Consider the following 72089-nt stretch of genomic DNA (forward strand, 5'->3'; position numbering starts at 1 on the left):
GGTGAGGGAGACTGAGGGAGTTTTCAGGAATGGGGGTGTCGCAGGGATCAGGAAGGTGGGCTAACCGGGGCAAATTTCAGGGCAAAGGGGAGATTGGGGACATTTCAAGTCAAGTGAAGTCACTTTTAATTGTCGTTTCGACCATAACTGCCGGCACAGTACACAGTAAAAACGAGTCAACGTTTTTCAACACAGGAAAAAGCTACACTAGACTACAGACCAACTGCAAGAGCTGGGCGTTAACGCTCCCTTGCCAAGACAAGTCAAGTCACGTTTATTGTCATTTCGACCATAACTGCCGGCACAGTACACAGTAAAAACGAGACAACAGTTTTCAGGACCATGGTGTTACATGACACAGTACAAAAACTAGACTGAAGTACGTAAAAACAACACAGAGAAATCTACACTAGACTACAGACCTACCCAGGACTGCATACAGTGCACAGAACAGTGCAGGCATTACAATAAATAATAGACAGGACAATAGGACAGTAAGGTGTCAGTCCAGGCTCTGGGTATTGAGGAGTCTGATGGCTTGGGGGAAGAAACTGTTACACAGTCTGGTCGTGAGAGCCCGAATGCTTCGGAGCCTTTTCCCAGACGGCAGGAGGGAGAAGAGTTTGTATGAGGGGTGCGTGGGGTCCTTCATAATGCTGTTTGCTTTGCGGATGCAGCGACTCGTGGAAATGTCCGTGACGGCGGGAAGAGAGACCCCGGTGATCTTCTCAGCTGACTTCACTATCCGCTGCAGGGTCTTGCGATCCGAGACGGTGCAATTCCCGAACCAGGCAGTGATGCAGCTGCTCGGGATGCTCTCAATACAACCCCTGTAGAATGTGATGAGGATGGGGGGGTGTGGTGGGAGATGGACTTTCCTCAGCCTTCGCGGAAAGTAGAGACGCTGCTGGGCTTTCTTTGCTGTGGAGCTGGTGTCGAGGGACCGGGTGAGAATCTCCGCCAGGCGGACACCTTTGTTTTGTTCACATTCAGAGACAGGTTGTTGGCTCTGCACGTGAGATGGTGTCGAGGGACCGGGCGAGATTCTCCGACAGGGGAACACCAAGGAATCTGGTGCTCTGAACGATCTCTACCGAGGGGCCGTCGATGTTCAGCCACAGTGCCGGAATTCTCAGGGATAGGAGGTTTCCTGGGAGGTTGCCGCGCACCGGATTTTTCAGAGAGGGAGGGTGGTGCGTATACACACAATGTATCTAACACTCGTCTACGACTCACTCGTGGGGTTCTGCACGGAGGGTACTGTTACAGTGGTGTAGGCACTGGAGTTGTGTTCACAGACAGACGGTGCAGAGGGCAGCAAGACGACAGAGCTGACTGTGGACTTCAGGGAGGGTAGGACGAAGGAACACACACCAATCCTCACAGAGGGATCAGAAGTGGAGAGGGTGAGCAGCTTCGAGTTCCTGGGTGTCAAGATCTCCGAGAATCTGACCTGGTCCCAACCTATCGATGTAGTCACAAAGAAGGCGAGACAGCGGCCGTGCTTCATGAGGAGTTTGAAGGGATCTGGCACGTCCACAGACACGCTCAGAAACTTCTGTGGTTGTACCGTGGAGAGCGTTCCGACAGGCTGCATCACTGTCTGGTGGGGAGGGGCTCCTGCACAGGACCGAATGAAGCCACAGAGGGTTGTCAATCTAGTCAGCTCCATCTTGGGCACCGGCCTACAGAGTACCCAGGACATCTTCGGGGAGCGGAGTCTCGGAAAGGCAGCGTCCATTACCGAGGAGCCTCCGGCACCCAGGGCGTGCCCTTTTCTCACTGTTACCGTCGGGGAGGAGGTACAGAAAACACAAACGCTGTGGTCAAATCAACACGTACAAACAAGCTGGATGAACTCAGCCGGCCGGGCGGCATCCGTCGACGTTTCGGGCAGAGACCCCTCGTCAGTGCTCGTGGCAGCACTCTCTTCGCCCTGACGGAGGGTCTCGGCCCGAAACCTCGACAGATGCCGCCCGGCCGGCTGAGTTCATCCAGCTTGTTCGTACGAGGAGGCACAGGAGCCCGAAGACACACACTCAGCGATTCAGGAACAGCTTCTTCCCCTCTACCATCAGGGAGGAGGTACAGGAGCCTGAAGACACACACTCAGCGATTCAGGAACAGCTTCTTCCCCTTTGCCATCAGGGAGGAGGTACAGGAGCCTGAAGACACACACTCAGCGATTCAGGAACAGCTTCTTCCCCTCTGCCATCAGGGAGGGGGTACAGGAGCCTGAAGACACACACTCGACGATTCAGGAACAGCTTCTTCCCCTCTGCCATCAGGGAGGAGGTACAGGAGCCCGAAGACACACACTCAGCGATTCAGGAACAGCTTCTCCCCCTCTGCCATCAGGGAGGAGGTACAGGAGCCTGAAGACACACACTCAGCAATTCAGGAACAGCTTCTTCCCCTCTGCCATCAGGGAGGAGGCACAGGAGCCTGAAGACACACACTCAGCGATTCAGGAACAGCTTCTCCCCCTCTGCCATCAGGGAGGGGGTACGGGAGCCTGAAGACACACACTCAGCGATTCAGGAACAGCTTCTCCCCCTCTGCCATCAGGGAGGAGGTACAGGAGCCTTAAGACACACACTCAACGGTTCAGGAACAGCTTCTTCCCCTCTGCCATCAGGGAGGAGGTACAGGAGCCTGAAGACACACACTCAACGGTTCAGGAACAGCTTCTTCCCCTCTGCCATCAGGGAGGAGGTACAGGAGCCTGAAGGCACACACTCAGCGATTCAGGAACAGCTTCTCCCCCTCTGCCATCAGGGAGGAGGTACAGGAGCCTTAAGACACACACTCAACGGTTCAGGAACAGCTTCTTCCCCTCGGCCATCAGGGAGGAGGTACAGGAGCCTGAAGACACACACTCAACGGTTCAGGAACAGCTTCTTCCCCTCTGCCATCAGGGAGGAGGTACAGGAGCCTGAAGGCACACACTCAGCGATTCAGGAACAGCTTCTTCCCCTCTGCCATCAGGGAGGGGGTACAGGAGCCTGAAGACACACACTCAGCGATTCAGGAACAGCTTCTTCCCCTCGGCCATCAGGGAGGAGGTACAGGAGCCTGAAGACACACAGTCAGTGATTCAGGAACAGCTTCTTCCCCTCTGCCATCAGGGAGGGGGTACAGGAGCCTGAAGACACACCCACAGCGATTCAGGAACAGCTTCTTCCCCTCTGCCATCAGGGAGGAGGTACAGGAGCCTGAAGGCACACACTCAGCGATTCAGGAACAGCTTCTTCCCCTCTGCCGTCCGATTCCTGAATGGACGTTGAACCCTTGGACACGACCTCCCTTTTTTTTAAATACGCAGTATTTCTGTTTTTGCACGTTAAAAAATCTATTCAATATACATAACTGATATACTTGTTTATTTATTATTACGTTTTATTTTATTTATTATTCTACTTTCTCTCTCTGCTGGATTATATATTGCATTGAACTGCTGCCGCTCAGTGACCAAATTTCACGTCATATGCCAGCGATAATAAACCAGATTCTGATGGAGTTAAAGGATACAGCGTGATATAGATCAGTTGCCGATATGGGCAGTGAGATGGCAGATGCCGTTTAACCCCAGATAAGTATGAGGCGTTGCCCCTCCATAGGGCAAACGCAAGGAGACGGCACTCTGTTCGGGGCAAGATCTTGCACAGGGCTGCTGAGCAGGGAGATGATGGGGTCCGAGGTCGCAGCTCCCCGGAAGCGGCTCCGCGGGCCGAGACGGCGGTTCAGAAGGCCGAGGGCTTCTGTTAGTCGGGGCATCGAGTTCAAAAGTCAGGAGGTGACGTTGGAACGGCGGGGCCCCGTCCGGAGAATCGCACCCGACCCTGGTCGCCCCTCTGCAGGAAGGGTGTCGGGGCTTCGGGGAGGGGGCAGAAGAGGGTCACCGGGATCCTGCCCGGTTCGGAGGGCCCGTGCTCTCACAGGAGACCGGGTAAACTTGGGCTGTTTCCTCCGGAGCGGCAGAGGCCGAGGGGAGATCGGGGAGAGGTTTACAAGATTGTGAGAGTATCTGTTCCCCGGGGGTTGAAATGTCTGACACCGGGGGGGGGGCAGTCATTGAAGGTGAGAGGGGGGATGTGAGGGGTAAGTTTTTTTTACCCAGAGAGTGGTGGGTGTCTTGAAACGCTCTGCCTGGTGTGGTGGGGGAAGCAAACACATTGGAGGCTATTGAGAGACGTTTGGAGGGGCACAGCGATGTGAGCAAGATGGAGGGGTGTCGACAGGGTGTAGGTGGGGGGGGGATCAGAGTTTGGGTGTTTCAGGGGCGGGGGTATTGGGTAGGAGAGGATCATGGAGGGAGATGGAAAGAGGAGAAGGTGGGGTGGGGGTGTTGGGGGAGGAGAGGATCATGGAGGGAGATGGAAAGAGGAGAAGGTGGGGTGGGGGTTTTGGGTAGGAGAGGATCATGGAGGGAGACGGAAAGAGGAGAAGGTGGGGTGGGGGTGTTGGGGGGGAGGAGAGGATCATGGAGGGAGAAGGAAAGAGGAGAAGGTGGGGTGGGGGTATTGGGTAGGAGAGGATCATGGAGGGAGACGGAAAGAGGAGAAGGTGGGGTGGGGGTGTTGTGGAGGATCATGGAGGGAGATGAAAAGAAGAGGTGGGGTGGGGGTATTGGGGAGGAGAGGATCATGGAGGGAGATGGAAAGAGGAGAAGGTGGGGTGGGGGTGTTGGGGGGAGGAGAGGATCATGGAGGGAGATGGAAAGAGGTGGGGTGGGGGTGTTGGGGGAGAAGAGGATCATGGAGGGAGATGGAAAGAGGAGAAGGTGGGGTGGGGGTGTTGGGGGGAGGAGAGGATCATGGAGGGAGATGGAAAGAGGTGGGGTGGGGGTGTTGGGGGAGGAGAGGATCATGGAGGGAGATGGAAAGAGGAGAAGGTGGGGTGGTGGTGTTGGGGGAGGAGAGGATCATGGAGGGAGATGGAGAGAGGAGAAGTTGGGGTGGGGGTGTTGGGGAGGAGAGGATCATGGAGGGAGATGGAGAGAGGAGAAGTTGGGGTGGGGGTGTTGGGGGGCGAGGATCATGGAGGGAGACGGAAAGAGGAGAAGGAACAAGAGAGTTGGAGGGAGAGGAAAATGGGGAGTGATGGGTGAAAGTGAGGGGAGCCCCGGGAAGGAGGGAAAGAGGGAGAGAGGGGCCGGGGTAGAAGCAGCAGAGAGAGGCCAGGCGTTGGAGCGGGTGGGGGGGGGGACTCACCAGGCCACTGGCCACTTGCTCCGCGATGACGTAGACCTGTTTCTCTGTCAGGTCGTAAGGGGTTGCCTCCATTGTCACCACGTCCTGGGGGATGAGAGACAGAGGAGTTGAGATCCTACCACCAGCCCAGTGCCGACGTCTCTCCCGCTCTCGAGCCCAACTCCCCGTCAACCTGGAACTTGTCTCCATCCAGTCCTCCGAGACCCAGGGTGGGGGCCCAGCCTTTCGGCCCCACCCTGCCCATGCCTTCCCCATTTTCCTCTCAACCTTTCCTATCCGTGTCCCTGTCCGAGTGTCATTAATGTACCCGCCTTGTCCACTTCCACCGGCAGCTCCTTCCACAGACGGACCACCCGTATCCCTCTAAACCTTTCCTATCCGTGTCCGTCCGTGTGTCGTTAATGTACCTGCCTCGACCACTTCCTCCGGCAGCTCCTTCCACAGACGGACCACCCATATCCCTCTGAACCTTTCCTATCCGTGTCCCTGTCCGAGTGTCGTTAATGTACCCACCTCGACCACTTCCTCCGGCAGCTCCTCCCACAGACGGACCACCCATATCCCTCTAAACCTTTCCTATCCGTGTCCCTGTCCGAGTGTCGTTAATGTACCCGCCTCAACCGCTTCCTCCGGCAGCTCCTTCCACAGACGGACCACCCGTATCCCTCTGAACCTTTCCTATCCGTGTCCCAGTCCGAGTGTCGTTAATGTACCCGCCTCGACCATTTCCTCCGGCAGCTCCTTCCACAGACGGACCACCCGTATCCCTCTGAACCTTTCCTATCCGTGTCCCTGTCCGAGTGTCGTTAATGTACCCGCCTCGACCACTTCCTCCGGCAGCTCCTTCCACAGACGGACCACACGTATCCCTCTGAACCTTTCCTATCCGTGTCCCTGTCCGAGTGTCGTTAATGTACCTGCCTCGACCACTTCCTCCGGCAGCTCCTTCCACCGACGGACCACCCTCTGGGTGCAACAGTTACCCCTCGGATCCCTATTAAATCTCCCTCTCCCCCTCTCTCAATGGCACCTATCACACTTTCTTTCTGACTCTCTCTACCCCCACCCTCTGTCTCTCTCTCTCTCTCTCTTTTCCCTCTCGCTCCCCCACCCTCTTCCCCCCCTCACCTTGCGACATTGCCAGAGGAAGTGGAGGAGGTTGCCCAGCTCCAGGGCCTCCATCACCAGCCGGGTGGTCCCGCCCTGGGTGGAGCAGCCCTCCATCTTCACCAGGTGGGGGTGTTGGCCCAGGGCGGCCTGGAACCGGATACGGGACAGGAACATCTCCGCCAGGCCGGGAGTCGCCGATTCTGCAGGAGGGATGGAGAGAGAGAGAGAGAGATGGAGGAGAGGGAGTGGGTGAGTTCTCTGTCAGACACCATCCCTACGACGGCGAATGTGTTCCAGAGGGAACTGATATAGGCCTCGTACAGGCCTGGGTTGCCATGGGAATGGGCAGAAGACCACATTCAGAACCGGTCCTTGTGCAAGGTGACGTGGCAAGGCAGATTAATACTTTAGCCGAAGTCCCTGCTACCATGCCGTAGTGGTCTATGAGCCTACGCTTACGCTGTTAATCAGAGTAGGCCCAGGTCGGGCATGGTTACCAGTGGAACATGACCAGGCCTCATTCAATCCTGGTTAGAAACCAGAGGGTTTCTACAGTTACGTTAACAGCAAAAGGATAATGAGGGATAAAATTGGTCCCTTAGAGAATCAGAGTGGACAGCTATGTGTGGAGCTGAAAGAGATGGGGAAGATTTTAAACAATTTCTTTTCTTCGGTATTCACTAAGCAGAAGGATATTGAATTGTGTAAGGTCAGGGAAACAAGTCGGGAAGTTATGGAAACTGTGACGATTAAAGAGGAGGAAGTACTGGCGCTTTTAAGGAATATAACAGTGGATAAATCTCCGGCTCCTGACTGGATGTAACCTAGGACCTTAAGGGAGGTTAGTGTCGAAATGGCAGGGGCTCTGACAGAAATATTTCAAGTATCATTAGAAACGGGGATGGTGCCGGAGGATTAGCGTATTGCTCATGTGGTTCCATTGTTTAAAAAGGGTTCCAGGAGTAAACCTCCCAATTATCGGCCTGTAAGTTTGACGTCAGTGGTGTGTAAATTAATGGAAAGTATTCTTAGAGATGGTATATATAATTATCTGGAGAGACTGGATCTGATTAGGAGTAGCCAGCATGGATTTGTGCGTGGAAGGTCATGTTTAACAAATCTTATTGAATTTTTTGAAGAGGTTACGAGGAAAGTTGACGAGGGTAAAGCAGTGGATGTTGTCTATATGGACTTCAGTAAGGCCTTTGACAAGGTTCCACATGCAAGGTTAGTTAGGAAGGTTCAATCGTTAGGTATTAATATTGAAGTTGTAAAATGGATTCAACTGTGGATGGATGGGAGATGCCAGAGAGTCGTGGTGGATAACTGTTTGTCAGGTTGGAGGCCGGTGACTAGCGGTGTGCCTCAGGGATCTGTACTGGGTCCAATGTTGTTTGTCATATACATTAATGATCTGGATGATGGGGTGGTAAATCGGATTAGTAAGTATGCAGATGATACTGAGGTAGGTGGCGTTGTGGATAATGAAGTAGGTTTTCAAAGTTTGCAGAGAGATTTAGGCCAGTTAGAAGAGTGGACTGAACAATGGCAGATGGAGTTTGATGCTGATAAATGTGAGGTGCTACATTTTGGTAGGAATAATCCAAATAGGACATACATGGTAAATGGTAGGGCATTGAGGAATGCAGTAGAACAGAATGATCTAGGAATAATGGTGCATAGTTCCCTGCAGGTGGAATCTCCTGTGGATAGGGTGGTGAAGAAAGCTTTTGGTATGCTGGCCTTTATAAATCAGAGCATTGAGTAAAGGAGTTGGGATGTAATGTTAAAATTGTACAAGGCATTGGTGAGGCTGAATTTGGAGTATTATGTACAGGTCTGGTCAGCGAATTATAGGAAAGATGTCAACAAAATAGAGAGAGTACAGGGGAGATTTACTAGAATGTTACCTGGGTTTCAGCACCTAAGTCACAGGGAAAGGTCGAACAAGTTAGGTCTTTATTCTTTGGAGCGTAGAAGGAGGGGGGACTTGATAGAGGTATTTAAAATTATGAGGGGGATAGATAGAGTTGACGTGGATAGGCTTTTTCAATTGAGACTAGGGGAGATTCAAACAAGAGGAAGTGAGTTGAGACTTAGGGGGCAGAAGTTTAAGGGTAACACGAGGGGGAATTTCTTTACTCAGAGAGTGATAGCTGTGTGGAACGAGCTTCCAGTAGAAGTGGTAGAGGCAGGTTCAATTTTGTCATTTAAAGTAAAATTGGATAGGTATATGGACAGGAAAGGAATGGAGGGTTATGGGCTGAGTGCGGGTCGGTGGGACTAGGTGAGAGTAAGCGTTTGGCACGGACTAGAAGTGCCGAGATGGCCTGTTTCCGTGCTGTAGTTGTGATATGGTTATATGGGCCAGTGGGACTAGGTGAGAGTAAGCGTTTGGCATTGACTAGAAGGGCCGAGATGGCCTGTTTCCGTGCTGTAATTGTGATATGGTTATATGGGCCAGTGGGACTAGGTGAGAGTAAGCGTTTGGCATTGACTAGAAGGGCCGAGATGGCCTGTTTCCGTGCTGTAATTGTGATATGGTTATATGACCCAGTGGGACTAGGTGAGAGTAAGCGTTTGGCATTGACTAGAAGGGCCGAGATGGCCTTTTTCCGTGCTGTAATTGTGATATGGTTATATGGGCCAGTGGGACTAGGTGAGAGTAAGCATTTGGCATTGACTAGAAGGGCCGAGACGGCCTGTTTCCGTGCTGTAATTGTGATATGGTTATATGGGCCAGTGGGACTAGGTGAGAGTCAGCGTTCGGCACGGACTAGAAGGGCCGAGATGGCCTGTTTCCGTGCTGTAATTGTGATATGGTTATATGGGCCAGTGGGACTAGGTGAGAGTAAGCGTTCGGCACGGACTAGAAGGGCCGAGATGGCCTGTTTCCGTGCTGTAATTGTGATATGGTTATATGGGCCAGTGGGACTAGGTGAGAGTAAGCGTTCGGCTCGGACTAGAAGGGCCGAGATGGCCTATTTCCGTGCTGTAATTGTGATATGGTTATATGGGCCAGTGGGACTAGGTGAGAGTAAGCGTTCAGCACGTACTAGAAGGGCCGAGACGGCCTGTTTCCGTGTGTAATTGTGGTATGGTTATATGGGTCAGTGGGACTAGGTGAGAGTAAGCGTTCGGCACGGACTAGGAGGGCCGAGATGGCCTGTTTCCATGCTGTAGTTGTGATATGGTTATATGGGCCAGTGGGACTAGGTGAGAGTAAGCGTTCGGCATGGACTAGAAGGGCCGAGATGGCCTGTTTCCGTGCTGTAGTTGTTATATGGTTAAGTGGTTATTGGCGATTTGATGGCCAAAAGAGCATCTTGATCTGGGATGGCAAATGATATCTACAGTACAGAGGCTTCACAGGTACCTTGTGGGTGGGGGAACTATATACAATGCATACTTGGAGTAAAAAGAGTGGAAGTAAAGACCCCGCCAACCCTGGATCTGGCCTCTTGCCACCAACAGCTCCCCGATTAGTGTTAACTTACTTTTAATAATACTTACATTACAACAGTCACCATGGGGAAAACTGGACCAGGTGATGCTGGTAACAGTGGGGAAAGGATTCGGCCTGTTTAGGCCTGGTTGGCATTGGAACAGAATAGACCCTCTTCAGGCCTGGAGGATTGGGACGCACGAATAGGCCTGTCCGGGTCCGATTACCATGGCAACATGAGCAGGCCCCACTGAGGCCCGGTTGCTGTGGGCGCTGAAGCTTGGGCCCCCGCTTCGGGCCTGGTCACCGTAGAAAGTGGAACAGGTTCCAATCGGGCCTGATCACCGTGGGAGTGCAGAATGCCCGGCTAACATGCTAAGAAGGGTCCGGTTGACACGGGAACAGAAGGCAGCAGTTCAGGCCTGGTTCCCACAAGAGCGGGAGGATGCCAGACGGAGTGAGAGGAGCCCCTTACCCTGCAGCTCCTTGACAACGACGGCCTTCTCCTTCCCGGACCCCTCGGCTGCCAACCGGCACAGGAAGATGTTCCCGTAACGTCCGCGGGCTATCAGCTTCAGGCCCCCGACGAGCCTCTCCGCAGGGATCTGCCAAGGCCCCAGCTCCGGGTCGGACGGGGCCTGACCGCACAAAGCTCCGTTGCTGGGCCTGAGCTCCAGGACATGCTTCCCGGTCTCCGTCCAGTCTGGGGGAGGTGGGGCGGGGGTGCATTGAGACAAATAGGGTGAGGTTCCCACCACACCCTCCCATCACTCGCACTCCCGGGGTCAGACACAGAGTGAATCTCCCTCCACACCATCCCATCCCACACTCCCGGGGTCAGACACAGAGTGAATCTCCCTCCACACCGTCCCATCACACACTCCCGGGGTCAGACACAGAGTGAATCTCCCTCCACACCGTCCCATCACACACTCCCGGGGTCAGACACAGAGTGAATCTCCCTCCGCACCGTCCCATCACACACTCCCGGGGTCAGATACAGAGTGAATCTCCCTCCACACCGTCCAATCACACACTCCCGGGGTCAGACACAGAGTGAATCTCCCTCCACACCGTCCCATCACACACTCCCGGGGTCAGACACAGAGTGAATCTCCCTCCACACCGTCCCATCACACACTCCCGGGGTCAGACACAGAGTGATTATTCCTCTACACCGCCCAACACACACTCCCGGGGTCAGACACAGAGTGAATCTCCCTCCACACCGTCCCATCACTCGCACTCCCGGGGTCAGACACAGAGAGAATCTCCCTCCACACCGTCCCATCACACACTCCCGGGGTCAGAAACAGAGTGAATCTCCCTCCACACCGTCCCATCACACACTCCCGGGGTCAGACACAGAGTGATTATTCCTCTACACCGCCCAACACACACTCCCGGGGTCAGACACAGAGTGAATCTCCCTCCACACCGTCCCATCACTCGCACTCCCGGGGTCAGACACAGAGAGAATCTCCCTCCACACCGTCCCATCACACACTCCCGGGGTCAGAAACAGAGTGAATCTCCCTCCACACCGTCCCATCACACACTCCCGGGGTCAGACACAGAGTGAATCTCCCTCCACGCCGTCCCATCTCACACTCCCGGGGTCAGACACAGAGTGAATCTCCCTCCACACCGTCCCATCACACACTCCCGGGGTCAGACACAGAGTGAATCTCCCTCCGCACCGTCCCATCACACACTCCCGGGGTCAGATACAGAGTGAATCTCCCTCCACACCGTCCCATCACACACTCCCGGGGTCAGACACAGAGTGATTATTCCTCTACACCGCCCAACACACACTCCCGGGGTCAGACACAGAGTGAATCTCCCTCCACACCGTCCCATCACACTCTCCCGGGGTCACACACAGAGTGCTTATTCCTCTACACCGCCCAACACACACTCCCAGGGTCAGACACAGAGTGAACCTCCCTCCACACCGTCCCATCACACACTCCCGGGGTCAGACACAGAGTGAATCTCCCTCCACAGCGTCCCAACACACACTCCCGGGGTCAGACACAGAGTGAATCTCCCTCCACACCGTCCCATCACACACTCCCGGGGTCAGACACAGAGTGAACCTCCCTCCACACCGTCCCATCACACACTCCCGGGGTCAGACACAGAGTGAATCTCCCTCCACACCGTCCCATCACACACTCCCGGGGTCAGACACAGAGTGAATCTCCCTCCACACCGTCCCATCACACACTCCCGGGGTCAGACACAGAGTGAATCTCCCTCCACACCGTCCCATCACACACTCCCGGGGTCAGATACAGAGTGAATCTCCCTCCACACCGTCCCATCAAACACTCCCGGGGTCAGACACAGAGTGAATCTCCCTCCACACCGTCCCATCACACACTCCCGGGGTCAGACACAGAGTGAATCTCCCCCCACACCGTCCCATCACACACTCCCGGGGTCAGACACAGAGTGAATCTCCCTCCACACCGTCCCATCACACACTCCCGGGGTCAGAAACAGAGTGAATCTCCCTCCACACCGTCCCATCACACACTCCCGGGGTCAGACACAGAGTGAATCTCCCTCCGCACCGTCCCATCACACACTCCCGGGGTCAGATACAGAGTGAATCTCCCTCCACACCGTCCCATCACACACTCCCGGGGTCAGACACAGAGTGATTATTCCTCTACACCGCCCAACACACACTCCCGGGGTCAGACACAGAGTGAATCTCCCTCCACACCGTCCCATCACTCGCACTCCCGGGGTCAGACACAGAGAGAATCTCCCTCCACACCGTCCCATCACACACTCCCGGGGTCAGAAACAGAGTGAATCTCCCTCCACACCATCCCATCACACACTCCCGGGGTCAGACACAGAGTGAATCTCCCTCCACACCGTCCCATCACACACTCCCGGGGTCAGACACAGACTGAATCTCCCTCCACACCGTCCCATCACACACTCCCAGGGTCAGACACAGAGTGAATCTCCCTCCACACCGTCCCATTACACACTCCCGGGGTCAGACACAGAGTGAATCTCCCTCCACACCGTCCCATCACACACTCCCGGGGTCAGACACAGAGTGAACCTCCCTCCACACCGTCCCATCACACACTCCCGGGGTCAGACACAGAGTGAATCTCCCTCCACAGCGTCCCAACACACACTCCCGGGGTCAGACACAGAGTGAATCTCCCTCCACACCGTCCCATCACACACTCCCGGGGTCAGACACAGAGTGAACCTCCCTCCACACCGTCCCATCACACACTCCCGGGGTCAGACACAGAGTGAATCTCCCTCCACACCGTCCCATCACACACTCCCGGGGTCAGACACAGAGTGAATCTCCCTCCACACCGTCCCATCACACACTCCCGGGGTCAGACACAGAGTGAATCTCCCTCCACACCGTCCCATCACACACTCCCGGGGTCAGATACAGAGTGAATCTCCCTCCACACCGTCCCATCAAACACTCCCGGGGTCAGACACAGAGTGAATCTCCCTCCACACCGTCCCATCACACACTCCCGGGGTCAGACACAGAGTGAATCTCCCCCCACACCGTCCCATCACACACTCCCGGGGTCAGACACAGAGTGAATCTCCCTCCACACCGTCCCATCACACACTCCCGGGGTCGGACACAGAGTGAATCTCCCTCCACACCGTCCCATCACACACTCCCGGGGTCGGACACAGAGTGAATCTCCCTCCACACCGTCCCATCACACACTCCCGGGGTCGGACACAGAGTGAATCTCCCTCCACACCGTCCCATCACACACTCCCGGGGTCAGACGCATAGTGAATCTCCCTCCACACCGTCACATCACACACTCCCGGGATCAGACACAGAGTGAATCTCCCTCCACACCGTCCCATCACACACTCCCGGGGTCAGACACAGAGTGAATCTCCCTCCACACCGTCCCATCTCTCACTCCCAGGGTCAGACACAGAGTGAATCTCCCTCCACACCGTCCCATCACACACTCCCGGGGTCAGACACAGAGTGAACCTCCCTCCACACCGTCCCATCACACACTCCCGGGGTCAGACACAGAGTGAATCTCCCTCCACACAGTCCCATCACACACTCCCGGGGTCAGACACAGAGTGAATCTCCCTCCACACCGTCCCATCACACACTCCCGGGGTCAGACACAGAGTGAATCTCCCTCCACACCGTCCCATCACACACTCCCGGGGTCAGATACAGAGTGAATCTCCCTCCACACCGTCCCATCAAACACTCCCGGGGTCAGACACAGAGTGAATCTCCCTCCACACCGTCCCATCACACACTCCCGGGGTCAGACACAGAGTGAATCTCCCCCCACACCGTCCCATCACACACTCCCGGCGTCAGACACAGAGTGAATCTCCCTCCACACCGTCCCATCACACACTCCCGGGGTCGGACACAGAGTGAATCTCCCTCCACACCGTCCCATCACACACTCCCGGGGTCAGACACAGAGTGACCCTCCCTCCACACCGTCCCATCACTCACTCCCAGGGTCAGACACAGAGTGAATCTCCCTCCACGCCGTCCCATCACACACTCCCGGGGTCGGACACAGAGTGATGCTCCCTCCACGCCGTTCCCTACCTGGCGGTGGGGTCCCCTTCTTCTGTCGACAGGTCATCCACAGAATGCACCCGCCCACGATGCAGGAGGCGGCGATGAGGAGGACTGGGACGATGATGATCTCGGACTCGAAGGCCCGCACCTCTGCTCGTGGATCGCAGGTTCCAGAGGTCAGCGTGAGGTCCGTGCACGGTCTCAGCCGCTCGCTACCCCACCACCCCCCCAATCCCACCCCACCTCCCAGGGGTCTGACCCCGGTGAGGGCGGGCCGTTGTCGGGCCGGCCGGAGCATCGCCTGGGGGGCGGAGGTCATCGCCAGGGAGATGGAGGTCGTTGCCGGGGCGACCGGGAGGGCCACCGCGGAGACGTCCCCGTCGTCGCCTGGGGGAGAGGGGGCTTGGCTGGGCTTCGGTGGGGGATTTATCCCGAAGAGGGAAGCCCTGGCCGGAACGAGGCGGGCCATTGTCTGGGATCGGGAGGTGTGCCAGCAGCTGAGGCAAGGGAGGGGTGTTCGTTCAGTCCGTGGGAACGGCAGGGGTCGTTGGGTGCAGTCGGGGAGACGGGAGCGGTGTGGGGTGGGGGTGGGGGTTTAGTGAGAGAGAGTGTGCCGATGGAGGTGGAGAGAGAGAGAGGTGAGGTTGAGGGGTGGAGGACGGGGAGGGGAGACAGGAGGGAGAAATGGAAGGAGGAGGTGGAGAAAGGGAGGGAGAAGGTGGAGAAGGGTAGGGAAGAGGGGAAAGTGGGAGGTAGATGGAGGAGGGGAGAGAGAGAGGTGAGGTTGAGGGGTGGAGGATGGGGAGGGGAGGGAGAAAGGGAGGGAGGAGGTGGAGAAGGGTAGGGAAGAGGGGAAAGTGGGAGTCAGATGGAGGAGGAGAGAGAGAGAGGTGATGTTGAGGGGTGGAGGATGGGGAGGGGAGAAAGAAGAGAGAAAGGGAGGGAGGAGGTGGAGAAGGCTGGGCAAGAGGGGAAAGTGGGAGGCAGATGGAGGAGGAGAGAGAGAGGTGAGGTTGAGGGGTGGAGGATGGGGAGGGGTGACAGGAGGGAGAAAGGGAGGGAGGAGGTGGAGGGTAGGGAACGGGAAAGTGGGAGAAATGGAGGAAGGGAGAGAGAGAGAGAGGTGAGGTTCAGGGGTGGAGGACGGGGAGGGGAGAAAGGGAGGGAGGAGGTGGAGAAGGGTAGGGAAGAGGGGAAAGTGGGAGGCAGATGGAGGAGGAGGGGAGAGAGGGAGGCAGGGTATGAGTGAGGCAGAGGGAGACGGAGGTTAGCAGAGGGGAGAGAATGCGGTGGCAGCGAGAGGGAGACGGAGGGCCAGAGAGGGGGAGCGGTCACGATTCGGACTCACCACAGAGCTCATCGCCCGGCGGGCATTCCTCGACCTTCTCCATCCGGGGGCAGAGATCTGGGGACAGAACAACACATTTAACGTGGTTCCCGACTCCCTCTGTAACAGGGGTGATGGTGGAGAGATTCCCTGTGTAATGGGGGTGACAGGGAGAGATTAATCCCGGTAACAGGGGTGATGGGGAGACTCCCTCTGTAACGGGGAAATAGGGGTGAAACTCCCTCTGTAACAGGGGAAATAGGGGTGAAACTCCCTCTGTAACAGAGGAAATAGGGATGAAACACCCTCTGTAACGGGAAATAGGGGTGAAACACCCTCTGTAACAGGGAAAATAGGGATGAAACACCCTCTGTAACACGGGAAATAGGAGTGAAACACCCTCTGTAACAGGGGAAATAGGGAAGAAACCCTCTGTAACAGGGGAAATAGGGATGAAACTCCCTCTGTAACAGGGGAAATAGTGGTGAAACACCCTCTGTAACGGGAAATAGGGGTGAAACTCCCTCTGTAACAGGGGAAATAGGGATGAAACACCCTCTGTAACGGGAAATAGGGGTGAAACACCCTCTGTAACAGGGGAAATAGGGATGAAACTCCCTCTGTAACAGGGGAAATAGGGGTGAAACTCCCTCTGTAACAGGGGAAATAGGGGTGAAACTCCCTCTGTAACAGGGGAAATAGGGATGAAACTCCCTCTGTAACAGGGGAAATAGGGGTGAAACACCCTCTGTAACAGGGGAAATAGGAGTGAAACACCCTCTGTAACGGGAAATAGGGATGAAACCCTCTGTAACAGGGGAAATAGGGGTGAAAGCCTCTGTAACAGGGGAAATAGGGATGAAACTCCCTCTGTAACAGGGGAAATAGGGGTGAAACTCCCTCTGTAACAGAGGAAATAGGGGTGAAACACCCTCTGTAACAGGGAAAATAGGGATGAAACACCCTCTGTAACACGGGAAATAGGAGTGAAACACCCTCTGTAACAGGGGAAATAGGGAAGAAACCCTCTGTAACAGGGGAAATAGGGATGAAACTCCCTCTGTAACAGGGGAAATAGTGGTGAAACACCCTCTGTAACGGGAAATAGGGATGAAACTCCCTCTGTAACGGGAAATAGGGGTGAAACTCCCTCTGTAACAGGGGAAATAGGGATGAAACACCCTCTGTAACGGGAAATAGGGGTGAAACACCCTCTGTAACAGGGGAAATAGGGATGAAACTCCCTCTGTAACAGGGGAAATAGGGGTGAAACTCCCTCTGTAACAGGGGAAATAGGGGTGAAACTCCCTCTGTAACAGGGGAAATAGGGATGAAACTCCCTCTGTAACAGGGGAAATAGGGGTGAAACACCCTCTGTAACAGGGGAAATAGGAGTGAAACACCCTCTGTAACAGGGGAAATAGGGATGAAACCCTCTGTAACAGGGGAAATAGGGGTGAAAGCCTCTGTAACAGGGGAAATAGGGATGAAACTCCCTCTGTAACAGGGGAAATAGTGGTGAAACACCCTCTGTAACAGGGGAAATAGGGATGAAACTCCCTCTGTAACGGGAAATAGGGGTGAAACTCCCTCTGTAACAGGGGAAATAGGGATGAAACACCCTCTGTAACAGGGGAAATAGGGGTGAAACACCCTCTGTAACAGGGGAAATAGGGATGAAACTCCCTCTGTAACAGGGGAAATAGGGATGAAACTGCCTCTGTAACAGGGGAAATAGGGGTGAAATCCTCTGTAAGTGGAAATAGGGGTGAAACCCTCTGTAACGGGGAAATAGGGATGAAACACCCTCTGTAACAGGGGAAATAGGGGTGAAACTCCCTCTGTAACAGGGGAAATAGGGATGAAACCCTCTGTAACAGGGGAAATAGGGGTGAAACTCCCTCTGTAACAGGGGAAATAGGGGTGAAACTCCCTCTGTAACAGGGGAAATAGGGATGAAACTCCCTCTGTAACAGGGGAAATAGGGGTGAAACTCCCTCTGTAACAGGGGAAATAGGGATGAAACACCCTCTGTAACAGGGGAAATAGGGGTGAAACTCCCTCTGTAACAGGGGAAATAGGGATGAAACACCCTCTGTAACAGGGGAAATAGTGGTGAAACACCCTCTGTAACAGGGGAAATAGGGATGAAACTCCCTGTGTAACGGGAAATAGGGGTGAAACTCCCTCTGTAACAGGGGAAATAGGGATGAAACACCCTCTGTAACAGGGGAAATAGGGGTGAAACACCCTCTGTAACAGGGGAAATAGGGATGAAACTCCCTCTGTAACAGGGGAAATAGGGGTGAAACTCCCTCTGTAACAGGGGAAATAGGGATGAAACTCCCTCTGTAACAGGGGAAATAGGGATGAAACTGCCTCTGTAACAGGGGAAATAGGGATGAAACTCCCTCTGTAACAGGGGAAATAGGGGTGAAACACCCTCTGTAACAGGGGAAATAGGGGTGAAACTCCCTCTGTAATGGGGAAATAGGGGTGAAACTCCCTCTGTAACAGGGGAAATAGGGGTGAAACACCCTCTGTAACAGGGGAAATAGGGGTGAAACTCCCTCTGTAACAGGGGAAATAGGGCTGAAACTCCCTCTGTAACAGGGGAAATAGGGCTGAAACTCCCTCTGTAACAGGGGAAATAGGGCTGAAACCCTCTGTAACAGGGGAAATAGGGCTGAAACTCCCTCTGTAACAGGGGAAATAGGGGTGAAACTCCCTCTGTAACAGGGGAAATCGGGGTGAAACTTCCTCTGTAACGGGAAATAGGGATGAAACACCCTCTGTAACGGGAAATAGGGATGAAACTCCCTCTGTAACAGGGGAAATAGGGGTGAAACTTCCTCTGTAACAGGGGAAATAGGGATGAAACTCCCTCTGTAACAGGGGAAATAGGGGTGAAACACCTTCTGTAACAGGGGAAATAGGGGTGAAACACCCTCTGTAACAGGGGAAATAGTGGTGAAACACCCTCTGTAACAGGGGAAATAGGAGTGAAACACCCTCTGTAACAGGGGAAATAGGGATGAAACCCTCTGTAACAGGGGAAATAGGGGTGAAACTCCCTCTGTAACAGGGGAAATAGTGGTGAAACTCCCTCTGTAACAGGGGAAATAGGGGTGAAACTCCCTCTGTAACGGGGAAATAGGGATGAAACACCCTCTGTAACAGGGGAAATAGGGGTGAAACACCCTCTGTAACAGGGAAAATAGGGGTGAAACTCCCTCTGTAACAGGGGAAATAGGGGTGAAACTCCCTCTGTAACGGGAAATAGGGGTGAAACTCCCTCTGTAACAGGGGAAATAGGGATGAAACTCCCTCTGTAACAGGGGAAATAGGGGTGAAACCCTCTGTAACAGGGGAAATAGGGATGAAACACCCTCTGTAACAGGGGAAATAGGGATGAAACTCCCTCTGTAACAGGGGAAATAGGGGTGAAACTCCCTCTGTAACAGGGGAAATAGGGATGAAACTCCCTCTGTAACAGGGGAAATAGGGATGAAACTCCCTCTGTAACAGGGGAAATAGTGGTGAAACACCCTCTGTAACAGGGGAAATAGGGATGAAACACCCTCTGTAACAGGGGAAATAGTGGTGAAACACCCTCTGTAACAGGGGAAATAGGGATGAAACACCCTCTGTAACAGGGGAAATAGGGGTGAAACACCCTCTGTAACAGGGGAAATAGGGATGAAACTCCCTCTGTAACAGGGGAAATAGGGGTGAAACACCCTCTGTAACAGGGGAAATAGGGATGAAACACCCTCTGTAACAGGGGAAATAGGGGTGAAACTCCCTCTGTAACAGGGGAAATAGGGATGAAACTCCCTCTGTAACAGGGGAAATAGGGATGAAACTGCCTCTGTAACAGGGGAAATAGGGGTGAAATCCTCTGTAAGTGGAAATAGGGATGAAACTCCCTCTGTAACAGGGGAAATAGGGATGAAACCCTCTGTAACAGGGGAAATAGGGGTGAAACTCCCTCTGTAACAGGGGAAATAGGGGTGAAACCCTCTGTAACAGGGGAAATAGGGATGAAACACCCTCTGTAACAGGGGAAATAGGGGTGAAACTCCCTCTGTAACAGGGGAAATAGGGATGAAACACCCTCTGTAACAGGGGAAATAGGGGTGAAACTCCCTCTGTAACGGGGAAATAGGGGTGAAACTCCCTCTGTAACGGGGACAGACACTCACTGATGAGGGCGAGACCAATGTGATAAATACAAACATTCAAAACTCTCAGGTTTAATTCAGAAACAGAATCTGTTAGTGTTCAGTGACCCGAAACACTGAGGAGTACAGAATGCAGTCCTTCCAGATCAACTGGTTCACCCTCGCTAACCCATGGCATGGGAGTGTGTGAATGGACGGTGTGGAGGGAGATTTACTCTGTGTCTGATCCCGGGAGTGTGTGATGGGACGGTGAGGAGGGACATTCAATCTGTATCTGACCCCAGGAGTATGTGATGGGACGGTGTGGAGGGAGATTTACTCTGTGTCTGACCCCGGGAGTGTGTGACGGGACGGTGTGGAGGGAGATTCACACTGTGTCTGACCCCGGGAGTGTGTGACGGGACGGTGTGGAGGGAGATTCACTCTGTGTCTGACCCCGGGAGTGAGTGATGGGACGGTGAGGAGGGAGATTCACTCTGTGTCTGACCCCGGGTCAGTGTGATGGGACGGTGTGGAGGGAGATTCACTCTGTGTCTGACCCCGGGAGTGTGTGATGGGACGGTGTGGAGGGAGATTCACTCTGTGTCTGACCCCAGGAGTGTGTGATGGGACGGTGTGGAGGGAGATTCACTCTGTGTCTGACCCCGGGAGTGTGTGATGGGACGGTGTGGAGGGAGATTTACTCTGTGTCTGACCCCGGGAGTGTGTGATGGGACGGTGTGGAAGGAGATTCACTCTGTGTCTGACCCCAGGAGTGTGTGATGGGACGGTGAGGAGGGAGATTCACTCTGTGTCTGACCCCGGGTCAGTGTGATGGGATGGGGAGGAGGGAGATTCACTCTGTGTCTGACCCCGGGAGTGTGTGATGGGACGGTGTGAAGGGAGATTCACTCTGTGTCTGACCCCGGGAGTTTGTGATGGGACGGTGTGGAGGGAGATTCACTCTGTGTCTGACCCCGGGAGTGTGAGATGGGACGTCGTGGAGGGAGATTCACTCTGTGTCTGACCCCGGTAGTGTGTGATGGGACGGTGTGGAGGGAGATTCACTCAGTGTCTGACCCCGGGAGTGTGTGATGGGACGGTGTGGAGGGAGATTCACTCTGTGTCTGACCCCGGGAGTGTGTGATGGGACGGTGTGGAGGGAGATTCACTCTGTGTCTGACCCCGGGAGTGTGTGATGGGACGGTGTGGAGGGAGATTCACTCTGTGTCTGACCCCGGGAGTGTGTGATGGGACGGTGTGGAGGGAGATTTACTCTGTGTCTGACCCCGGGAGTGTGTGATGGGACGGTGTGGAGGGAGATTCACTCTGTGTCTGACCCCGGGAGAGTGTGATGGGATGGTGAGGAGGGAGATTCACTCTGTGTCTGACCCCAGGAGTGTGTGATGGGACGGTGTGGAGGGAGATTTACTCTGTGTCTGACCCCGGGAGTGTGTGATGGGACGGTGTGGAGGGAGATTCACTCTGTGTCTGACCCCAGGAGTGTGTGATGGGACGGTGTGGAGGGAGATTCACACTGTGTTTGACCGCGGGAGTGTGTGATGGGACGGTGTGGAGGGAGATTCACTCTGTGTCAGACCCCGAGAGTGTGTGATGGGACGGTGTGGAGAGAGATTCACACTGTACGTGAACTGTGCCCTGAATGTCTGTGCCTCCCGAATCACACCCATCCCATCCCTCCTGTCTCAGTGTCCCGGTCTCTCACTCTGAAACCCCTGTCCTCCTCCCTCCTATCGCCCCCCCACCCCCACCCAACTCCCTTGTCTCCGGCAATATCTGCGTCACCGGCACTTCGTACCTGCTTCTGCGGGGATCGACCGTGTTTCTGGCTGTAAACAGATCATCGGTGTCACCAGCTCGGGCTCTTCCTGTTTGGGTTCCGCCTCTCTCACTCAGCCCCTCCCTCCCTCCCTCCCTCTCCCCCTCCCTGTTTCCGTCGATCGCTCTCTCTCTCTCTCCTTCTCTCCCTCTCTCTATCTCTCTCTCCCCCCTCCCTCCCTGCATCTATCACTCTCTCTCTCTCACTCTCTCTCTCTCGCTCTCTCCTTCTCTCCCTCTCACTCTCTCTCTCGCTCTCTCCTTCTCTCCCTCTCCCTCTCTCTCTCTCTCACTCTCTCTATCTCTCTCTCCCTCGCTCTCTCTCCCTCTCTCTCGCTCCCTCCCCCCCCCTCTCTCTCTCTCTCCGTCTATCGCTCTCTCTCTGTCTCTCCTTCTCTCCCTCTCTCTCCCCCCCTCCCTCCCTCCCTCTCTGCATCTATCACTCTCTCTCTCTCACTCTCTCTCTCTCGCTCTCTCCTTCTCTCCCTCTCCCTCTCTCTCTCACTCTCTCTCTCGCTCTCTCCTTCTCTCCCTCTCCCTCTCTCTCTCTCTCTCACTCTCTCTCTCTCTCTCTCTCACTCTCTCTCTCGCTCGCTCCTTCTCTCCCTCTCACTCTCTCTCTCTCTCGCTCTCTCCTTCTCTCCCTCTCCCTCTCTCTCCCTCTCTCTCGCTCCCTCCCCCCTCTCTCTCCCTCTCTCTCGCTCCCTCCCCCCCCTCTCCTTTCACTGCCTCTCCCTTTCTCTCTCCCCCCCACTCCTCCACTCGGACTGCTCTCACTCCCACCATTCACCTCACTCTTCCCTCCATCTCTGCCTCCCTCCCTCCCCTCTCTGCTTCTTGCGTATCCACTCTTTCCTCCGCCTCCCCACCCAGTTTTCTCTCTCCGTCCCTCTCTCTGTCTTTCTCTCACGCCCCTCCTTCCCCCTTGGCCTCCCTCCGTCCTGCTCTGTCCTCCCTCCAACCCCACTCCCCCGCCAACCCATCCCTCCCGCTCTCGATCCCCCACCCCCGCTGCAGACGCCGCCACACTCTCTCTCTGTCCTCTCCACCCTGCTTTCTCTCTCTGTCTCTCTCCCACTCCAATTCATTTCCCCCTCATCGCCTTCTCTCTCCGTCGCAATTCGCCCGGTCCTGTTTGCAGTTCCTTCTCTGAAGGTTTCCCGAGCAAAATGTATCTCTGGGCCCCGCACTCTGAGGATAAATCTTAATCCGAACTCGGGCTTTGTCCCCCCCCCCCGCCCCCACTCTCAGCCTCTCCAATTCTTATCACTCACTCGCTTTCCCTCCGTCCCCCGTCCCACAATCTGTCCTCTCCCTCTCCATCTGTCCGCTCTCCCACTGCCACATTCCCTCCCTCCCTCTCCATCTGTCCGCTCTCCCACTGTCACCTTCCCTCCCTCCATCTGTCCTTCTCTCTCCCACTGTCACCTTCCCTCCCTCCCTCTCTATCTGTCCTTCTCTCTCCCACTGTCACCTTCCCTCTCTGTTCCTCCCTCTCCATCTGTCCTTCCCTCTCTCTGTTCCTCCCTCTCCATCTGTCCTTCTCTCTCCCACTGTCACATTCCCTCCCTCCCTCTCCATCTGTCCTTCTCTCTCCCACTGTCACCTTCCCTCTCTCTGTTCCTCCCTCTCCATCTGTCCTTCCCTCTCTCTGTTCCTCGCTCTCCATCTGTCCTTCTCTCTCCCACTGTCACCTTCCCTCTCTCTGTTCCTCCCTCTCCATCTGTCCTTCCCTCTCTCTGTTCCTCCCTCTCCATCTGTCCTTCTCTCTCCCACTGTCACATTCCCTCTCTCTGTTCCTCCCTCTCCATCTGTCCTTCCCTCTCTCTGTTCCTCGCTCTCCATCTGTCCTTCTCTCTCCCACTGTCACCTTCCCTCTCTCTGTTCCTCCCTCTCCATCTGTCCTTCCCTCTCTCTGTTCCTCCCTCTCCATCTGTCCTTCTCTCTCCCACTGTCACATTCCCTCTCTCTGTTCCTCCCTCTCCATCTGTCCTTCCCTCTCTCTGTTCCTCGCTCTCCATCTGTCCTTCTCTCTCCCACTGTCACCTTCCCTCTCTCTGTTCCTCCCTCTCCATCTGTCCTTCCCTCTCTCTGTTCCTCCCTCTCCATCTGTCCTTCTCTCTCCCACTGTCACATTCCCTCCCTCCCTCTCCATCTGTCCTTCTCTCTCCCACTGTCACCTTCCCTCTCTCTGTTCCTCCCTCTCCATCTGTCCTTCCCTCTCTCTGTTCCTCCCTCTCCATCTGTCCTTCTCTCTCCCACTGTCACATTCCCTCCCTCCCTCTCCATCTGTCCTTCTCTCTCCCACTGTCACCTTCCCTCTCTCTGTTCCTCCCTCTCCATCTGTCCTTCCCTCTCTCTGTTCCTCCCTCTCCATCTGTCCTTCTCTCTCCCACTGTCACATTCCCTCCCTCCCTCTCCATCTGTCCTTCTCTCTCCCACTGTCACCTTCCCTCTCTCTGTTTCTCCCTCTCCATCTGTCCTTCCCTCTCTCTGTTCCTCCCTCTCGATCTGTCCTTCTCTTTCTATCTCCCTCCCTCAGTCACCGTCTCTCCCCTACCCCTCCCTGTTTTGTTCTTGCTCCCTATCCACATTCCTCTCTCTCTCTCTCTCCCACTCCCTCTCTCTCTCCCTCCCTCCCTCCCCCTCTCTCTCTCTGTTCAGCACTCCAATCCACACACCACTCCCCCTTTCTCTCCGCCGCGAGTCCATTCCCCCCTCCTCGCTCCCTGCCTCTCCCCATCTAACGCACTCACCTGTTCAGGTGTATACCCTGAATCATTGCATCCAGACATACACACACCCACATCCCGCCCTCTCCCACCCCCCCCCCCCCCCACCCCGCCACACACACACACCTGTTCAGGTGCACATCCTGAACAATACACAAACCTTTGAAACGTCCCAGAACCGCGCCTCCCCCTCGGCCCAATCGCCTTTGCTCAGCTTCCTGCACGACCGGTTAATCTTCAACTCGCTAACTCCTCCCCCTTCCTCTCTCCGGAGGCGGCAGGGAGAAGGAAGTGTGTGTGAGTGTGTGTGTCTGTGTGAGTGTGTGCGTCTGTGTGAGTGTGTGCGTGTGTGTGCGTGTTTGGGCGTGTGTGTGTGGGTATATGAGTGTGTGTGTCTGTGTGAGTGTGTGTGTGCGTGTGTGTGTGGGTGTATGAGTGTGTGTGTGTCTGGTATGTGTGTGAGGGCATCATTCTCTCAAACGGAGAGGCAGTCAGCGAAGGAGAGAGACACAGGTGCAGGATCAGGCCGCTTGGCTCACACGGCTGATTTACTATCCCACTCAACCCCGCAGCTCAGCTGCCGTATCCCCGCCACAGTCAAAGCGAGAACACACCAGGCTGTGCTTTCAATGCACCCCGGCGGCACGGTCCCCACAGCCGCCCGTAGTAACGAATACCTCGGGTTCACCACCCTCCACTCTACCTGTGTCCTATGGTCCTAGACTCCCCCACTATAGGATACATCCTCTCCACATCCACTCTATCTGTGTTCTCTAGTTCTAGACTCCCCCACTATAGGATACATCCTCTCCACATCCACTCTATCTGTGTCCTCTGGTCCTAGACTCCCCCACTACAGGAAACATCCTCTCCACATCCACTCTATCTATGTACTCTGGTCCTAGACACTCTACTATAGAAAACGTCATCTCCACATCCACTCTATCTGTGTCCTCTGGTCCCCGACTCCTCCACTATAGGAAACCTCCTCTCCACATCCACTCTATCGGTGTCCTCTGTTCCTAGACTCCCCCACTATAGGAAATATCCTCCCCACATATACTCTATCTGTGTCCTCTGGTCCTAGACTCCCCACTACAGGACACATCCTTTCCACATACACTTTATCAGTGTCCTCTTGTTCTAGACTCCCCAGTACAGGAAACATCCTCTCCACATCCACTCTATCTGTGTCCTCTGGACCTAGACTCCCCGACTATAGGAAATATCCTCTCCACATCCACTCTATCTGTGTTCTCTAGTTCTAGACTCCCCCACTATAGGATACATCCTCTCCACATCCACTCTATCTGTGTCCTCTGGTCCTAGACTCCCCCACTACAGGAAACATCCTCCCCACATCCACTCTGTCTGTGTCCTCTGGTCCTAGACTCCCCACTACAGGAATCATCCTCTCCACATCCACTCTATATGTGTCCTCTAGTCCCAGACTCCCCCACTACAGGAAACATCCTCTCCAAATCCACTCTATCTGTGTCATATGGTCCTAGACTCCCTCACTACAGGAAATATCCTCTACACATCCACTCTATCTGTGTCCTCTGGTCCTAGACTCCCCCAGTATAGGAAATATCCTCTCCACATCCACTCTATCTGAGTCCTCTGGTCCTATACTCCCCCAATACAGGAAACATCCTCTCCACATCCACTCTATCTGTGCCCTCTGGTCCTAGACTCCCCCACTAGGAAACATCCTCTCCACATCCACTCTATCTGTGCCCTCTGGTCCTAGACTCCTCCACTACAGGAAACATCCTCTCCACATCCACTCTATCTGTGTCCTCTGGTCCTAGACTCCCCCACTACAGGAAACATCCTCTCCACATCCACTCTATCTGTGTCCTCTGGTCCTAGACTCCCCCACTACAGGAAACATCCTCTCCACATCCACTCTATCTGTGTCCTCTGGTCCTAGACTCCCCCACTATATGAAACATCCTCTCCACATCCACTCTATCTGTGTCCTCTGGTCCTAGTCTCCCCGCTATAGAAAATATCCTCTCCACATTCACTCTATCTGTGTCCTCTGGTCCTAGACACCTCACTATAGAAAATATCCTCTCCACATCCACTCTATCTGTGTCCTCTGGTCCTAGACTCCCCCACTACAGGAAACATCCTCTCCACATATACTCTATCTGTGTCCTCTGGTCCTAGACTCCACACTACAGGAATCATCCTCCCCACATCCACTCTGTCTGTGTCCTCTGGTCCTAGACCCCCCACTACAGGAATCATCCTCTCTACATCCACTCTATATGTGTCCTCTGGTCCCAGACTCCCCCACTACAGGAAACATCCTCTCCAAATCCACTCTATCTGTGTCATATGGTCCTAGACTCCCTCACTACAGGAAACAACCTCTCCACATCCACTCTATCTGTGACCTCTGGTCCTAGACTCCCCCACTACAGGAAATATCCTCTCCACATCCACTCTATCTGTGTTCTCTGGTCCTAGACACACCACTATAGAAAATATCTTCTCCACATTCACTCTATCTGTGTCCTCTGGTCCTAGACACCTCACTATAGAAAATATCCTCTCCACATCCACTCTATCCGTGTCCTCTGGCCCTAGTCTCCCCGCTATAGAAAATATCCTCTCCACATTCACTCTATCTGTGTCCTCTGGTCCTAGACACCTCACTATAGAAAATATCCTCTCCACATCCACTCTATCCGTGTCCTCTGGTCCTAGTCTCCCCGCTATAGAAAACATCCTCTCCATATCCACTCTATCTGGGTCCTCTGGTCCTAGACTCCATCACTATAGGAAACACCCTCTCCACATCCACACTATCTGTGTCCACTGGTCCTAGACTCCCCCATTGCAGGAAAAATCTTCTCCACATCCACTCTATCTGGTCCTAGACTCCCCCAGCAGGGGCAGCACACTTTCCCCATCCAGTCTATCTGTGTCCTCTGGTCCTAGACTCCCCCACTACAGGAAACATCCTCTCCACATATACTCTATCTGTGTCCTCTGGTCCTAGACTCCCCACTACAGGACACATCCTTTCCACATACACTTTATCAGTGTCCTCTTGTTCTAGACTCCCCAGTACAGGAAACATCCTCTCCACATCCACTCTATCTGTGTCCTCTGGTCCTAGACTCCCCGACTATAGGAAATATCCTCTCCACATCCACTCTATCTGTGTCCTTTGGACCTAGACTCCCCCACTACAGGAAACATCCTCTCCACATCCACTCTATCTGTGTCCTCTGGTCCTAGACTCCCCCACTACAGGAAACATCCTCCCCACATCCACTCTGTCTGTGTCCTCTGGTCCTAGACTCCCCACTACAGGAAACATCCTCCCCACATCCACTCTGTCTGTGTCCTCTGGTCCTAGACTCCCCACTACAGGAATCATCCTCTCCACATCCACTCTATATGTGTCCTCTAGTCCCAGACTCCCCCACTACAGGAAACATCCTCTCCAAATCCACTCTATCTGTGTCCTCTGGTCCCAGACTCCCCCACTACAGGAAACATCCTCTCCACATCCACTCTATCTGTGTCCTCTGGTCCTAGACTCCCCCAATACAGGAAACATCCTCCCCACATCCACTCTGTCTGTGTCCTCTGGTCCTAGACTCCCCACTACAGGAATCATCCTCTCCACATCCACTCTATATGTGTCCTCTAGTCCCAGACTCCCCCACTACAGGAATCATCCTCTCCACATCCACTCTATATGTGTCCTCTAGTCCCAGACTCCCCCACTACAGGAAACATCCTCTCCAAATCCACTCTATCTGTGTCCTCTGGTCCCAGACTCCCCCACTACAGGAAACATCCTCTCCAAATCCACTCTATCTGTGTCATATGGTCCTAGACTCCCTCACTACAGGAAACATCCTCTCCACATCCACTCTCTGTGACCTCTGGTCCTAGACTCCCCCACTACAGGAAATATCCTCTACACATCCACTCTATCTGTGTCCTCTGGTCCTAGACTCCCCCAGTATAGGAAATATCCTCTCCACATCCACTCTATCTGAGTCCTCTGGTCCTATACTCCCCCAATACAGGAAACATCCTCTCCACATCCACTCTATCTGTGCCCTCTGGTCCTAGACTCCCCCACTAGGAAACATCCTCTCCACATCCACTCTATCTGTGCCCTCTGGTCCTAGACTCCTCCACTACAGGAAACATCCTCTCCACATCCACTCTATCTGTGTCCTCTGGTCCTAGACTCCCCCACTACAGGAAACATCCTCTCCACATCCACTCTATCTGTGTCCTCTGGTCCTAGACTCCCCCACTACAGGAAACATCCTCTCCACATCCACTCTATCTGTGTCCTCTGGTCCTAGACTCCCCCACTATATGAAACATCCTCTCCACATCCACTCTATCTGTGTCCTCTGGTCCTAGTCTCCCCGCTATAGAAAATATCCTCTCCACATTCACTCTATCTGTGTCCTCTGGTCCTAGACACCTCACTATAGAAAATATCCTCTCCACATCCACTCTATCTGTGTCCTCTGGTCCTAGACTCCCCCACTACAGGAAACATCCTCTCCACATATACTCTATCTGTGTCCTCTGGTCCTAGACTCCACACTACAGGAATCATCCTCCCCACATCCACTCTGTCTGTGTCCTCTGGTCCTAGACCCCCCACTACAGGAATCATCCTCTCCACATCCACTCTATATGTGTCCTCTGGTCCCAGACTCCCCCACTACAGGAAACATCCTCTCCAAATCCACTCTATCTGTGTCATATGGTCCTAGACTCCCTCACTACAGGAAACAACCTCTCCACATCCACTCTATCTGTGACCTCTGGTCCTAGACTCCCCCACTACAGGAAATATCCTCTACACATCTACTCTATCTGTGTCCTCTGGTCCTAGACTCCCACAGTATAGGAAATATCCTCTCCACATCCACTCTATCTGAGTCCTCTGGTCCTATACTCCCCCAATACAGGAAACATCCTCTCCACATCCACTCTATCTGTGTCCTCTGGTCCTAGACTCCCCAATATAGAAAACGTCCACTACACATCCGCTCTATCTGTGACCTCTGGTCCTAGACTCCCCCACTACAGGAAACATCCTCTACACATCCACTCTATCTGTGTCCTCTGGTCCTAGACCCCTACTACAGGAAACATCCTCTCCACATCCACTCTGTCTGTATCCTCTTGTCTTAGACTCCCCCACTACAGGAAACATCCTCTCCACATCCACTCTATCTGTGCCCTCTGGTCCTAGACTCCCCCACTATAGGAAATATCCTCTCCACATCCACTCTATCTGTGTCCTCTGGTCCCAGACTCCCCCACTACAGGAAACATCCTCTCCAAATCCAATCTATCTGTGTCATATGGTCCTAGACTCCCTCACTACAGGAAACAACCTCTCCACATCCACTCTATCTGTGTCATATGGTCCTAGACTCCCTCACTACAGGAAACAACCTCTCCACATCCACTCTATCTGTGACCTCTGGTCCTAGACTCCCCCACTACAGGAAATATCCTCTACACATCTACTCTATCTGTGTCCTCTGGTCCTAGACTCCCACAGTATAGGAAATATCCTCTCCACATCCACTCGATCTGAGTCCTCTGGTCCTATACTCCCCCAATACAGGAAACATCCTCTCCACATCCACTCTATCTGTGTCCTCTGGTCCTAGACTCCCCCACTACAGGAAACATCCTCCCCACATCCACTCTGTCTGTGTCCTCTGGTCCTAGACTCCCCACTACAGGAATCATCCTCTCCACATCCACTCTATATGTGTCCTCTGGTCCTAGACTCCCCCAGTATAGGAAATATCCTCTCCACATCCACTCTATCTGAGTCCTCTGGTCCTATACTCCCCCAATACAGGAAACATCCTCTCCACATCCACACTATCTGTGTCCACTGGTCCTAGACTCCCCCATTGCAGGAAAAATCTTCTCCACATCCACTCTATCTGGTCCTAGACTCCCCCAGCAGAGGCAGCACACTTTCCCCATCCAGTCTATCTGTGTCCTCTGGTCCTAGACTCCCCCACTACAGGAAACATCCTCTCCACATATACTCTATCTGTGTCCTCTGGTCCTAGACTCCCCACTACAGGACACATCCTTTCCACATACACTTTATCAGTGTCCTCTTGTTCTAGACTCCCCAGTACAGGAAACATCCTCTCCACATCCACTCTATCTGTGTCCTCTGGTCCTAGACTCCCCGACTATAGGAAATATCCTCTCCACATCCACTCTATCTGTGTCCTTTGGACCTAGACTCCCCCACTACAGGAAACATCCTCTCCACATCCACTCTATCTGTGTCCTCTGGTCCTAGACTCCCCCACTACAGGAAACATCCTCCCCACATCCACTCTGTCTGTGTCCTCTGGTCCTAGACTCCCCACTACAGGAATCATCCTCTCCACATCCACTCTATATGTGTCCTCTAGTCCCAGACTCCCCCACTACAGGAAACATCCTCTCCAAATCCACTCTATCTGTGTCATATGGTCCTAGACTCCCTCACTACAGGAAACAACCTCTCCACATCCACTCTCTGTGACCTCTGGTCCTAGACTCCCCCACTACAGGAAATATCCTCTACACATCCACTCTATCTGTGTCCTCTGGTCCTAGACTCCCCCAGTATAGGAAATATCCTCTCCACATCCACTCTATCTGAGTCCTCTGGTCCTATACTCCCCCAATACAGGAAACATCCTCTCCACATCCACTCTATCTGTGCCCTCTGGTCCTAGACTCCCCCACTAGGAAACATCCTCTCCACATCCACTCTATCTGTGCCCTCTGGTCCTAGACTCCTCCACTACAGGAAACATCCTCTCCACATCCACTCTATCTGTGTCCTCTGGTCCTAGACTCCCCCACTACAGGAAACATCCTCTCCACATCCACTCTATCTGTGTCCTCTGGTCCTAGACTCCCCCACTACAGGAAACATCCTCTCCACATCCACTCTATCTGTGTCCTCTGGTCCTAGACTCCCCCACTATATGAAACATCCTCTCCACATCCACTCTATCTGTGTCCTCTGGTCCTAGTCTCCCCGCTATAGAAAATATCCTCTCCACATTCACTCTATCTGTGTCCTCTGGTCCTAGACACCTCACTATAGAAAATATCCTCTCCACATCCACTCTATCTGTGTCCTCTGGTCCTAGACTCCCCCACTACAGGAAACATCCTCTCCACATATACTCTATCTGTGTCCTCTGGTCCTAGACTCCACACTACAGGAATCATCCTCCCCACATCCACTCTGTCTGTGTCCTCTGGTCCTAGACCCCCCACTACAGGAATCATCCTCTCCACATCCACTCTATATGTGTCCTCTGGTCCCAGACTCCCCCACTACAGGAAACATCCTCTCCAAATCCACTCTATCTGTGTCATATGGTCCTAGACTCCCTCACTACAGGAAACAACCTCTCCACATCCACTCTATCTGTGACCTCTGGTCCTAGACTCCCCCACTACAGGAAATATCCTCTCCACATCCACTCTATCTGTGTTCTCTGGTCCTAGACACACCACTATAGAAAATATCCTCTCCACATTCACTCTATCTGTGTCCTCTGGTCCTAGACACCTCACTATAGAAAATATCCTCTCCACATCCACTCTATCCGTGTCCTCTGGCCCTAGTCTCCCCGCTATAGAAAATATCCTCTCCACATTCACTCTATCTGTGTCCTCTGGTCCTAGACACCTCACTATAGAAAATATCCTCTCCACATCCACTCTATCCGTGTCCTCTGGTCCTAGTCTCCCCGCTATAGAAAACATCCTCTCCATATCCACTCTATCTGGGTCCTCTGGTCCTAGACTCCATCACTATAGGAAACACCCTCTCCACATCCACACTATCTGTGTCCACTGGTCCTAGACTCCCCCATTGCAGGAAAAATCTTCTCCACATCCACTCTATCTGGTCCTAGACTCCCCCAGCAGGGGCAGCACACTTTCCCCATCCAGTCTATCTGTGTCCTCTAGTCCCAGACTCCCCCACTACAGGAAACATCCTCTCCAAATCCACTCTATCTGTGTCATATGGTCCTAGACTCCCTCACTACAGGAAACAACCTCTCCACATACACTCTCTGTGACCTCTGGTCCTAGACTCCCCCACTACAGGAAATATCCTCTACACATCCACTCTATCTGTGTCCTCTGGTCCTAGACTCCCCCAGTATAGGAAATATCCTCTCCACATCCACTCTATCTGAGTCCTCTGGTCCTATACTCCCCCAATACAGGAAACATCCTCTCCACATCCACTCTATCTGTGCCCTCTGGTCCTAGACTCCCCCACTAGGAAACATCCTCTCCACATCCACTCTATCTGTGCCCTCTGGTCCTAGACTCCTCCACTACAGGAAACATCCTCTCCACATCCACTCTATCTGTGTCCTCTGGTCCTAGACTCCCCCACTACAGGAAACATCCTCTCCACATCCACTCTATCTGTGTCCTCTGGTCCTAGACTCCCCCACTACAGGAAACATCCTCTCCACATCCACTCTATCTGTGTCCTCTGGTCCTAGACTCCCCCACTATATGAAACATCCTCTCCACATCCACTCTATCTGTGTCCTCTGGTCCTAGTCTCCCCGCTATAGAAAATATCCTCTCCACATTCACTCTATCTGTGTCCTCTGGTCCTAGACACCTCACTATAGAAAATATCCTCTCCACATCCACTCTATCTGTGTCCTCTGGTCCTAGACTCCCCCACTACAGGAAACATCCTCTCCACATATACTCTATCTGTGTCTTCTGGTCCTAGACTCCACACTACAGGAATCATCCTCCCCACATCCACTCTGTCTGTGTCCTCTGGTCCTAGACCCCCCACTACAGGAATCATCCTCTCCACATCCACTCTATATGTGTCCTCTGGTCCCAGACTCCCCCACTACAGGAAACATCCTCTCCAAATCCACTCTATCTGTGACCTCTGGTCCTAGACTCCCCCACTACAGGAAATATCCTCTCCACATCCACTCTATCTGTGTTCTCTGGTCCTAGACACACCACTATAGAAAATATCCTCTCCACATTCACTCTATCTGTGTCCTCTGGTCCTAGACACCTCACTATAGAAAATATCCTCTCCACATCCACTCTATCCGTGTCCTCTGGCCCTAGTCTCCCCGCTATAGAAAATATCCTCTCCACATTCACTCTATCTGTGTCCTCTGGTCCTAGACACCTCACTATAGAAAATATCCTCTCCACATCCACTCTATCCGTGTCCTCTGGTCCTAGTCTCCCCGCTATAGAAAACATCCTCTCCATATCCACTCTATCTGGGTCCTCTGGTCCTAGACTCCATCACTATAGGAAACACCCTCTCCACATCCACACTATCTGTGTCCACTGGTCCTAGACTCCCCCATTGCAGGAAAAATCTTCTCCACATCCACTCTATCTGGTCCTAGACTCCCCCAGCAGGGGCAGCACACTTTCCCCATCCAGTCTATCTGTGTCCTCTGGTCCTAGACTCCCCACTACAGGACACATCCTTTCCACATACACTTTATCAGTGTCCTCTTGTTCTAGACTCCCCAGTACAGGAAACATCCTCTCCACATCCACTCTATCTGTGTCCTCTGGTCCTAGACTCCCCGACTATAGGAAATATCCTCTCCACATCCACTCTATCTGTGTCCTTTGGACCTAGACTCCCCCACTACAGGAAACATCCTCTCCACATCCACTCTATCTGTGTCCTCTGGTCCTAGACTCCCCCACTACAGGAAACATCCTCCCCACATCCACTCTGTCTGTGTCCTCTGGTCCTAGACTCCCCACTACAGGAAACATCCTCCCCACATCCACTCTGTCTGTGTCCTCTGGTCATAGACTCCCCACTACAGGAATCATCCTCTCCACATCCACTCTATATGTGTCCTCTAGTCCCAGACTCCCCCACTACAGGAAACATCCTCTCCAAATCCACTCTATCTGTGTCCTCTGGTCCCAGACTCCCCCACTACAGGAAACATCCTCTCCACATCCACTCTATCTGTGTCCTCTGGTCCTAGACTCCCCCACTACAGGAAACATCCTCCCCACATCCACTCTGTCTGTGTCCTCTGGTCCTAGACTCCCCACTACAGGAATCATCCTCTCCACATCCACTCTATATGTGTCCTCTAGTCCCAGACTCCCCCACTACAGGAATCATCCTCTCCACATCCACTCTATATGTGTCCTCTAGTCCCAGACTCCCCCACTACAGGAAACATCCTCTCCAAATCCACTCTATCTGTGTCCTCTGGTCCCAGACTCCCCCACTACAGGAAACATCCTCTCCAAATCCACTCTATCTGTGTCATATGGTCCTAGACTCCCTCACTACAGGAAACAACCTCTCCACATCCACTCTCTGTGACCTCTGGTCCTAGACTCCCCCACTACAGGAAATGTCCTCTACACATCCACTCTATCTGTGTCCTCTGGTCCTAGACTACCCCAGTATAGGAAATATCCTCTCCACATCCACTCTATCTGAGTCCTCTGGTCCTATACTCCCCCAATACAGGAAACATCCTCTCCACATCCACTCTATCTGTGTCCTCTGGTCCTAGACTCCCCCACTACAGGAAACATCCTCTCCACATCCACTCTATCTGTGTCCTCTGGTCCTAGACTCCCCCACTATATGAAACATCCTCTCCACATCCACTCTATCTGTGTCCTCTGGTCCTAGTCTCCCCGCTATAGAAAATATCCTCTCCACATTCACTCTATCTGTGTCCTCTGGTCCTAGACACCTCACTATAGAAAATATCCTCTCCACATCCACTCTATCTGTGTCCTCTGGTCCTAGACTCCCCCACTACAGGAAACATCCTCTCCACATATACTCTATCTGTGTCCTCTGGTCCTAGACTCCACACTACAGGAATCATCCTCCCCACATCCACTCTGTCTGTGTCCTCTGGTCCTAGACCCCCCACTACAGGAATCATCCTCTCCACATCCACTCTATATGTGTCCTCTGGTCCCAGACTCCCCCACTACAGGAAACATCCTCTCCAAATCCACTCTATCTGTGTCATATGGTCCTAGACTCCCTCACTACAGGAAACAACCTCTCCACATCCACTCTATCTGTGACCTCTGGTCCTAGACTCCCCCACTACAGGAAATATCCTCTACACATCTACTCTATCTGTGTCCTCTGGTCCTAGACTCCCACAGTATAGGAAATATCCTCTCCACATCCACTCTATCTGAGTCCTCTGGTCCTATACTCCCCCAATACAGGAAACATCCTCTCCACATCCACTCTATCTGTGTCCTCTGGTCCTAGACTCCCCAATATAGAAAACGTCCACTACACATCCGCTCTATCTGTGACCTCTGGTCCTAGACTCCCCCACTACAGGAAACATCCTCTACACATCCACTCTATCTGTGTCCTCTGGTCCTAGACCCCTACTACAGGAAACATCCTCTCCACATCCACTCTGTCTGTATCCTCTTGTCTTAGACTCCCCCACTACAGGAAACATCCTCTCCACATCCACTCTATCTGTGCCCTCTGGTCCTAGACTCCCCCACTATAGGAAATATCCTCTCCACATCCACTCTATCTGTGTCCTCTGGTCCCAGACTCCCCCACTACAGGAAACATCCTCTCCAAATCCAATCTATCTGTGTCATATGGTCCTAGACTCCCTCACTACAGGAAACAACCTCTCCACATCCACTCTATCTGTGTCATATGGTCCTAGACTCCCTCACTACAGGAAACAACCTCTCCACATCCACTCTATCTGTGACCTCTGGTCCTAGACTCCCCCACTACAGGAAATATCCTCTACACATCTACTCTATCTGTGTCCTCTGGTCCTAGACTCCCACAGTATAGGAAATATCCTCTCCACATCCACTCGATCTGAGTCCTCTGGTCCTATACTCCCCCAATACAGGAAACATCCTCTCCACATCCACTCTATCTGTGTCCTCTGGTCCAAGACTCCCCCACTATATGAAACATCCTCTCCACATCCACTCTATCTGTGTCCTCTGGTCCTAGACTCCCCCACTACAGGAAACATCATCTCCACATCCACTCTATCTGTGTCCTCTGGTCCTAGACTCCCCCACTATAGGAAACATCCTCTCCACACCCACTCTATCTGTGTCCTCTGGTCCTAGACTCCCCAACTACAGGAAACATCATCTCCACATCCACTCTATCTGTGTCCTCTGGTCCTAGACTCCCCCACTATAGGAAACATCCTCTCCACATCCACTCTATCTGTGTCCTCTGGTCCTAGTCTCCCCAACTACAGGAAACATCATCTCCACTTCCACTCTATCTGTGTCCTCTGGTCCTAGACTCCCCCACTACATGAAACATCCTCTCCACATCCACTCTATCTGTGTCCTCTGGTCCTAGACTCCCCCACTACAGGAAACATCATCTCCACATCCACTCTATCTGTGTCCTCTGGTCCTAGACTCCCCCACTATAGGAAACATCCTCTCCACATCCACTCTATCTGTATCCTCTGGTCCTAGACTCCCCAACTACAGGAAACATCATCTCCACATCCACTCTATCTGTGTCCACTGGTCCTAGACTCCCCCATTGCAGGAAAAATCTTCTCCACATCCACTCTATCTGGTCCTAGACTCCCCCACCAGGGGCAGCACACTTTCCCCATCCAGACTATCTGTGTCCTCTGCTCCTAGACTCCCCCACTACAGGAAACATCCTCTCCACATATACTCTATCTGTGTCCTCTGGTCCTAGACTCCCCCACTAGGAAACATCCTCTCCACATCCACTCTATCTGTGCCCTCTAGTCCCAGACTCCCCCACTACAGGAAACATCCTCTCCAAATCCACTCTATCTGTGTCCTCTGGTCCCAGACTCCCCCACTACAGGAAACATCCTCTCCACATCCACTCTATCTGTGTCCTCTGGTCCTAGACTCCCCCACTACAGGAAACATCCTCCCCACATCCACTCTGTCTGTGTCCTCTGGTCCTAGACTCCCCACTACAGGAATCATCCTCTCCACATCCACTCTATATGTGTCCTCTAGTCCCAGACTCCCCCACTACAGGAATCATCCTCTCCACATCCACTCTATATGTGTCCTCTAGTCCCAGACTCCCCCACTACAGGAAACATCCTCTCCAAATCCACTCTATCTGTGTCCTCTGGTCCCAGACTCCCCCACTACAGGAAACATCCTCTCCAAATCCACTCTATCTGTGTCATATGGTCCTAGACTCCCTCACTACAGGAAACAACCTCTCCACATCCACTCTCTGTGACCTCTGGTCCTAGACTCCCCCACTACAGGAAATATCCTCTACACATCCACTCTATCTGTGTCCTCTGGTCCTAGACTACCCCAGTATAGGAAATATCCTCTCCACATCCACTCTATCTGAGTCCTCTGGTCCTATACTCCCCCAATACAGGAAACATCCTCTCCACATCCACTCTATCTGTGCCCTCTGGTCCTAGACTCCCCCACTAGGAAACATCCTCTCCACATCCACTCTATCTGTGCCCTCTGGTCCTAGACACCTCCACTACAGGAAACATCCTCTCCACATCCACTCTAACTGTGTCCTCTGGTCCTAGACTCCCCCACTACAGGAAACATCCTCTCCACATCCACTCTATCTGTGTCCTCTGGTCCTAGACTCCCCCACTACAGGAAACATCCTCTCCACATCCACTCTATCTGTGTCCTCTGGTCCTAGACTCCCCCACTATATGAAACATCCTCTCCACATCCACTCTATCTGTGTCCTCTGGTCCTAGTCTCCCCGCTATAGAAAATATCCTCTCCACATTCACTCTATCTGTGTCCTCTGGTCCTAGACACCTCACTATAGAAAATATCCTCTCCACATCCACTCTATCTGTGTCCTCTGGTCCTAGACTCCCCCACTACAGGAAACATCCTCTCCACATATACTCTATCTGTGTCCTCTGGTCCTAGACTCCACACTACAGGAATCATCCTCCCCACATCCACTCTGTCTGTGTCCTCTGGTCCTAGACCCCCCACTACAGGAATCATCCTCTCCACATCCACTCTATATGTGTCCTCTGGTCCCAGACTCCCCCACTACAGGAAACATCCTCTCCAAATCCACTCTATCTGTGTCATATGGTCCTAGACTCCCTCACTACAGGAAACAACCTCTCCACATCCACTCTATCTGTGACCTCTGGTCCTAGACTCCCCCACTACAGGAAATATCCTCTACACATCTACTCTATCTGTGTCCTCTGGTCCTAGACTCCCACAGTATAGGAAATATCCTCTCCACATCCACTCTATCTGAGTCCTCTGGTCCTATACTCCCCCAATACAGGAAACATCCTCTCCACATCCACTCTATCTGTGTCCTCTGGTCCTAGACTCCCCAATATAGAAAACGTCCACTACACATCCGCTCTATCTGTGACCTCTGGTCCTAGACTCCCCCACTACAGGAAACATCCTCTACACATCCACTCTATCTGTGTCCTCTGGTCCTAGACCCCTACTACAGGAAACATCCTCTCCACATCCACTCTGTCTGTATCCTCTTGTCTTAGACTCCCCCACTACAGGAAACATCCTCTCCACATCCACTCTATCTGTGCCCTCTGGTCCTAGACTCCCCCACTATAGGAAATATCCTCTCCACATCCACTCTATCTGTGTCCTCTGGTCCCAGACTCCCCCACTACAGGAAACATCCTCTCCAAATCCAATCTATCTGTGTCATATGGTCCTAGACTCCCTCACTACAGGAAACAACCTCTCCACATCCACTCTATCTGTGTCATATGGTCCTAGACTCCCTCACTACAGGAAACAACCTCTCCACATCCACTCTATCTGTGTCATATGGTCCTAGACTCCCTCACTACAGGAAACAACCTCTCCACATCCACTCTATCTGTGTCCTCTGGTCCCAGACTCCCCCACTACAGGAAACATCCTCTCCACATCCACTCTATCTGTGTCCTCTGGTCCTAGACTCCCCCACTACAGGAAACATCCTCCCCACATCCACTCTGTCTGTGTCCTCTGGTCCTAGACTCCCCACTACAGGAATCATCCTCTCCACATCCACTCTATATGTGTCCTCTAGTCCCAGACTCCCCCACTACAGGAATCATCCTCTCCACATCCACTCTATATGTGTCCTCTAGTCCCAGACTCCCCCACTACAGGAAACATCCTCTCCAAATCCACTCTATCTGTGTCCTCTGGTCCCAGACTCCCCCACTACAGGAAACATCCTCTCCAAATCCACTCTATCTGTGTCATATGGTCCTAGACTCCCTCACTACAGGAAACAACCTCTCCACATCCACTCTCTGTGACCTCTGGTCCTAGACTCCCCCACTACAGGAAATATCCTCTACACATCCACTCTATCTGTGTCCTCTGGTCCTAGACTACCCCAGTATAGGAAATATCCTCTCCACATCCACTCTATCTGAGTCCTCTGGTCCTATACTCCCCCAATACAGGAAACATCCTCTCCACATCCACTCTATCTGTGCCCTCTGGTCCTAGACTCCCCCACTAGGAAACATCCTCTCCACATCCACTCTATCTGTGCCCTCTGGTCCTAGACTCCTCCACTACAGGAAACATCCTCTCCACATCCACTCTATCTGTGTCCTCTGGTCCTAGACTCCCCCACTACAGGAAACATCCTCTCCACATCCACTCTATCTGTGTCCTCTGGTCCTAGACTCCCCCACTACAGGAAACATCCTCTCCACATCCACTCTATCTGTGTCCTCTGGTCCTAGACTCCCCCACTATATGAAACATCCTCTCCACATCCACTCTATCTGTGTCCTCTGGTCCTAGTCTCCCCGCTATAGAAAATATCCTCTCCACATTCACTCTATCTGTGTCCTCTGGTCCTAGACACCTCACTATAGAAAATATCCTCTCCACATCCACTCTATCTGTGTCCTCTGGTCCTAGACTCCCCCACTACAGGAAACATCCTCTCCACATATACTCTATCTGTGTCCTCTGGTCCTAGACTCCACACTACAGGAATCATCCTCCCCACATCCACTCTGTCTGTGTCCTCTGGTCCTAGACCCCCCACTACAGGAATCATCCTCTCCACATCCACTCTATATGTGTCCTCTGGTCCCAGACTCCCCAACTACAGGAAACATCCTCTCCAAATCCACTCTATCTGTGTCATATGGTCCTAGACTCCCTCACTACAGGAAACAACCTCTCCACATCCACTCTATCTGTGACCTCTGGTCCTAGACTCCCCCACTACAGGAAATATCCTCTACACATCTACTCTATCTGTGTCCTCTGGTCCTAGACTCCCACAGTATAGGAAATATCCTCTCCACATCCACTCTATCTGAGTCCTCTGGTCCTATACTCCCCCAATACAGGAAACATCCTCTCCACATCCACTCTATCTGTGTCCTCTGGTCCTAGACTCCCCAATATAGAAAACGTCCACTACACATCCGCTCTATCTGTGACCTCTGGTCCTAGACTCCCCCACTACAGGAAACATCCTCTACACATCCACTCTATCTGTGTCCTCTGGTCCTAGACCCCTACTACAGGAAACATCCTCTCCACATCCACTCTGTCTGTATCCTCTTGTCTTAGACTCCCCCACTACAGGAAACATCCTCTCCACATCCACTCTATCTGTGCCCTCTGGTCCTAGACTCCCCCACTATAGGAAATATCCTCTCCACATCCACTCTATCTGTGTCCTCTGGTCCCAGACTCCCCCACTACAGGAAACATCCTCTCCAAATCCAATCTATCTGTGTCATATGGTCCTAGACTCCCTCACTACAGGAAATAACCTCTCCACATCCACTCTATCTGTGACCTCTGGTCCTAGACTCCCCCACTACAGGAATCATCCTCTCCACATCCACTCTATATGTGTCCTCTAGTCCCAGACTCCCCCACTACAGGAAACATCCTCTCCAAATCCACTCTATCTGTGTCCTCTGGTCCCAGACTCCCCCACTACAGGAAACATCCTCTCCAAATCCACTCTATCTGTGTCATATGGTCCTAGACTCCCTCACTACAGGAAACAACCTCTCCACATCCACTCTCTGTGACCTCTGGTCCTAGACTCCCCCACTACAGGAAATATCCTCTACACATCCACTCTATCTGTGTCCTCTGGTCCTAGACTACCCCAGTATAGGAAATATCCTCTCCACATCCACTCTATCTGAGTCCTCTGGTCCTATACTCCCCCAATACAGGAAACATCCTCTCCACATCCACTCTATCTGTGTCCTCTGGTCCTAGACTCCCCAATATAGAAAACGTCCACTACACATCCGCTCTATCTGTGACCTCTGGTCCTAGACTCCCCCACTACAGGAAACATCCTCTACACATCCACTCTATCTGTGTCCTCTGGTCCTAGACCCCTACTACAGGAAACATCCTCTCCACATCCACTCTGTCCGTATCCTCTTGTCTTAGACTCCCCCACTACAGGAAACATCCTCTCCACATCCACTCTATCTGTGCCCTCTGGTCCTAGACTCCCCCACTATAGGAAATATCCTCTCCACATCCACTCTATCTGTGTCCTCTGGTCCCAGACTCCCCCACTACAGGAAACATCCTCTCCAAATCCAATCTATCTGTGTCATATGGTCCTAGACTCCCTCACTACAGGAAACAACCTCTCCACATCCACTCTATCTGTGTCATATGGTCCTAGACTCCCTCACTACAGGAAACAACCTCTCCACATCCACTCTATCTGTGTCATATGGTCCTAGACTCCCTCACTACAGGAAACAACCTCTCCACATCCACTCTATCTGTGTCCTCTGGTCCCAGACTCCCCCACTACAGGAAACATCCTCTCCACATCCACTCTATCTGTGTCCTCTGGTCCTAGACTCCCCCACTACAGGAAACATCCTCCCCACATCCACTCTGTCTGTGTCCTCTGGTCCTAGACTCCCCACTACAGGAATCATCCTCTCCACATCCACTCTATATGTGTCCTCTAGTCCCAGACTCCCCCACTACAGGAATCATCCTCTCCACATCCACTCTATATGTGTCCTCTAGTCCCAGACTCCCCCACTACAGGAAACATCCTCTCCAAATCCACTCTATCTGTGTCCTCTGGTCCCAGACTCCCCCACTACAGGAAACATCCTCTCCAAATCCACTCTATCTGTGTCATATGGTCCTAGACTCCCTCACTACAGGAAACAACCTCTCCACATCCACTCTCTGTGACCTCTGGTCCTAGACTCCCCCACTACAGGAAATATCCTCTACACATCCACTCTATCTGTGTCCTCTGGTCCTAGACTACCCCAGTATAGGAAATAACCTCTCCACATCCACTCTATCTGAGTCCTCTGGTCCTATACTCCCCCAATACAGGAAACATCCTCTCCACATCCACTCTATCTGTGCCCTCTGGTCCTAGACTCCCCCACTAGGAAACATCCTCTCCACATCCACTCTATCTGTGCCCTCTGGTCCTAGACTCCTCCACTACAGGAAACATCCTCTCCACATCCACTCTATCTGTGTCCTCTGGTCCTAGACTCCCCCACTACAGGAAACATCCTCTCCACATCCACTCTATCTGTGTCCTCTGGTCCTAGACTCCCCCACTACAGGAAACATCCTCTCCACATCCACTCTATCTGTGTCCTCTGGTCCTAGACTCCCCCACTATATGAAACATCCTCTCCACATCCACTCTATCTGTGTCCTCTGGTCCTAGTCTCCCCGCTATAGAAAATATCCTCTCCACATTCACTCTATCTGTGTCCTCTGGTCCTAGACACCTCACTATAGAAAATATCCTCTCCACATCCACTCTATCTGTGTCCTCTGGTCCTAGACTCCCCCACTACAGGAAACATCATCTCCACATATACTCTATCTGTGTCCTCTGGTCCTAGACTCCACACTACAGGAATCATCCTCCCCACATCCACTCTGTCTGTGTCCTCTGGTCCTAGACCCCCCACTACAGGAATCATCCTCTCCACATCCACTCTATATGTGTCCTCTGGTCCCAGACTCCCCAACTACAGGAAACATCCTCTCCAAATCCACTCTATCTGTGTCATATGGTCCTAGACTCCCTCACTACAGGAAACAACCTCTCCACATCCACTCTATCTGTGACCTCTGGTCCTAGACTCCCCCACTACAGGAAATATCCTCTACACATCTACTCTATCTGTGTCCTCTGGTCCTAGACTCCCACAGTATAGGAAATATCCTCTCCACATCCACTCTATCTGAGTCCTCTGGTCCTATACTCCCCCAATACAGGAAACATCCTCTCCACATCCACTCTATCTGTGTCCTCTGGTCCTAGACTCCCCAATATAGAAAACGTCCACTACACATCCGCTCTATCTGTGACCTCTGGTCCTAGACTCCCCCACTACAGGAAACATCCTCTACACATCCACTCTATCTGTGTCCTCTGGTCCTAGACCCCTACTACAGGAAACATCCTCTCCACATCCACTCTGTCTGTATCCTCTTGTCTTAGACTCCCCCACTACAGGAAACATCCTCTCCACATCCACTCTATCTGTGCCCTCTGGTCCTAGACTCCCCCACTATAGGAAATATCCTCTCCACATCCACTCTATCTGTGTCCTCTGGTCCCAGACTCCCCCACTACAGGAAACATCCTCTCCAAATCCAATCTATCTCTGTCATATGGTCCTAGACTCCCTCACTACAGGAAATAACCTCTCCACATCCACTCTATCTGTGACCTCTGGTCCTAGACTCCCCCACTACAGGAATCATCCTCTCCACATCCACTCTATATGTGTCCTCTAGTCCCAGACTCCCCCACTACAGGAAACATCCTCTCCAAATCCACTCTATCTGTGTCCTCTGGTCCCAGACTCCCCCACTACAGGAAACATCCTCTCCAAATCCACTCTATCTGTGTCATATGGTCCTAGACTCCCTCACTACAGGAAACAACCTCTCCACATCCACTCTCTGTGACCTCTGGTCCTAGACTCCCCCACTACAGGAAATATCCTCTACACATCCACTCTATCTGTGTCCTCTGGTCCTAGACTACCCCAGTATAGGAAATATCCTCTCCACATCCACTCTATCTGAGTCCTCTGGTCCTATACTCCCCCAATACAGGAAACATCCTCTCCACATCCACTCTATCTGTGCCCTCTGGTCCTAGACTCCCCCACTAGGAAACATCCTCTCCACATCCACTCTATCTGTGCCCTCTGGTCCTAGACTCCTCCACTACAGGAAACATCCTCTCCACATCCACTCTATCTGTGTCCTCTGGTCCTAGACTCCCCCACTACAGGAAACATCCTCTCCACATCCACTCTATCTGTGTCCTCTGGTCCTAGACTCCCCCACTACAGGAAACATCCTCTCCACATCCACTCTATCTGTGTCCTCTGGTCCTAGACTCCCCCACTATATGAAACATCCTCTCCACATCCACTCTATCTGTGTCCTCTGGTCCTAGTCTCCCCGCTATAGAAAATATCCTCTCCACATTCACTCTATCTGTGTCCTCTGGTCCTAGACACCTCACTATAGAAAATATCCTCTCCACATCCACTCTATCTGTGTCCTCTGGTCCTAGACTCCCCCACTACAGGAAACATCCTCTCCACATATACTCTATCTGTGTCCTCTGGTCCTAGACTCCACACTACAGGAATCATCCTCCCCACATCCACTCTGTCTGTGTCCTCTGGTCCTAGACCCCCCACTACAGGAATCATCCTCTCCACATCCACTCTATATGTGTCCTCTGGTCCCAGACTCCCCCACTACAGGAAACATCCTCTCCAAATCCACTCTATCTGTGTCATATGGTCCTAGACTCCCTCACTACAGGAAACAACCTCTCCACATCCACTCTATCTGTGACCTCTGGTCCTAGACTCCCCCACTACAGGAAATATCCTCTACACATCTACTCTATCTGTGTCCTCTGGTCCTAGACTCCCACAGTATAGGAAATATCCTCTCCACATCCACTCTATCTGAGTCCTCTGGTCCTATACTCCCCCAATACAGGAAACATACTCTCCACATCCACTCTATCTGTGTCCTCTGGTCCTAGACTCCCCAATATAGAAAACGTCCACTACACATCCGCTCTATCTGTGACCTCTGGTCCTAGACTCCCCCACTACAGGAAACATCCTCTACACATCCACTCTATCTGTGTCCTCTGGTCCTAGACCCCTACTACAGGAAACATCCTCTCCAAATCCAATCTATCTGTGTCATATGGTCCTAGACTCCCTCACTACAGGAAACAACCTCTCCACATCCACTCTATCTGTGTCATATGGTCCTAGACTCCCTCACTACAGGAAACAACCTCTCCACATCCACTCTATCTGTGACCTCTGGTCCTAGACTCCCCCACTACAGGAAATATCCTCTACACATCTACTCTATCTGTGTCCTCTGGTCCTAGACTCCCACAGTATAGGAAATATCCTCTCCACATCCACTCGATCTGAGTCCTCTGGTCCTATACTCCCCCAATACAGGAAACAACCTCTCCACATCCACTCTATCTGTGTCCTCTGGTCCAAGACTCCCCCACTATATGAAACATCCTCTCCACATCCACTCTATCTGTGTCCTCTGGTCCTAGACTCCCCCACTACAGGAAACATCATCTCCACATCCACTCTATCTGTGTCCTCTGGTCCTAGACTCCCCCACTATAGGAAACATCCTCTCCACACCCACTCTATCTGTGTCCTCTGGTCCTAGACTCCCCAACTACAGGAAACATCATCTCCACATCCACTCTATCTGTGACCTCTGGTCCTAGACTCCCCCACTACAGGAAATATCCTCTACACATCTACTCTATCTGTGTCCTCTGGTCCTAGACTCCCACAGTATAGGAAATATCCTCTCCACATCCACTCTATCTGAGTCCTCTGGTCCTATACTCCCCCAATACAGGAAACATCCTCTCCACATCCACTCTATCTGTGTCCTCTGGTCCTAGACTCCCCAATATAGAAAACGTCCACTACACATCCGCTCTATCTGTGACCTCTGGTCCTAGACTCCCCCACTACAGGAAACATCCTCTACACATCCACTCTATCTGTGTCCTCTGGTCCTAGACCCCTACTACAGGAAACATCCTCTCCACATCCACTCTGTCTGTATCCTCTTGTCTTAGACTCCCCCACTACAGGAAACATCCTCTCCACATCCACTCTATCTGTGCCCTCTGGTCCTAGACTCCCCCACTATAGGAAATATCCTCTCCACATCCACTCTATCTGTGTCCTCTGGTCCCAGACTCCCCCACTACAGGAAACATCCTCTCCAAATCCAATCTATCTGTGTCATATGGTCCTAGACTCCCTCACTACAGGAAACAACCTCTCCACATCCACTCTATCTGTGTCATATGGTCCTAGACTCCCTCACTACAGGAAACAACCTCTCCACATCCACTCTATCTGTGACCTCTGGTCCTAGACTCCCCCACTACAGGAAATATCCTCTACACATCTACTCTATCTGTGTCCTCTGGTCCTAGACTCCCACAGTATAGGAAATATCCTCTCCACATCCACTCGATCTGAGTCCTCTGGTCCTATACTCCCCCAATACAGGAAACATCCTCTCCACATCCACTCTATCTGTGTCCTCTGGTCCAAGACTCCCCCACTATATGAAACATCCTCTCCACATCCACTCTATCTGTGTCCTCTGGTCCTAGACTCCCCCACTACAGGAAACATCATCTCCACATCCACTCTATCTGTGTCCTCTGGTCCTAGACTCCCCCACTATAGGAAACATCCTCTCCACACCCACTCTATCTGTGTCCTCTGGTCCTAGACTCCCCAACTACAGGAAACATCATCTCCACATCCACTCTATCTGTGTCCTCTGGTCCTAGACTCCCCCACTATAGGAAACATCCTCTCCACATCCACTCTATCTGTGTCCTCTGGTCCTAGTCTCCCCAACTACAGGAAACATCATCTCCACTTCCACTCTATCTGTGTCCTCTGGTCCTAGACTCCCCCACTACATGAAACATCCTCTCCACATCCACTCTATCTGTGTCCTCTGGTCCTAGACTCCCCCACTACAGGAAACATCATCTCCACATCCACTCTATCTGTGTCCTCTGGTCCTAGACTCCCCCACTATAGGAAACATCCTCTCCACATCCACTCTATCTGTATCCTCTGGTCCTAGACTCCCCAACTACAGGAAACATCATCTCCACATCCACTCTATCTGTGTCCACTGGTCCTAGACTCCCCCATTGCAGGAAAAATCTTCTCCACATCCACTCTATCTGGTCCTAGACTCCCCCACCAGGGGCAGCACACTTTCCCCATCCAGACTATCTGTGTCCTCTGCTCCTAGACTCCCCCACTACAGGAAACATCCTCTCCACATATACTCTATCTGTGTCCTCTGGTCCTAGACTCCCCCACTAGGAAACATCCTCTCCACATCCACTCTATCTGTGCCCTCTGGTCCTAGACTCCTCCACTACAGGAAACATCCTCTCCACATCCACTCTATCTGTGTCCTCTGGTCCTAGACTCCCCCACTACAGGAAACATCCTCTCCACATCCACTCTATCTGTGTCCTCTGGTCCTAGACTCCCCCACTACAGGAAACATCATCTCCACATCCACTCTATCTGTGTCCTCTGGTCCTAGACTCCCCCACTATAGGAAACATCCTCTCCAAACCCACTCTATCTGTGTCCTCTGGTCCTAGACTCCCCAACTACAGGAAACATCATCTCCACATCCACTCTATCTGTGTCCTCTGGTCCTAGACTCCCCCACTATAGGAAACATCCTCTCCTCATCCACTCTATCTGTGTCCTCTGGTCCTAGACTCCCCAACTACAGGAAACATCATCTCCACATCCACTCTCTCTGTGTCCTCTGGTCCTAGACTCCCCCACTATAGGAAACATCCTCTGCACATCCACTCTACCTGTGTCCTCTGTTCCTGGACTCCCCCACTACAGGAAACATCATCTCCACATCCACTCTATCTGTGTCCTCTGGTCCTGGACTCCCCCACTACAGGAAATATCCTCTACACATCTACTCTATCTGTGTCCTCTGGTCCTAGACTCCCACAGTATAGGAAATAACCTCTCCACATCCACTCTATCTGAGTCCTCTGGTCCTATACTCCCCCAATACAGGAAACATCCTCTCCACATCCACTCTATCTGTGTCCTCTGGTCCTAGACTCCCCAATATAGAAAACGTCCACTACACATCCGCTCTATCTGTGACCTCTGGTCCTAGACTCCCCCACTACAGGAAACATCCTCTATACATCCACTCTATCTGTGTCCTCTGGTCCTAGACTCCCCTACTACAGGAAACGTCCTCTCCACATCCACTCTGTCTGTATCCTCTTGTCTTAGACTCCCCCACTACAGGAAACATCCTCTCCACATCCACTCTATCTGTGCCCTCTGGTCCTAGACTCCCCCACTATAGGAAATATCCTCTCCCCATCCACTCTATCTGTGTCCTCTGGTCCCAGACTCCCCCACTACAGGAAACATCCTCTCCAAATCCACTCTATCTGTGTCATATGGTCCTAGACTCCCTCATTACAGGAAACAACCTCTCCACATCCACTCTATCTGTGACCTCTGGTCCTAGACTCCCCCACTACAGGAAATATCCTCTACACATCTACTCTATCTGTGTCCTCTGGTCCTAGACTCCCACAGTATAGGAAATATCCTCTCCACATCCACTCGATCTGAGTCCTCTGGTCCTATACTCCCCCAATACAGGAAACATCCTCTCCACATCCACTCTATCTGTGTCCTCTGGTCCTAGACTCCCCCACTATATGAAACATCCTCTCCACATCCACTCTATCTGTGTCCTCTGGTCCTAGACTCCCCCACTACAGGAAACATCATCTCCACATCCACTCTATCTGTGTCCTCTGGTCCTAGACTCCCCCACTATAGGAAACATCCTCTCCACTCCCACTCTATCTGTGTCCTCTGGTCCTAGACTCCCCAACTACAGGAAACATCATCTCCACATCCACTCTATCTGTGTCCTCTGGTCCTAGACTCCCCCACTATAGGAAACATCCTCTCCACATCCACTCTATCTGTGTCCTCTGGTCCTAGACTCCCCAACTACAGGAAACATCATCTCCACATCCACTCTATCTGTGTCCTCTGGTCCTAGACTCCCCCACTACATGAAACATCCTCTCCACATCCACTCTATCTGTGTCCTCTGGTCCTAGACTCCCCCACTACAGGAAACATCATCTCCACATCCACTCTATCTGTGTCCTCTGGTCCTAGACTCCCCAATATAGAAAACGTCCACTACACATCCGCTCTATCTGTGACCTCTGGTCCTAGACTCCCCCACTACAGGAAACATCCTCTACACATCCACTCTATCTGTGTCCTCTGGTCCTAGACCCCTACTACAGGAAACATCCTCTCCACATCCACTCTGTCTGTATCCTCTTGTCTTAGACTCCCCCACTACAGGAAACATCCTCTCCACATCCACTCTATCTGTGCCCTCTGGTCCTAGACTCCCCCACTATAGGAAATATCCTCTCCACATCCACTCTATCTGTGTCCTCTGGTCCCAGACTCCCCCACTACAGGAAACATCCTCTCCAAATCCAATCTATCTGTGTCATATGGTCCTAGACTCCCTCACTACAGGAAACAACCTCTCCACATCCACTCTATCTGTGTCATATGGTCCTAGACTCCCTCACTACAGGAAACAACCTCTCCACATCCACTCTATCTGTGACCTCTGGTCCTAGACTCCCCCACTACAGGAAATATCCTCTACACATCTACTCTATCTGTGTCCTCTGGTCCTAGACTCCCACAGTATAGGAAATATCCTCTCCACATCCACTCGATCTGAGTCCTCTGGTCCTATACTCCCCCAATACAGGAAACATCCTCTCCACATCCACTCTATCTGTGTCCTCTGGTCCTAGACTCCCCCACTATATGAAACATCCTCTCCACATCCACTCTATCTGTGTCCTCTGGTCCTAGACTCCCCCACTACAGGAAACATCATCTCCACATCCACTCTATCTGTGTCCTCTGGTCCTAGACTCCCCCACTATAGGAAACATCCTCTCCACACCCACTCTATCTGTGTCCTCTGGTCCTAGACTCCCCAACTACAGGAAACATCATCTCCACATCCACTCTATCTGTGTCCTCTGGTCCTAGACTCCCCCACTATAGGAAACATCCTCTCCACATCCACTCTATCTGTGTCCTCTGGTCCTAGACTCCCCAACTACAGGAAACATCATCTCCACTTCCACTCTATCTGTGTCCTCTGGTCCTAGACTCCCCCACTACATGAAACATCCTCTCCACATCCACTCTATCTGTGTCCTCTGGTCCTAGACACCCCCACTACAGGAAACATCATCTCCACATCCACTCTATCTGTGTCCTCTGGTCCTAGACTCCCCCACTATAGGAAACATCCTCTCCACATCCACTCTATCTGTATCCTCTGGTCCTAGACTCCCCAACTACAGGAAACATCATCTCCACATCCACTCTATCTGTGTCCACTGGTCCTAGACTCCCCCATTGCAGGAAAAATCTTCTCCACATCCACTCTATCTGGTCCTAGACTCCCCCACCAGGGGCAGCACACTTTCCCCATCCAGACTATCTGTGTCCTCTGCTCCTAGACTCCCCCACTACAGGAAACATCCTCTCCACATATACTCTATCTGTGTCCTCTGGTCCTAGACTCCCCCACTAGGAAACATCCTCTCCACATCCACTCTATCTGTGCCCTCTGGTCCTAGACTCCTCCACTACAGGAAACATCCTCTCCACATCCACTCTATCTGTGTCCTCTGGTCCTAGACTCCCCCACTACAGGAAACATCCTCTCCACATCCACTCTATCTGTGTCCTCTGGTCCTAGACTCCCCCACTACAGGAAACATCATCTCCACATCCACTCTATCTGTGTCCTCTGGTCCTAGACTCCCCCACTATAGGAAACATCCTCTCCACACCCACTCTATCTGTGTCCTCTGGTCCTAGACTCCCCAACTACAGGAAACATCATCTCCACATCCACTCTATCTGTTTCCTCTGGTCCTAGACTCCCCCACTATAGGAAACATCCTCTCCTCATCCACTCTATCTGTGTCCTCTGGTCCTAGACTTCCCAACTACAGGAAACATCATCTCCACATCCACTCTCTCTGTGTCCTCTGGTCCTAGACTCCCCCACTATAGGAAACATCCTCTGCACATCCACTCTACCTGTGTCCTCTGGTCCTGGACTCCCCCACTACAGGAAACATCATCTCCACATCCACTCTATCTGTGTCCTCTGGTCCTGGACTCCCCCACTACAGGAAATATCCTCTACACATCTACTCTATCTGTGTCCTCTGGTCCTAGACTCCCACAGTATAGGAAATATCCTCTCCACATCCACTCTATCTGAGTCCTCTGGTCCTATACTCCCCCAATACAGGAAACATCCTCTCCACATCCACTCTATCTGTGTCCTCTGGTCCTAGACTCCCCAATATAGAAAACGTCCACTACACATCCGCTCTATCTGTGACCTCTGGTCCTAGACTCCCCCACTACAGGAAACATCCTCTATACATCCACTCTATCTGTGTCCTCTGGTCCTAGACTCCCCTACTACAGGAAACGTCCTCTCCACATCCACTCTGTCTGTATCCTCTTGTCTTAGACTCCCCCACTACAGGAAACATCCTCTCCACATCCACTCTATCTGTGCCCTCTGGTCCTAGACTCCCCCACTATAGGAAATATCCTCTCCCCATCCACTCTATCTGTGTCCTCTGGTCCCAGACTCCCCCACTACAGGAAACATCCTCTCCAAATCCACTCTATCTGTGTCATATGGTCCTAGACTCCCTCACTACAGGAAACAACCTCTCCACATCCACTCTATCTGTGACCTCTGGTCCTAGACTCCCCCACTACAGGAAATATCCTCTACACATCTACTCTATCTGTGTCCTCTGGTCCTAGACTCCCACAGTATAGGAAATATCCTCTCCACATCCACTCGATCTGAGTCCTCTGGTCCTATACTCCCCCAATACAGGAAACATCCTCTCCACATCCACTCTATCTGTGTCCTCTGGTCCTAGACTCCCCCACGATATGAAACATCCTCTCCACATCCACTCTATCTGTGTCCTCTGGTCCTAGACTCCCCCACTACAGGAAACATCATCTCCACATCCACTCTATCTGTGTCCTCTGGTCCTAGACTCCCCCAATATAGGAAACATCCTCTCCACTCCCACTCTATCTGTGTCCTCTGGTCCTAGACTCCCCAACTACAGGAAACATCATCTCCACATCCACTCTATCTGTGTCGTCTGGTCCTAGACTCCCCCACTACAGGAAACATCATCATCTCCACATCCACTCTATCTGTGTCCTCTGGTCCTAGACTCCCCCACTATAGGAAACATCCTCTCCACACCCACTCTATCTGTGTCCTCTGGTCCTAGACTCCCCAACTACAGGAAACATCATCTCCACATCCACTCTATCTGAGTCCTCTGGTCCTATACTCCCCCAATACAGGAAACATCCTCTCCACTTCCACTCTATCTGTGTCCTCTGGTCCTAGACTCCCCAATATAGAAAACGTCCACTACACATCCGCTCTATCTGTGACCTCTGGTCCTAGACTCCCCAACTACAGGAAACATCATCTCCACATCCACTCTATCTGTGTCCACTGGTCCTAGACTCCCCCATTGCAGGAAAAATCTTCTCCACATCCACTCTATCTGGTCCTAGACTCCCCCACCAGGGGCAGCACACTTTCCCCATCCAGACTATCTGTGTCCTCTGCTCCTAGACTCCCCCACTACAGGAAACATCCTCTCCACATATACTCTATCTGTGTCCTCTGGTCCTAGACTCCCCCACTAGGAAACATCCTCTCCACATCCACTCTATCTGTGCCCTCTGGTCCTAGACTCCTCCACTACAGGAAACATCCTCTCCACATCCACTCTATCTGTGTCCTCTGGTCCTAGACTCCCCCACTACAGGAAACATCCTCTCCACATCCACTCTATCTGTGTCCTCTGGTCCTAGACTCCCCAACTACAGGAAACATCATCTCCACATCCACTCTCTCTGTGTCCTCTGGTCCTAGACTCCCCCACTATAGGAAACATCCTCTGCACATCCACTCTATCTGTGTCCTCTGGTCCTGGACTCCCCCACTACAGGAAATATCCTCTACACATCTACTCTATCTGTGTCCTCTGGTCCTAGACTCCCACAGTATAGGAAATATCCTCTCCACATCCACTCTATCTGAGTCCTCTGGTCCTATACTCCCCCAATACAGGAAACATCCTCTCCACATCCACTCTATCTGTGTCCTCTGGTCCTAGACTCCCCAATATAGAAAACGTCCACTACACATCCGCTCTATCTGTGACCTCTGGTCCTAGACTCCCCCACTACAGGAAACATCCTCTATACATCCACTCTATCTGTGTCCTCTGGTCCTAGACTCCCCTACTACAGGAAACGTCCTCTCCACATCCACTCTGTCTGTATCCTCTTGTCTTAGACTCCCCCACTACAGGAAACATCCTCTCCACATCCACTCTATCTGTGCCCTCTGGTCCTAGACTCCCCCACTATAGGAAATATCCTCTCCCCATCCACTCTATCTGTGTCCTCTGGTCCCAGACTCCCCCACTACAGGAAACATCCTCTCCAAATCCACTCTATCTGTGTCATATGGTCCTAGACTCCCTCACTACAGGAAACAACCTCTCCACATCCACTCTATCTGTGACCTCTGGTCCTAGACTCCCCCACTACAGGAAATATCCTCTACACATCTACTCTATCTGTGTCCTCTGGTCCTAGACTCCCACAGTATAGGAAATATCCTCTCCACATCCACTCGATCTGAGTCCTCTGGTCCTATACTCCCCCAATACAGGAAACATCCTCTCCACATCCACTCTATCTGTGTCCTCTGGTCCTAGACTCCCCCACTATATGAAACATCCTCTCCACATCCACTCTATCTGTGTCCTCTGGTCCTAGACTCCCCCACTACAGGAAACATCATCTCCACATCCACTCTATCTGTGTCCTCTGGTCCTAGACTCCCCCACTATAGGAAACATCCTCTCCACTCCCACTCTATCTGTGTCCTCTGGTCCTAGACTCCCCAACTACAGGAAACATCATCTCCACATCCACTCTATCTGTGTCCTCTGGTCCTAGACTCCCCCACTATAGGAAACATCCTCTCCACATCCACTCTATCTGTGTCCTCTGGTCCTAGACTCCCCAACTACAGGAAACATCATCTCCACATCCACTCTATCTGTGTCCTCTGGTCCTAGACTCCCCCACTACATGAAACATCCTCTCCACATCCACTCTATCTGTGTCCTCTGGTCCTAGACTCCCCCACTACAGGAAACATCATCTCCACATCCACTCTATCTGGTCCTAGACTCCCCCACCAGGGGCAGCACACTTTCCCCATCCAGACTATCTGTGTCCTCTGCTCCTAGACTTCCCCACAACAGGAAACATCCTCTCCACATATACTCTATCTGTGTCCTCTGGTCCTAGACTCCCCCACTAGGAAACATCCTCTCCACATCCACTCTATCTGTGCCCTCTGGTCCTAGACTCCTCCACTACAGGAAACATCCTCTCCACATCCACTCTATCTGTGTCCTCTGGTCCCAGACTCCCCCACTACAGGAAACATCCTCTCCAAATCCAATCTATCTGTGTCATATGGTCCTAGACTCCCTCACTACAGGAAACAACCTCTCCACATCCACTCTATCTGTGACCTCTGGTCCTAGACTCCCCCACTACAGGAAATATCCTCTACACATCTACTCTATCTGTGTCCTCTGGTCCTAGACTCCCACAGTATAGGAAATATCCTCTCCACATCCACTCTATCTGAGTCCTCTGGTCCTATACTCCCCCAATACAGGAAACATCCTCTCCACATCCACTCTATCTGTGTCCTCTGGTCCTAGACTCCCCAATATAGAAAACGTCCACTACACATCCGCTCTATCTGTGACCTCTGGTCCTAGACTCCCCCACTACAGGAAACATCCTCTATACATCCACTCTATCTGTGTCCTCTGGTCCTAGACTCCCCTACTACAGGAAACATCCTCGCCACATCCACTCTGTCTGTATCCTCTTGTCTTAGACTCCCCCACTACAGGAAACATCCTCTCCACATCCACTCTATCTGTGCCCTCTGGTCCTAGACTCCCCCACTATAGGAAATATCCTCTCCACATCCACTCTATCTGTGTCCTCTGGTCCCAGACTCCCCCACTACAGGAAACATCCTCTCCAAATCCACTCTATCTGTGTCATATGATCCTAGACTCCCTCACTACAGGAAACAACCTCTCCACATCCACTCTATCTGTGACCTCTGGTCCTAGACTCCCCCACTACAGGAAATATCCTCTACACATCTACTCTATCTGTGTCCTCTGGTCCTAGACTCCCACAGTATAGGAAATATCCTCTCCACATCCACTCGATCTGAGTCCTCTGGTCCTATACTCCCCCAATACAGGAAACATCCTCTCCACATCCACTCTATCTGTGTCCTCTGGTCCTAGACTCCCCCACTATATGAAACATCCTCTCCACATCCACTCTATCTGTGTCCTCTGGTCCTAGACTCCCCCACTACAGGAAACATCATCTCCACATCCACTCTATCTGTGTCCTCTGGTCCTAGACTCCCCCACTATAGGAAACATCCTCTCCACACCCACTCTATCTGTGTCCTCTGGTCCTAGACTCCCCAACTACAGGAAACATCATCTCCACATCCACTCTATCTGTGTCCTCTGGTCCTAGACTCCCCCACTATAGGAAACATCCTCTCCACATCCACTCTATCTGTGTCCTCTGGTCCTAGACTCCCCAACTACAGGAAACATCATCTCCACATCCACTCTATCTGTGTCCTCTGGTCCTAGACTCCCCCACTACATGAAACATCCTCTCCACATCCACTCTATCTGTGTCCTCCTGTCCTAGACTCCCCCACTACAGGAAACATCATCTCCACATCCACTCTATCTGTGTCCTCTGGTCCTAGACTCCCCCACTATAGGAAACATCCTCTCCACATCCACTCTATCTGTATCCTCTGGTCCTAGACACCCCAACTACAGGAAACATCATCTCCACATCCACTCTATCTGTGTCCACTGGTCCTAGACTCCCCCATTGCAGGAAAAATCTTCTCCACATCCACTCTATCTGGTCCTAGACTCCCCCACCAGGGGCAGCACACTTTCCCCATCCAGACTATCTGTGTCCTCTGCTCCTAGACTCCCCCACTACAGGAAACATCCTCTCCACATATACTCTATCTGTGTCCTCTGGTCCTAGACTCCCCCACTAGGAAACATCCTCTCCACATCCACTCTATCTGTGCCCTCTGGTCCTAGACTCCTCCACTACAGGAAACATCCTCTCCACATCCACTCTATCTGTGTCCTCTGGTCCTAGACTCCCCCACTACAGGAAACATCCTCTCCACATCCACTCTATCTGTGTCCTCTGGACCTAGACTCCCCCACTACAGGAAACATCATCTCCACATCCACTCTATCTGTGTCCTCTGGTCCTAGACTCCCCCACTATAGGAAACATCCTCTCCACACCCACTCTATCTGTGTCCTCTGGTCCTAGACTCCCCAACTACAGGAAACTTCATCTCCACATCCACTCTATCTGTGTCCTCTGGTACTAGACTCCCCCACTATAGGAAACATCCTCTCCTCATCCACTCTATCTGTGTCCTCTGGTCCTAGACTCCCCAACTACAGGAAACATCATCTCCACATCCAGTCTCTCTGTGTCCTCTGGTCCTAGACTCCCCCACTATAGGAAACATCCTCTGCACATCCACTCTACCTGTGTCCTCTGGTCCTGGACTCCCCCACTACAGGAAACATCATCTCCACATCCACTCTATCTGTGTCCTCTGGTCCTGGACTCCCCCACTACAGGAAATATCCTCTACACATCTACTCTATCTGTGTCCTCTGGTCCTAGACTCCCACAGTATAGGAAATATCCTCTCCACATCCACTCTATCTGAGTCCTCTGGTCCTATACTCCCCCAATACAGGAAACATCCTCTCCACATCCACTCTATCTGTGTCCTCTGGTCCTAGACTCCCCAATATAGAAAACGTCCACTACACATCCGCTCTATCTGTGACCTCTGGTCCTAGACTCCCCCACTACAGGAAACATCCTCTATACATCCACTCTATCTGTGTCCTCTGGTCCTAGACTCCCCTACTACAGGAAACATCCTCTCCACATCCACTCTGTCTGTATCCTCTTGTCTTAGACTCCCCCACTACAGGAAACATCCTCTCCACATCCACTCTATCTGTGCCCTCTGGTCCTAGACTCCCCCACTATAGGAAATATCCTCTCCACATCCACTCTATCTGTGTCCTCTGGTCCCAGACTCCCCCACTACAGGAAACATCCTCTCCAAATCCACTCTATCTGTGTCATATGGTCCTAGACTCCCTCACTACAGGAAACAACCTCTCCACATCCACTCTATCTGTGACCTCTGGTCCTAGACTCCCCCACTACAGGAAATATCCTCTACACATCTACTCTATCTGTGTCCTCTGGTCCTAGACTCCCACAGTATAGGAAATATCCTCTCCACATCCACTCGATCTGAGTCCTCTGGTCCTATACTCCCCCAATACAGGAAACATCCTCTCCACATCCACTCTATCTGTGTCCTCTGGTCCTAGACTCCCCCACTATATGAAACATCCTCTCCACATCCACTCTATCTGTGTCCTCTGGTCCTAGACTCCCCCACTACAGGAAACATCATCTCCACATCCACTCTATCTGTGTCCTCTGGTCCTAGACTCCCCCACTATAGGAAACATCCTCTCCACACCCACTCTATCTGTGTCCTCTGGTCCTAGACTCCCCAACTACAGGAAACATCATCTCCACATCCACTCTATCTGTGTCCTCTGGTCCTAGACTCCCCCACTATAGGAAACATCCTCTCCACATCCACTCTATCTGTGTCCTCTGGTCCTAGACACCCCAACTACAGGAAACATCATCTCCACATCCACTCTATCTGTGTCCTCTGGTCCTAGACTCCCCCACTACAGGAAACATCATCTCCACATCCACTCTATCTGTGTCCTCTGGTCCTAGACTCCCCCACTATAGGAAACATCCTCTCCACATCCACTCTATCTGTATCCTCTGGTCCTAGACTCCCCAACTACAGGAAACATCATCTCCACATCCACTCTATCTGTGTCCACTGGTCCTAGACACCCCCATTGCAGGAAAAATCTTCTCCACATCCACTCTATCTGGTCCTAGACTCCCCCACCAGGGGCAGCACACTTTCCCCATCCAGACTATCTGTGTCCTCTGCTCCTAGACTTCCCCACTACAGGAAACATCCTCTCCACATATACTCTATCTGTGTCCTCTGGTCCTAGACTCCCCCACTAGGAAACATCCTCTCCACATCCACTCTATCTGTGCCCTCTGGTCCTATACTCCTCCACTACAGGAAACATCCTCTCCACATCCACACTATCTGTGTCCTCTGGTCCTAGACTCCACCACTACAGGAAACATCCTCTCCACATCCACTCTATCTGTGTCCTCTGGTCCTAGACTCCCCCACTACAGGAAACATCATCTCCACATCCACTCTATCTGTGTCCTCTGGTCCTAGACTCCCCCACTATAGGAAACATCCTCTCCACACCCACTCTATCTGTGTCCTCTGGTCCTAGACTCCCCAACTACAGGAAACATCATCTCCACATCCACTCTATCTGTGTCCTCTGGTCCTAGACTCCCCCACTATAGGAAACATCCTCTACTCATCCACTCTATCTGTGTCCTCTGGTCCTAGACTCCCCAACTACAGGAAACATCATCTCCACATCCACTCTCTCTGTGTCCTCTGGTCCTAGACTCCCCCACTATAGGAAACATCCTCTGCACATCCACTCTACCTGTGTCCTCTGGTCCTGGACTCCCCCACTACAGGAAACATCATCTCCACATCCACTCTATCTGTGTCCTCTGGTCCTAGACTCCCCACTACAGGACACATCCTTTCCACATCCACTTTATCAGTGTCCTCTTGTTCTAGACTCCCCAGTACAGGAAACATCCTCTCCACATCCACTCTATCTGTGTCCTCTGGTCCTAGACTCCCCGAGTATAGGAAATATCCTCTCCACATCCACTCTATCTGTGTCCTTTGGACCTAGACTCCCCCACTACAGGAAACATCCTCTCCACATCCACTCTATCTGTGTCCTCTGGTCCTAGACTCCCCCACTACAGGAAACATCATCTCCACATCCACTCTATCTGTGTCCTCTGGTCCTAGACTCCCCCAGTATAGGAAATATCCTCTCCACATCCACTCTATCTGAGTCCTCTGGTCCTATACTCCCCCAATACAGGAAACATCCTCTCCACATCCACTCTATCTGTGTCCTCTGGTCCTAGACTCCCCAATATAGAAAACGTCCACTACACATCCGCTCTATCTGTGACCTCTGGTCCTAGACTCCCCCACTACAGGAAACATCCTCTACACATCCACTCTATCTGTGTCCTCTGGTCCTAGACTCCCCCACTACAGGAAACATCCTCTCCACATCCACTGGGTCTGTATCCTCTTGTCTTAGACTCCCCCACTACAGGAAACATCCTCTCCACATACACTCTATCTGTGCCCTCTGGTCCAAGACTCCCCCACTATAGGAAATATCCTCTCCACATCCACTCTATCTGTGTCCTCTGGTCCTAGACTCCCCCACTAGGAAACATCCTCTCTACATCCACTCTATCTGTGTCCTCTGGTCCTAGACTCCCCCACTAGGAAACATCCTCTCCACATCCACTCTATCTGTGCCCTCTGGTCCTAGACTCCCCCACTACAGGAAATATCCTCTACACATCTACTCTATCTGTGTCCTCTGGTCCTAGACTCCCACAGTATAGGAAATATCCTCTCCACATCCACTCTATCTGAGTCCTCTGGTCCTATACTCCCCCAATACAGGAAACATCCTCTCCACATCCACTCTATCTGTGTCCTCTGGTCCTAGACTCCCCAATATAGAAAACGTCCACTACACATCCGCTCTATCTGTGACCTCTGGTCCTAGACTCCCCCACTACAGGAAACATCCTCTATACATCCACTCTATCTGTGTCCTCTGGTCCTAGACTCCCCTACTACAGGAAACATCCTCTCCACATCCACTCTGTCTGTATCCTCTTGTCTTAGACTCCCCCACTACAGGAAACATCCTCTCCACATCCACTCTATCTGTGCCCTCTGGTCCTAGACTCCCCCACTATAGGAAATATCCTCTCCACATCCACTCTATCTGTGTCCTCTGGTCCCAGACTCCCCCACTACAGGAAACATCCTCTCCAAATCCACTCTATCTGTGTCATATGGTCCTAGACTCCCTCACTACAGGAAACAACCTCTCCACATCCACTCTATCTGTGACCTCTGGTCCTAGACTCCCCCACTACAGGAAATATCCTCTACACATCTACTCTATCTGTGTCCTCTGGTCCTAGACTCCCACAGTATAGGAAATATCCTCTCCACATCCACTCGATCTGAGTCCTCTGGTCCTATACTCCCCCAATACAGGAAACATCCTCTCCACATCCACTCTATCTGTGTCCTCTGGTCCTAGACTCCCCCACTATATGAAACATCCTCTCCACATCCACTCTATCTGTGTCCTCTGGTCCTAGACTCCCCCACTACAGGAAACATCATCTCCACATCCACTCTATCTGTGTCCTCTGGTCCTAGACTCCCCCACTATAGGAAACATCCTCTCCACACCCACTCTATCTGTGTCCTCTGGTCCTAGACTCCCCAACTACAGGAAACATCATCTCCACATCCACTCTATCTGTGTCCTCTGGTCCTAGACTCCCCCACTATAGGAAACATCCTCTCCACATCCACTCTATCTGTGTCCTCTGGTCCTAGACACCCCAACTACAGGAAACATCATCTCCACATCCACTCTATCTGTGTCCTCTGGTCCTAGACTCCCCCACTACAGGAAACATCATCTCCACATCCACTCTATCTGTGTCCTCTGGTCCTAGACTCCCCCACTATAGGAAACATCCTCTCCACATCCACTCTATCTGTATCCTCTGGTCCTAGACTCCCCAACTACAGGAAACATCATCTCCACATCCACTCTATCTGTGTCCACTGGTCCTAGACACCCCCATTGCAGGAAAAATCTTCTCCACATCCACTCTATCTGGTCCTAGACTCCCCCACCAGGGGCAGCACACTTTCCCCATCCAGACTATCTGTGTCCTCTGCTCCTAGACTTCCCCACTACAGGAAACAGCCTCTCCACATATACTCTATCTGTGTCCTCTGGTCCTAGACTCCCCCACTAGGAAACATCCTCTCCACATCCACTCTATCTGTGCCCTCTGGTCCTATACTCCTCCACTACAGGAAACATCCTCTCCACATCCACTCTATCTGTGTCCTCTGGTCCTAGACTCCACCACTACAGGAAACATCCTCTCCACATCCACTCTATCTGTGTCCTCTGGTCCTAGACTCCCCCACTACAGGAAACATCATCTCCACATCCACTCTATCTGTGTCCTCTGGTCCTAGACTCCCCCACTATAGGAAACATCCTCTCCACACCCACTCTATCTGTGTCCTCTGGTCCTAGACTCCCCAACTACAGGAAACATCATCTCCACATCCACTCTATCTGTGTCCTCTGGTCCTAGACTCCCCCACTATAGGAAACATCCTCTACTCATCCACTCTATCTGTGTCCTCTGGTCCTAGACTCCCCAACTACAGGAAACATCATCTCCACATCCACTCTCTCTGTGTCCTCTGGTCCTAGACTCCCCCACTATAGGAAACATCCTCTGCACATCCACTCTACCTGTGTCCTCTGGTCCTGGACTCCCCCACTACAGGAAACATCATCTCCACATCCACTCTATCTGTGTCCTCTGGTCCTAGACTCCCCACTACAGGACACATCCTTTCCACATCCACTTTATCAGTGTCCTCTTGTTCTAGACTCCCCAGTACAGGAAACATCCTCTCCACATCCACTCTATCTGTGTCCTCTGGTCCTAGACTCCCCGAGTATAGGAAATATCCTCTCCACATCCACTCTATCTGTGTCCTTTGGACCTAGACTCCCCCACTACAGGAAACATCCTCTCCACATCCACTCTATCTGTGTCCTCTGGTCCTAGACTCCCCCACTACAGGAAACATCATCTCCACATCCACTCTATCTGTGTCCTCTGGTCCTAGACTCCCCCAGTATAGGAAATATCCTCTCCACATCCACTCTATCTGAGTCCTCTGGTCCTATACTCCCCCAATACAGGAAACATCCTCTCCACATCCACTCTATCTGTGTCCTCTGGTCCTAGACTCCCCAATATAGAAAACGTCCACTACACATCCGCTCTATCTGTGACCTCTGGTCCTAGACTCCCCCACTACAGGAAACATCCTCTACACATCCACTCTATCTGTGTCCTCTGGTCCTAGACTCCCCCACTACAGGAAACATCCTCTCCACATCCACTGGGTCTGTACCCTCTTGTCTTAGACTCCCCCACTACAGGAAACATCCTCTCCACATACACTCTATCTGTGCCCTCTGGTCCTAGACTCCCCCACTATAGGAAATATCCTCTCCACATCCACTCTATCTGTGTCCTCTGGTCCTAGACTCCCCCATTAGGAAACATCCTCTCTACATCCACTCTATCTGTGTCCTCTGGTCCTAGACTCCCCCACTAGGAAACATCCTCTCCACATCCACTCTATCTGTGCCCTCTGGTCCTAGACTCCCCCACTACAGGAAACATCCTCTCCACATATACTCTATCTGTGTCCTCTGGTCCTAGACTCCCCAACTACAGGAAACATCATCTCCACATCGACTCTCTCTGTGTCCTCTGGTCCTAGACTCCCCCACTATAGGAAACATCCTCTCCACATCCACTCTATCTGTGTCCTCTGGTCCTAGACTCCCCAACTACAGGAAACATCATCTCCACATCCACTCTCTCTGTGTCCTCTGGTCCTAGACTCCCCCACTATAGGAAACATCCTCTCCACATCCACTCTACCTGTGTCCTCTGGTCCTAGACTCCCCCACTACAGGAAACATCATCTCCACATCCACTCTATCTGTGTCCTCTGGTCCTAGACTCCCCCACTATAGGAAACATCCTCTCCACATCCACTCTATCTGTGTCCTCTGGTCCTAGACTCCCCAACTACAGGAAACATCATCTCCACATCCACTTTATCTGTGTCCTCTGGTCCTAGACTCCCCCACTATAGGAAACATCCTCTCCGCATCCACTCTATCTGTGTCCTCTGGTCCTAGACTCCACAAACACAGGAAACATCATCTCCACATCCACTCTATCTGTGTCCTCTGGTCCTAGACTCCCCCACTATATGAAACATCCTCTCCACATCCACTCTATCTGCGTCCTCTGTTCCTAGACTCCCCAACTACAGGAAACATCATCTCCACATCCACTCTATCTGTGTCCTCTGGTCCTAGACTCCCCCACTATAGGAAACATCCTCTCCACATCCACTCTATCTGTGTCCTCTGGTCCTAGACTCCCCAACTACAGGAAACATCATCTACACATCCACTCTCTCTGTGTCCTCTGGTCCTAGACTCCCCCACTATAGGAAACATCCTCTCCACATCCACTCTACCTGTGTCCTCTGGTCCTAGACTCCCCCACTACAGGAAACATCATCTCCACATCCACTCTATCTGTGTCCTCTGGTCCTAGACTCCCCCACTATAGGAAACATCCTCTCCACATCCACTCTATCTGTGTCCTCTGGTCCTAGACTCCCCAACTACAGGAAACATCATCTCCACATCCACTCTATCTGTGTCCTCTGGTCCTAGACTCCCCCACTATAGGAAACATCCTCTCCGCATCCACTCTATCTGTGTCCTCTGGTCCTAGACTCCACAAACACAGGAAACATCATCTCCACATCCACTCTATCTGTGTCCTCTGGTCCTAGACTCCCCCACTATATGAAACATCCTCTCCACATCCACTCTATCTGCGTCCTCTGTTCCTAGACTCCCCAACTACAGGAAACATCATCTCCACATCCACTCTATCTGTGTCCTCTGGTCCTAGACTCCCCCACTATATGAAACATCCTCTCCACATCCACTCTATCAGTGTCCTCTGGTCCTAGACTCCCCCACTACAGGAAACGTCATCTGCACATCCACTCTATCTGTGTCCTCTGGTCCTAGACTCCCCCACTATAGGAAACATCCTCTCCACATCCACTCTATCTGTGTCCTCTGGTCCTAGACTCCCCCACTACCGGAAACATACTCTCCACATCCACTCTATCTGTGTCCACAGGTCCTAGACTCCCCCACTACAGGAAACATCCTCTCCACATCCACTCTATCTGTGTCCTCTGGTCCTAGACTCCCCCACTACCGGAAACATCCTCTCCACATCCACTCTATCTGTGTCCTCTGGTCCTAGACTCCCCAACTACAGGAAACATCATCTCCACATCCACTCTCTCTGGTCCTAGACTCCCCCACTATAGGAAACATCCTCTCCACATCCACTCTACCTGTGTCCTCTGGTCCTAGACTCCCCCACTATAGGAAACATCCTCTCCACATCCACTCTATCTGTGTCCTCTGGTCCTAGACTCCCCCACTATAGGAAACATCCTCTCCACATCCACTCTATCTGTGTCCTATGGTCCTAGACTCCCCAACTACAGGAAACCTCATCTCCACATCCACTCTGTCTGTATCCTCTTGTCTTAGACTCCCCCACTACAGGAAACATCCTCTCCACATCCACTCTATCTGTGCCCTCTGGTCCTAGACTCCCCCACTATAGGAAATATCCTCTCCACATCCACTCTATCTGTGTCCTCTGGTCCCAGACTCCCCCACTACAGGAAACATCCTCTCCAAATCCACTCTATCTGTGTCATATGGTCCTAGACTCCCTCACTACAGGAAACAACCTCTCCACATCCACTCTATCTGTGACCTCTGGTCCTAGACTCCCCCACTACAGGAAATATCCTCTACACATCTACTCTATCTGTGTCCTCTGGTCCTAGACTCCCACAGTATAGGAAATATCCTCTCCACATCCACTCGATCTGAGTCCTCTGGTCCTATACTCCCCCAATACAGGAAACATCCTCTCCACATCCACTCTATCTGTGTCCTCTGGTCCTAGACTCCCCCACTATATGAAACATCCTCTCCACATCCACTCTATCTGTGTCCTCTGGTCCTAGACTCCCCCACTACAGGAAACATCATCTCCACATCCACTCTATCTGTGTCCTCTGGTCCTAGACTCCCCCACTATAGGAAACATCCTCTCCACACCCACTCTATCTGTGTCCTCTGGTCCTAGACTCCCCAACTACAGGAAACATCATCTCCACATCCACTCTATCTGTGTCCTCTGGTCCTAGACTCCCCCACTATAGGAAACATCCTCTCCACATCCACTCTATCTGTGTCCTCTGGTCCTAGACACCCCAACTACAGGAAACATCATCTCCACATCCACTCTATCTGTGTCCTCTGGTCCTAGACTCCCCCACTACAGGAAACATCATCTCCACATCCACTCTATCTGTGTCCTCTGGTCCTAGACTCCCCCACTATAGGAAACATCCTCTCCACATCCACTCTATCTGTATCCTCTGGTCCTAGACTCCCCAACTACAGGAAACATCATCTCCACATCCACTCTATCTGTGTCCACTGGTCCTAGACACCCCCATTGCAGGAAAAATCTTCTCCACATCCACTCTATCTGGTCCTAGACTCCCCCACCAGGGGCAGCACACTTTCCCCATCCAGACTATCTGTGTCCTCTGCTCCTAGACTTCCCCACTACAGGAAACATCCTCTCCACATATACTCTATCTGTGTCCTCTGGACCTAGACTCCCCCACTAGGAAACATCCTCTCCACATCCACTCTATCTGTGCCCTCTGGTCCTATACTCCTCCACTACAGGAAACATCCTCTCCACATCCACTCTATCTGTGTCCTCTGGTCCTAGACTCCACCACTACAGGAAACATCCTCTCCACATCCACTCTATCTGTGTCCTCTGGTCCTAGACTCCCCCACTACAGGAAACATCATCTCCACATCCACTCTATCTGTGTCCTCTGGTCCTAGACTCCCCCACTATAGGAAACATCCTCTCCACACCCACTCTATCTGTGTCCTCTGGTCCTAGACTCCCCAACTACAGGAAACATCATCTCCACATCCACTCTATCTGTGTCCTCTGGTCCTAGACTCCCCCACTATAGGAAACATCCTCTACTCATCCACTCTATCTGTGTCCTCTGGTCCTAGACTCCCCAACTACAGGAAACATCATCTCCACATCCACTCTCTCTGTGTCCTCTGGTCCTAGACTCCCCCACTATAGGAAACATCCTCTGCACATCCACTCTACCTGTGTCCTCTGGTCCTGGACTCCCCCACTACAGGAAACATCATCTCCACATCCACTCTATCTGTGTCCTCTGGTCCTAGACTCCCCACTACAGGACACATCCTTTCCACATCCACTTTATCAGTGTCCTCTTGTTCTAGACTCCCCAGTACAGGAAACATCCTCTCCACATCCACTCTATCTGTGTCCTCTGGTCCTAGACTCCCCGAGTATAGGAAATATCCTCTCCACATCCACTCTATCTGTGTCCTTTGGACCTAGACTCCCCCACTACAGGAAACATCCTCTCCACATCCACTCTATCTGTGTCCTCTGGTCCTAGACTCCCCCACTACAGGAGACATCCTCCACACATCCACTCTGTCTGTGTCCTCTGGTCCTAGACCCCCCACTACAGGAATCATCCTCTCCACATCCACTCTATATGTGTCCTCTGGTCCCAGACTCCCCCACTACAGGAAATATCCTCTACACATCCACTCTATCTGTGTCCTCTGGTCCTAGACTCCCCCAGTATAGGAAATATCCTCTCCACATCCACTCTATCTGAGTCCTCTGGTCCTATACTCCCCCAATACAGGAAACATCCTCTCCACATCCACTCTATCTGTGTCCTCTGGTCCTAGACTCCCCAATATAGAAAACGTCCACTACACATCCGCTCTATCTGTGACCTCTGGTCCTAGACTCCCCCACTACAGGAAACATCCTCTACACATCCACTCTATCTGTGTCCTCTGGTCCTAGACTCCCCCACTACAGGAAACATCCTCTCCACATCCACTGGGTCTGTATCCTCTTGTCTTAGACTCCCCCACTACAGGAAACATCCTCTCCACATACACTCTATCTGTGCCCTCTGGTCCTAGACTCCCCCACTATAGGAAATATCCTCTCCACATCCACTCTATCTGTGTCCTCTGGTCCTAGACTCCCCCACTAGGAAACATCCTCTCTACATCCACTCTATCTGTGTCCTCTGGTCCTAGACTCCCCCACTAGGAAACATCCTCTCCACATCCACTCTATCTGTGCCCTCTGGTCCTAGACTCCCCCACTACAGGAAACATCCTCTCCACATATACTCTATCTGTGTCCTCTGGTCCTAGACTCCCCAACTACAGGAAACATCATCTCCACATCGACTCTCTCTGTGTCCTCTGGTCCTAGACTCCCCCACTATAGGAAACATCCTCTCCACATCCACTCTATCTGTGTCCTCTGGTCCTAGACTCCCCAACTACAGGAAACATCATCTCCACATCCACTCTCTCTGTGTCCTCTGGTCCTAGACTCCCCCACTATAGGAAACATCCTCTCCACATCCACTCTACCTGTGTCCTCTGGTCCTAGACTCCCCCACTACAGGAAACATCATCTCCACATCCACTCTATCTGTGTCCTCTGGTCCTAGACTCCCCCACTATAGGAAACATCCTCTCCACATCCACTCTATCTGTGTCCTCTGGTCCTAGACTCCCCAACTACAGGAAACATCATCTCCACATCCACTCTATCTGTGTCCTCTGGTCCTAGACTCCCCCACTATAGGAAACATCCTCTCCGCATCCACTCTATCTGTGTCCTCTGGTCCTAGACTCCACAAACACAGGAAACATCATCTCCACATCCACTCTATCTGTGTCCTCTGGTCCTAGACTCCCCCACTATATGAAACATCCTCTCCACATCCACTCTATCTGCGTCCTCTGTTCCTAGACTCCCCAACTACAGGAAACATCATCTCCACATCCACTCTATCTGTGTCCTCTGGTCCTAGACTCCCCCACTATAGGAAACATCCTCTCCACATCCACTCTATCTGTGTCCTCTGGTCCTAGACTCCCCCACTATAGGAAACATCCTCTCCACATCCACTCTATCTGTGTCCTCTGGTCCTAGACTCCCCAACTACAGGAAACATCATCTCCACATCCACTCTATCTGTGTCCTCTGGTCCTAGACTCCCCCACTATAGGAAACATCCTCTCCGCATCCACTCTATCTGTGTCCTCTGGTCCTAGACTCCACAAACACAGGAAACATCATCTCCACATCCACTCTATCTGTGTCCTCTGGTCCTAGACTCCCCCACTATATGAAACATCCTCTCCACATCCACTCTATCTGCGTCCTCTGTTCCTAGACTCCCCAACTACAGGAAACATCATCTCCACATCCACTCTATCTGTGTCCTCTGGTCCTAGACTCCCCCACTATAGGAAACATCCTCTCCACATCCACTCTATCTGTGTCCTCTGGTCCTAGACTCCCCAACTACAGGAAACATCATCTCCACATCCACTCTCTCTGTGTCCTCTGGTCCTAGACTCCCCCACTATAGGAAACATCCTCTCCACATCCACTCTACCTGTGTCCTCTGGTCCTAGACTCCCCCACTACAGGAAACATCATCTCCACATCCACTCTATCTGTGTCCTCTGGTCCTAGACTCCCCCACTATAGGAAACATCCTCTCCACATCCACTCTATCTGTGTCCTCTGGTCCTAGACTCCCCAACTACAGGAAACATCATCTCCACATCCACTCTATCTGTGTCCTCTGGTCCTAGACTCCCCCACTATAGGAAACATCCTCTTCGCATCCACTCTATCTGTGTCCTCTGGTCCTAGACTCCACAAACACAGGAAACATCATCTCCACATCCACTCTATCTGTGTCCTCTGGTCCTAGACTCCCCCACTATATGAAACATCCTCTCCACATCCACTCTATCTGCGTCCTCTGTTCCTAGACTCCCCAACTACAGGAAACATCATCTCCACATCCACTCTATCTGTGTCCTCTGGTCCTAGACTCCCCCACTATATGAAACATCCTCTCCACATCCACTCTATCAGTGTCCTCTGGTCCTAGACTCCCCCACTACAGGAAACGTCATCTGCACATCCACTCTATCTGTGTCCTCTGGTCCTAGACTCCCCCACTATAGGAAACATCCTCTCCACATCCACTCTATCTGTGTCCTCTGGTCCTAGACTCCCCCATTGCAGGAAAAATCTTCTCCACATCCACTCTATCTGGTCCTAGACTCCCCCACCAGGGGCAGCACACTTTCCCCATCCACTCTATCTGTGCCATCTGGTCCTAGACTCCTCCACTACAGGAAACATCCTCTCCACATCCACTCTATCTGTGTCCTCTGGTCCTAGACTCCCCCACTACCGGAAACATACTCTCCACATCCACTCTATCTGTGTCCACTGGTCCTTGACTCCCCCACTACAGGAAACATCCTCTCCACATCCACTCTATCTGTGTCCTCTGGTCCTAGACTCCCCCACTACCGGAAACATCCTCTCCACATCCACTCTATCTGTGTCCTCTGGTCCTAGACTCCCCAACTACAGGAAACATCATCTCCACATCCACTCTCTCTGGTCCTAGACTCCCCCACTATAGGAAACATCCTCTCCACATCCACTCTACCTGTGTCCTCTGGTCCTAGACTCCCCCACTATAGGAAACATCCTCTCCACATCCACTCTATCTGTGTCCTCTGGTCCTAGACTCCCCCACTATAGGAAACATCCTCTCCACATCCACTCTATCTGTGTCCTATGGTCCTAGACTCCCCAACTACAGGAAACCTCATCTCCACATCCACTCTATCTGTGTCCTATGGTCCTAGACTCCCCCACTATAGGAAACATCCTCTCCGCATCCACTCTATCTGTGTCCTCTGGTCCTAGACTCCCCAAACACAGGAAACATCATCTCCACATCCACTCTATCTGTGTCCTCTGGTCCTAGACTCCCCAGCTACAGGAAACAACATCTCCACATCCACTCTATCTGTGTCCTCTGGTCCTAGACTCCCCCACTATATGAAACATCCTCTCCACATCCACTCTATCTGTGTCCTCTGGTCCTAGACTCCCCCACTACAGGAAACATCATCTCCACATCCACTCTATCTGTGTTCTCTGGTCCTAGACTCCCCCACTATAGGAAACATCCTCTCCACATCCACTCTATCTGTGTCCTCTGGTCCTAGACTCCCCAACTACAGGAAACATCATCTCCACATCCACTCTATCTGTGTCCACTGGTCCTAGACTCCCCCATTGCATAAAAAATCTTCTCCACATCCACTCTATTTGGTCCTAGACTCCCCCACCAGGGGCAGCACACTTTCCCCATCCAGTCTATCTGTGTCCTCTGGTCCTAGACTCCCCCACTACAGGAAACATCCTCTCCACATATATCTATCTGTGTCCTCTGGTCCTAGACTCCCCACTACAGGACACATCCTTTCCACATCCACTTTATCAGTGTCCTCTTGTTCTAGACTCCCCAGTACAGGAAACATCCTCTCCACATCCACTCTATCTGTGTCCTCTGGTCCTAGACTCCCCCACTATAGGAAACATCCTCTCCACATCCACTCTATCTGTGTCCTCTGGTCCTAGACTCCCCCACTACAGGAAACATCATCTCCACATCCACTCTATCTGTGTCCTCTGGTCCCAGACTCCCCCACTATAGGAAACATCCTCTCCACATTAACTCTATCTGTGTCCTCTGGTCCTAGACTCCCCAACTACAGGAAACATCATCTCCACATCCACTCTATCTGTGTCCTCTGCTCCTTGACTCCCCCACTATAGGAAACATCCTCTCCACATCCACTCTATCTGTGTCCTCTGGTCCTAGACTCCCCCATTGCAGGAAAAATCTTCTCCACATCCACTCTATCTGGTCCTAGACTCCCCCACCAGGGGCAGCACACTTTCCCCATCCACTCTATCTGTGCCATCTGGTCCTAGACTCCTCCACTACAGGAAACATCCTCTCCACATCCACTCTATCTGTGTCCTCTGGTCCTAGACTCCCCCACT

The 72089-nt window shown here is 51.9% G+C and overlaps 1 protein-coding gene across 1 annotated transcript; it reads right to left on the minus strand.

Annotated features, from left to right (window-relative positions):
• Positions 1-3565: 3565 nt before the first annotated feature.
• Positions 3566-24610, minus strand: LOC132386197 (tyrosine-protein kinase STYK1-like). Its single transcript, XM_059958480.1, has 8 exons — positions 24584-24610; positions 21672-21702; positions 15711-15767; positions 14390-14512; positions 10244-10471; positions 6342-6523; positions 5214-5297; positions 3566-4050 (listed from the first exon to the last, which is right to left on the minus strand). Exons 3-8 carry the CDS (start codon positions 15751-15753, stop codon positions 3790-3792), a joined length of 921 nt encoding a protein of 306 aa, XP_059814463.1. The 5' UTR covers positions 15754-15767; positions 21672-21702; positions 24584-24610; the 3' UTR covers positions 3566-3789.
• Between the last annotated feature and the right edge of the window lie 47479 nt (positions 24611-72089).

This window comes from Hypanus sabinus, unplaced genomic scaffold (assembly GCF_030144855.1).
Source record: "Hypanus sabinus isolate sHypSab1 unplaced genomic scaffold, sHypSab1.hap1 scaffold_1055, whole genome shotgun sequence".
In the NCBI taxonomy this organism is placed as follows: domain Eukaryota; kingdom Metazoa; phylum Chordata; class Chondrichthyes; order Myliobatiformes; family Dasyatidae; genus Hypanus; species Hypanus sabinus.

Bases quoted from the DNA above. Each gene is read 5' to 3' on its own strand.
- LOC132386197 (XM_059958480.1), bottom strand. From the start codon at position 15,753: ATGGAGAAGGTCGAGGAATGCCCGCCGGGCGATGAGCTCTGTG. The intron at 14,513-15,710 runs GTGAGTCCGAAT...ATCCACGAGCAG, and splicing joins GCCGGGCGATGAGCTCTGTG to AGGTGCGGGCCTTCGAGTCC. The intron at 6,524-10,243 runs GTAAGGGGCTCC...TCCCTCCTGCAG, and splicing joins CGTTGTCAAGGAGCTGCAGG to AATCGGCGACTCCCGGCCTG.